The sequence below is a fragment of the Acomys minous genome (assembly GCF_964271855.1).
Source record: "Acomys minous genome assembly, chromosome: 20".
NCBI lineage: Eukaryota > Metazoa > Chordata > Mammalia > Rodentia > Muridae > Acomys > Acomys minous.
The window spans coordinates 3,976,667-4,037,614 of NC_140502.1; the positions used below are offsets into that span (position 1 = coordinate 3,976,667).

At 50.4% G+C, this 60,948-nt stretch overlaps 1 protein-coding gene across 3 annotated transcripts; it reads left to right on the forward strand.

Moving 5' to 3' along the window:
* Positions 1–20,030: 20,030 nt before the first annotated feature.
* On the forward strand, positions 20,031–46,200 carry ZNF507 (zinc finger protein 507). 3 transcript variants are annotated; one of them, XM_084770811.1, is made up of 7 exons: positions 20,031–20,234; positions 21,638–21,728; positions 27,747–29,836; positions 31,207–31,321; positions 34,982–35,096; positions 45,481–45,615; positions 45,707–46,200. In XM_084770811.1, the coding sequence occupies exons 3-7, from the start codon at positions 27,749–27,751 to the stop codon at positions 46,071–46,073; spliced, it is 2,820 nt and encodes a 939-aa protein (XP_084626937.1). In that variant the 5' UTR covers positions 20,031–20,234; positions 21,638–21,728; positions 27,747–27,748; the 3' UTR covers positions 46,074–46,200. The 3 variants fall into 3 exon arrangements, with proteins under 3 accessions (XP_084626937.1, XP_084626939.1, XP_084626938.1); XM_084770813.1 differs by having other exon boundaries at positions 27,747–29,302; XM_084770812.1 differs by lacking the exons at positions 45,481–45,615; positions 45,707–46,200 and adding an exon at positions 35,974–39,321.
* Positions 46,201–60,948: the final 14,748 nt, after the last annotated feature.

Consider the following 60,948-nt stretch of genomic DNA (forward strand, 5'->3'; position numbering starts at 1 on the left):
CTGTCGTCTTCTCCACCAGGAGGCTCAGAGCCAGCCCTCCTGCTCCCGGTGCCAGTACGCACGGCCCCGCTTGCCAGGTACACGCTCCGTGCACCCTGGACGTACAAAGAGTGTGAAGAAGCCGCATGAAGATTACCAGCCCCATCTGCCATCCGCCCTCCAACTAGGACTCAGAGTAGTCTGCAGAGTTGTCTGTGCCTCGGCTTCCTCTCGGAGACGCCATAGCCATGAACTTATCCTCCCAATGATCACCGCCGGCCAGCGTGCCGGGAAGGATGCATGAGGGAGGCTGAGAAATCTAGAAAAACGAAATGCCACAAACTTGGGAGAAGGCATCATCGAGACTCGCCGAGTTATGCAGGGATTCTGAAATGTCTCCCACTTTTCTTTTTTTTTTTTTTTTAAGTTTTGGTCCCTAGCTGGCAGTGCTATTTTGGGAGGGTCTGGAAACTTTTAGGATGCAGAGCTTAGCTGGAGGAGGGCAGACCCTCAGAAGGTGTGTTGTATCCCTCCCACTCTCCTTCTCCTTCTTCTTCCCCCCCATCCCAACTCTCCCCCCCTTCCCCCCCCCCCCCCCCCCCCCCCGCCGAGCCACAATGTTCTGCTCAGGTGCAAGCAACCAAGCAACCATGAGCAGAGCTGTCTGAAACGGTGGGCCAAAATAAACCCTCCTCTCCTTGTTTCTGCCCGGCGTTTCGGTCATAGTGACACAAAAGGAACTAGTATTTACGGTCTCACGAACGGACCCAGGGCCGCAGTGAACTAATGCGACACCTCCTGCCTTGGAGATCTCTGCAGAGGAGCTGAGGACGGAGGGGAAGAACACAGACTGGGCGCCAGCTCCTGGCTTCACGCCTTGATTGGGTTTCCTTTGCCTTCTCCCCTCCTCCCTTTTATTAAAACATCTCTTGATCGTTCTGTAACTCCTTTCAATGGCACATCAGTAACAGTGAAGCCAAGGCTCTATTTCGCGTATTATGTAGGAACTCGAAGTCCAAAATGCCGCCCGCCGGAACACTTTCCTAAGCCGTGGTGTGCACCGTTTCCCAAGCGCACGTCTCTGCTGCCCAACTCTCCTACCCACGGATTGAGTCTCTTTTGTTACTAATTTAAAATACTATACGATTCAAGCAGTTAGGAGTCATCCCTGCACCAGCCCGTGCACTTTGTGGTTTTTTTTAAAGATTGATTTATTTATTATGTATACAGTTGTCTGCCTGCATATACACTCACAGGAGAAGAGGGCATCGGATCACATTATAGATGGTTGTGAGCCACCCTGTGGCTGCTGGGAATTGAACTCAGGACCTCTGGAAGAGCAGCCAGTGCTCTCAAGCTTGGAGCCATCTCTCCAGGCCACCCCCACTTATTGCCCTTTTTAAAACAGCCGAATCATTTTCACTGTATTTGGAGGCTAAATGCAAAGCTAGACGCAGAGGCCAGAGAGATGGCTCATGTTTGCTCTTGCAGCGGACCCAGATTTACTTCCCAGCACCTAGATGAGGTGACTCACAACGGCCTGTAACTCCAACTCCAAGGGGAATCTGATGCCCCTTTCTGGACCATATGGGTACTACACTCTTGTGTACAAACACACACACACACACACACACACACACACACACACACACACACACACTCAAATAAAAATGAAACCAAATCTTTAAAAGTCAGAAGCAAACTAGCCGGGCGGTGGTGGCGCACACCTTTAATCCCAGCACTTGGGAGGCAGAGGCAGGTGGATCGCTGTGAGTTCGAGGCCAGGCTGGTCTACAAAGCGAGTCCAGGACAGCCAAGGCTACGCAGAGAAACCCTGTCTCGAAAAACAACAACAACAACAAAAGAAAAGTTAGAAGCAAACTAGTGGCCAGAGAGATGGCCCAAAAGTTTGACAGCTGACCCAAGATTAGTTCCCAGCATCCACACTGGGCCGTTAACAACCACCTTCAGCTCCAGTGCCAGAGGATCCGATGCCCACGCCAGCCTCCATGGGCACCTGCATATGATCCGCAGGTTTAGACTCAGACGAACGCACACATACCCATAAGACGGTTAAACTTCTTTTTAAAGTCAGAAGCAAACTATTAAAGCGTACTCTTGGCCTTAGAGAGATCCCTTGGCGGGTTTTTCTTTCGCATGGAAGTCTCTTCGTTTTGTCCACCCTCCAGAGAAGGTGAGCAAGCTAAACCCTGACACTCCCTGTGCCCTAACTAGCTTCAGCTGCCAACTGCCTGGGGCCGCCTGAGAGTCTCAAGTGATGCTGCACCCAGTTCAGATTGGCCAAGGGGCGTGTCTGTGTGGGTGTGTCTGTGGGGCGTGTCTGTGGGGCACGTGTCTGGGGCGTGTCTGGGGGCGTCTGGGGGGCATATCTATTGAGCGCATGTCTGTGGGGGCGTGTCTGGGGCGTGTCTGTTGGGCGTGTCTGTGTGGGCGTCCATGGGGTGTGTCTATTGGGCGCATGTCTATTGGGCACGTGTCTGTGGGGGGGAGTCTGTGGGGCGTGTCTATTGGGGGCGTGTCTGTGGGGCGTGTGTGGGTGTGTCTGTTGGGGGCGTGTCTTGATTGTTAGTTGATGGGCCCATCCTACTGTGCCCAGCCTACACCTGCCCTAGCCCGGTGGTTCTGGTCTATGTATGAAGCATGAATCTGGGCGAGTCAGCAAGCAGCATTCTCCGTGGTCCCTCGTGTATTTCCTTGTGAATTGAGTGACCTGACAGGAGGTCACGCAGGAAGGTGTTGCCTTCAGATTCCTTCTTGAGCTCCTGCTCTGACTTCACTCAGTGATGGACGTACGTGTCCCTCAGCTAGGTCGCGCTTGCTCAGAGTCTGTTCTCACGGCGACAGGAAGGCAACTACAACACCTTGCTAGACGCTCTTCCAGAAGGGAAGGTGGTGCGGAAACTGGGCCGAGACGGGCCTGCTGGTCCAGGTGGAAGCTTTGTGCTGTGGCCCAGGGCACACCCCCTGACGCTCTGCTTCTCTCTGACAGACAGACAGACAGACAGACAGACAGCTCTCACTCTAAGGCATAAGCTCTAAGATAAACGATGAGAAAAGACCAGGGGAGCAGACATGGAGAGCGATGGAGAAAATTGCCAAAGTTGAAATCAAACCTAAACCCAGCAGAGATAGGAAACTAATGTCCATCGTCCACCTCCCCCCCCCTTTTTTTGTTTCCTTTTCTCTTTCTTTCCTTCCTTTTCCTCTTTCTCTTTTTCCTTCCTTCCACCGTCTTTACTTTCCCTCTTTCTTTCCAAGTTTTTTTTTTTTTGGTGGTGGTGGTGGTGGTGTTTGAGACAGGGTCTCTCTGTGTAGCCCTGGCTGTCCTGGATTCACTTTGTAGACCAGGCTGGCCTCGAACTCACAGCGATCCGCCTGCCTCTGCCTCCCGAGTGCTGGGATTAAAGGCATGCGCCACCACGCCCGGCTCTTTTTTACATGCACATGAACTAAGAGACCATTTCAAAAGCATCTTGCCTCCATGTCCAGCCTTCTCTTTCTTCCTAATTATCCATCACCACCAACACACAAGTGGATATATTTAAATAAAAAAATACTCCCACCTGAGCAGGTGGCCCCCAACTCAGTTCTGGAAAAGTGTTCTAGACACCGGAGCCTTGCTGAAGGTAGAAGGTATTGTCAGGAGGGGCAGGGAGGGCCAAGCTCCGCCTCCAAAGCCATGGCTGGCGCCTCAGAGAACTGCCTGAGCCCACAAGCAAGTGTGGCTGTAGAATGGTCGCCCGTGGGAGAGCTGAAAGGGAGGGTTAAGACAGCACGTATGAGCCAGGCGGTGGTGGCACACACCTTTAATCCCAGCACTCGGGAGGCAGAGGCAGGCGGATCGCTGTGAGTTCGAGACCAGCCTGGTCCACAAAATGAGTCTAGGACAGCTAAGGCTACACAGAGAAACCCTGTCTCAAAAAACAAACAAAGACAGCACTTGTGGACGGGGTGGGGCAGTTCTCTAGAAGGGAAGGAATAAGGAGCCTTCACAGTGAGAGCCTGGCCTGGTGAGCAAGTCTCTGTCACGGCATCCGCCGTGGTTATCACTGGCTCTCGCCAATCCAATGTGACGTCCCCGTGTCTTGTGCTCCCAGCACAGTAGCAAAGTGGATTGGACAATCCTTCCACAACCATCACTTGGTGAGCCAGGGTTTCAAAGATTTTTTTTTTTATTCCACATTTAAGAGATTTACAGGAAATCTCCAGGCAGTTAAGCTGGGGAGCTCAGACTGTCTTTCATCTGGCTGGAAGCCAGCCATTCGGAAGGGTGGCTTTAATTCCTGAGATATGGAGTCACACAGTCAGGAAGCAGCCCTGACCCCTGTAAGGTCACGCCGTGGCCAACTACCCTGGGCTCAATTTAGAGACATAGCTATGGCAACGACTGTGCCCAATCGGTTATTAGAGGAGATTTATTGACGGATATGCTTGAATAGCAGGGCCATTAATTGCAATTACCAGACAAGACACTTTGCTCATCTTGGGGGGCTGAATGCCAACATTGCCCTAACAACTTTAAAATCCCATTTGCTCCTGAGCTTCTCTGCTAGTCTCACAGACTTTGCGGCAGATTCCCAGTCCTGAAGGTGGGGTTGATGGGGTGCGGAGGAGACAAAGGGGCATCGCCTGACGTGGCCCCAGCTGAAGAAGGCAGCGGGAGCCTGGTGCTGGGGCCGGAGCTTAAGAATCTAAGAATCGCTTACAGTCCCTACAAGAGCATCCTTCCCAAAGGCAAGGGAGGCAAAAGCCCTAAATAAAATACCCTCTGCCTCTTCTTCCTCATCCCTAAGGGCTCTTTTCTCCAACATATCCAGCTTAGGCTCTAGCTCACCCCAAGCCTAGAAAACTCATCTCTGGATTTCGTCCTTCTGGTCTACTTCAAGGTAGCCTCCCCTGCCTGTTCCCTCCTGTCCTCTACAGGGTCTGTCTATGTTGCCCTGGCTGTCCTAAAAATCCCTACATAGGCAAGGCTGGCCTCAAACTCACAGAGATCTGCCTGCCCCTGCCACTCAAGTGCTTAAAGGTGTGAGGCCACCACGCCCAGCCATCCTGCACCCTCTACCTCTTTGTTCATAGCGTCAAAGTTGTACTATTTGTTGGTTTGTCTATTCACTGGCCTCTTTCTGTCTCCCTGGTAAAGCTCTCGGGTCCGTGAGAGCAGACGTTCACTCTGTTCTTTCCGCTGCTGGTCTGTGAGTGCCAGACCCAGCACCCACCACACGGTAGACCATCAAAAACTATTCAAGGGCCAATGATATGGGTCAGTGGGTAGAAGTGTGAGTATGGAGGCCCTGATGACCTGGACTCAATCCCCAGATCCCGTAAAGTGGAAGAAGGGAAGCAGTTCCAGAGAGCTGTCCTTTGACCTACACAAGCAAACACACACACACACACACACACACACACACACACACACACACTAGCATGCACACAGAGGAATAAGTGTTGAAAAGTAGAAGACGGGAAGCAGTTCCAGAGAGTTGTCTTCTGACCTACACACACACACACACACACACACACACGCACGCACACGCACACGCACACACTAACATGCACACAGAGGAATAAGTGTGTTGAAAAGTGGAAGACGGGAAGCAGTTCCAGAGTGTTGTCTTCTGACCTACACACACACACACGCACACGCACACACACACACACACACACTAACATGCACACAGAGGAATAAGTGAGTGTTTGTTGAAAAGTGGAAGACGGGAAGCAGTTCCAGAGAGTTGTCCTCTGACCTACACATACACACACACACACACACACACACACACACACACACACACTAGTATGCGCACACACAGAGGAATAAGTGAGTGTTTGTTGAAAGCCAAGTATAGCGACACACACCTGTCACCTCAGCATTCAGGAGGTCCTGAGGTAGAAAGACTGAGTTCCAGGCTACGGGGCACATACATGTATATGTCCACTCACATAAAATAAAATGAAGGCATCTAATAATTGAAATAAAAAGTGCTTTTTGAATATATATAAAACATGTTGTTGGCCTGGAGAGATGGCTCAGAGGTTAAAAGCACTGACTGCTCTTCCAGAGGTCCTGAGTTCAATTCCCAGCAACCACATGGTGGCTCACAACCATCTGCAATATGAGTTGATGCTCTCTTCTACAGATAAAGCACTCATACACAATAAATAAAATAAATAAAATTTTTTTAAAAACATATTGTTTGGGGGACTAAAGAGATAGCCCAGTGATTACAAACATGAGCTACGCCTCCTGAGTTTGCCTGTTACCAGCACCCAGGCCTGGTGGATTGCCACCACCTGTAACTCCAGAACCACGGGATCTGACGCCCCCTTCTGGCCTCCTCAGGTGCTGCACTCATGTGGCGTACACAGAGAGACACATGAATGCACACCAATTAAGGCTATCTCCCGATACTTTCTTTACAGATGAAGCATCAGGGCTGTACTTTGAAGTTATCGAGGCAGACGATGGTTGGCAGTCTTTCAACAGAGTGGACAGTGACTTTATCCATCCAAGGCTGCGGGAAGGCAACCCCACTCCTTGAACTATCTTGACTACAAGACCCCTCAAGAAGCAGACGTGACCATCACACAGATGCAAAAGTGCTGAATCAAGTGCCCTTTATTCTTCGCCTTCTCACTGTTAACAGGCAAGGGAGACCTTTGCTGAGTTCAGAGATTAGAGGAACTGGAATTTTTCATCCACCACACCGAGGCCCACTGTCTTACTTAAGGTTACTGTGGCTGTGGTGGAAGACCAGAACCAAAGCCTCGAGTCAGCGGTGTATGGTAAGGAGCTGACACTGATCTAATGAGACACGCACAAACCGTAGCTCTGGGGCCTGAGACATAGAGAGCTGGTAAGAGATTGACCCTGGCCAGAAACGTCAAGGAAGGCTCCCCTGAAAAAGACCCTGTTTCGTTAAGACCCAAAGACCGAGCAAAGCACTCTGGGGGATGGGGGATGGGCAGGGAGCATGTGGAAAGCCAACACACAGCTGTGAAGATGGGCAGACACGATGGAGCTGAGGCTGAGGCACCAGAGACCTCAGGCTGGACCTTGAAGGATGCCATTTGGAGATTCCCAGGGTCCCTGAAGAAGGGAAAGATGGAAGGACTATATGCTGTCCTCCAAGGGCCCACCTAGGAAAGGTTTGGTCACAGGACCTTGGCGCTGTGGGGGTGGGGGGGCAAGGGGGGACGTTCGGAGCCGGGGTGGGATGTTGTGGGAAGAAACGGGATGACGGCGTGTCCCCAAGACAGGTCCTGTACCCCCAAGCCCGTCTCTCCACTTCTCAGTCACCACAAGGCAAACAGTGCTGCCCTGTCTCGTGTTCCTGCCGTGATGTCCTGTTCGGGCCCAGGCCCAAAGCAACAGGGCCAGGAAAGCAAGCCTTGATTCGATCTCGGGTGTTTGTGACAGCAATAGAAAGTTTAAAATAGGCTAAGACACATATTCCATAGGTTAAAGCAACAGCTTGCTGGGTGTCAGATCCATGCACTCTATCTACCGGAGCAGGAAACTGGAAGACAGGCTAGGAAGACCACAGAGAAAGGCCAACAGCGGGGGTTAAGATGAAAAGGATCCCAAGGTCCTCTTAAGGTAGTCAGAAAAAAAAAAGGGGGAGGCTGGAGAGATGCCTCATAAAACCACTTAGAGCTCTTCCAGAGGAACTTCCGTTCCCAGCACCCACCCACGTCAGGCAGCTCACAGCCTTCTGCAACACCAGCTCCAGGTGAGTATCTGACGCCCCCTTCTGGCCGCCTCAGGTGCCTGCACTCACACACGCACATGCCCCCGCCCAGACATTACACATACTCATATAGTTTTAAAAGAAAAGAAATCCAGGGGCTGGAGAGATGGCTCAGTGTTTAAGAGCACTGCCTGCTCTTTCAAAGGACCTGGGTTCTATTCCCAGCACCCACATGGCAGCTCACAACTGTCCGTAACGCCAAGATCTGACACCACCACCCCCCCATGCCAACGTACACAAATTAAAATTAGATAAACTATTTTTAAAAAGAAAAGAAAAGAAATCTGAAGAGGCGGCATTCAGGGCACATATGCTAGGAGAGGCGTGTTAGGCCAGGCCTCACCTCCACCACTGCAGGGCTCTGCAAGCCAGCGGGAGACGAACCACAAAGTCTATTCGCACTGAGGGTCAGTTCAGTCACCCAAGAAGCTGGATTGTATTTTACATGGCCACTGAAGCTAACACACTGAAAAGCAATGCAGTGGCCGCGTTTCCTGTGCTGATGCCAATATCACTATGCATCAGAGTAGAGCAGGGTGCTAATTTTAATCCGCACACACACAAAAAAAAAAAATCACAAAATCTTCCTGCTGAGAGGAACCTTAAACAGCATCTGAATATTTGTGCATTTTCCAGCACTCTCACAGATGCTTTCATGAATACTTTATTTCTTACTAATGTGCATGTTTGGAACGCTTTTTATTTATTTATTTATTTATTTGCAATTTTACTTATTTTTCCTTTATGTGTATGAGTGCTTCTTCTACTGGTATACTACATGTGTACATTACACACGGGGGCCAGAGGAGGGTGTCGGATCCCTTAGAACTGGAGTGGCAGACAGCTGTGAGCTGCCGAGGTAGTGCTGGGAATTGAACCTATGTCCTCTGGGAGAGCAGCCAGTGTTCCTAACCTCTGAGCCATCTACCTGGCCCATGTTTGGAACGCATGTTTGGAACCTGTATATGTTTCCGTGGACTGGACCTACATGTATGGCCTTTCAAGCCTCCCCTTACTCACATACAAACAGTAGGACAGACACACACACACACACACACACACACACACACACACACACACACGTGCGTACACACATGCACAGAGTGTACCCAGAAAATGCTCCATAGATGCTGTTTGCTGACTGACTCACTGACAACAAACCAAAGACTGACAGTGAATCTGGTGGTCAATGGCACACAATGGAGAAACTGATCGTGTTTCCATTTAGAAGAATCTGATTCTTAGAAAACAACAGGACAGGGCCAAACGTGCAGCTCGGTGATAGAGCGCTCGCCGCACATGCACAACGTCCTGGGTCCGGTGCCCAGCGCCGAAAAAAACAATCAATCAATCAAAAGAATAGAGACTATACAGACTTCCAAGACGTGTTCCATAGGTTCCTAGAAGAATGAATGCATACACAGAGAATGACCCAGAACCCGGAGTCTCGGCCCCTTTCCACACAGGGAAGGTGGGTCCCCCCATCTGGCAGAGAGGACTTGGATCAAACAGAATACAAAGGGCGCTGTGTAGCTAACTTAACAGAGCAAAGGGAAATAAGAAGAGTAAGTAAGCCGGGCGGTGGTGGCGCACGCCTTTAATCCCAACACTCGGGAGGCAGAGGCAGGAGGATCGCTGTGAGTTCGAGGCCAGCCTGGTCTGCAAAGGGAGTCCAGGACAGCCAAGGCTACACAGAGAGAGACCCTGTCTCAAAAAACCAAAAAAGAAGAAAAGGAAGAGGAGGGGGGAGGAAGAGGAAGAAGAAATGTGAAGCCGTCATTGTAAAAGGGGGAGTATTGTTCTTAGGTGACAGCTGAGGCCACTGACACTTTCCTTCCGTTGATCCCTGAGTGTCACCCTGGCCACCAACCAACTTCCTGCGCTCTGGGCCAACATTCTATGTGCCGTACACGCTTTAGCGAGCTTGTTTTCCCACACAGAGAGTGGACATCTTCTTCGGGTAAAACCCGGAGAAACCCGCCCCTAGATGTCATGGTTGCTGCTGAAATATCAAATTCAGAGCCTTTCGAACATTTCAATCTGTGGATCTCAGTAAGCCACTTAAGTCATGTAAATTCTGCTCACTTTCAGCATGTCAGAGCCAAGTCCACAGGCTTCTGGACCTCTTAACCAAAACGTCTCTAAATCGCAGGGTGTCAGGGGGCGTTCAATTGCCAACAAAATCCATACTTAGGAAGAACAGGCCGATCCCCACATGGCTATATGTGACCTGGCCCCAAAACTCTAAACTGAGGACAGAGTGGCAGGGGTGGGGCAGGGGGACATGTCTCCTCTTCTGTGTGCCCTTTGGTGTCTGTGGCTGGCTGTCACTGGTGTTCGCTACACACTAATAAATCCTGCCCAGGACATGCTGAAGGAGCGGAGGGCGTGGCCACCTCCCAACTCCATCCCCTGTTTCCAACCAGGCACCAAAAGCTCTTAAGTTCCCTCACGGTGTCCTTTCATCTGAAGGTCACACTTGTCTGACTCTTTTGCCAACGTACAACTTATTGATCACTTCCCGTCAAGCAGTCACATCAGTACCTCATATATATTAAACTTTTTTTTTAGGGTATATGGGCATCTTGCCTGCATATATGGACATGCACCATGTGCACACAGCACCCCGAGGAGGCCAGGAGAGGGTGTTGGAGCCCTATGGCACTGGGGTTATCGACAGCAGTGAGCTACCATGCGGGTGCTGGGAGTTGGACTCCAGCCCTTCTGGAAGAACAGCCGGTGCTCTTAATTGCTGAGCCATCTCTTCAGCCCTGCTGGAAACTTTGGTAACAGCACTTTGAGGCTCACGGTCCCCATATTAGGATAAAGTGAGGCACAGAGAGGCTCAGGAACATACCGGGTCACACAGCTGGCAGGTGCCAGAAGATTCTGAAGCCCAATTCGCAGGCTAGACTCTTAGAACCCCCAAGCCATCACTAGGTCCCTAAGTGGGTGTCGACTTCGCTCTCTCTCTCCTAAGCCAACCCTCGCCCCAATGCTCTCTTTGAGGTGGGTATTAGTTCATTGAGCCAGGCTCTCACTCAGTAAACTAGGCTGCCCTCCAACTCTGCAATCCTCCTGCCCCAGCCCCACGATTACTAGCATACCAGGCACGTGCCACCACACCCAGCTCCAAAGGGCTGCTGCCAAGTGCCTCGTGGAGCTAGGAGCGGGCGTGCTAAGTGAAATTACTGCTTCATTTGATCACTGACGGCAGCTACATCCAAGAACCCTGTCCCCAGCCAGGGGAAATAGCAAGGACAAGACTGGCAGGCTCCCGGCGCTGATTGGGACTCAACCCCCACCACCACGGCAGACAGATGCTGAGGCAGCAACGGCGGCACCTGTGACTAATGACATCCAAATGCGCGAGGAAGCAGGGCACAGTGCCAGGCACAGGACCTCCCCCACTCCCGCCCCCCCACGCCCTCCTCCCCCACCCCCACAAAGCTCTCATGAGGTGTTTTCCACCTGGTTCAGCCACAGCTCCGAGATGGCCTTCCAGCTGCCTCACTGTCCTAGGCCAGCCCTCCATGCCAGTCAGAGGACCCTCCAGCATCCCGGCCTTGTGCTGCAGCCTAGCACACCCACATTCATGCCAGTCTGCTGTCTTTGCATACACCTGGATGACCCCATGTATGGGTGTTTTTGCCAGGATGTATGCCTGTGCGCCGTGTATATGCCGTGTCCGTGGAGACCAGAAGAAGCCATGTGCTCCCCTGGGGCTGGAGTCACCGGTGGCTGTGAGCCTCATGGGGGGGTGGCTGAGAATCTAACTGGAGCCCTCTGGAAGAGCGGCAAGCGCTCTTAACACCTGGAGCCATCTCTCCAGGACCCTGAGATGATGTCCTGTGTTGGAGGCTTCTTGCTCCCAAGAGTTGGTCACAAGGCAGTCCCTGCAGGTAACAGGCAGAGCAGCAAAACGAATGTCACAGGAGCCTGGTCACCTCTTCAGAAAAGCCCGAAGCCAACCACGTGTCTGGTACTGAAGACACGCCAGCTCAGCTCTGGGATAATTACAGCAGGGCTCTCCTACCTGTGCCGCCTCCACTTGGGATAAGGCCAGGAAGGGCGTGCAAACCTTGCCCTGGACTTCCTCTGCACACTCCGGGAGCTTCTCTTCCCTTTCCTAATATGCCCCGTGCCTGCTTTTTCGTAGTATATGAAGAAATAAATGCTGAGGGGCCGGGCCGGGCGTGGTGGTGCACGCCTTTAATCCCAGCACTCGGGAGGCAGAGGCAGGTGGATCGCTGTGAGTTCGAGGCCTACAAAGTGAGTCCACGACAGCCAAGGCTACACAGAGAAACCCTGTATTGAAGAAAAAAAAAACCTGAGGGGCCTAAGATCGCTATTGCTATCTCTGGTTGGTTGGTTGTTTCTTCTGTGTTTGTGCTCTTTGGTTTGATTTTTGTATGCGATACCGGAGAATGAAGCTGGAGCCTCCCAGATGAGAAGCGAGCCCTCTGCAGCTGAGCTGTATATCCAACCCCTCCCTTCTCCCACCATGTTTGTTTTTTTTTAACTTTTGAGACAAAAGTCCCACAAAGTTGTCCAGGTTAGCCTTGAACTTGCACCCCTCTTGCCTGAGCCTTCTGAGGACCTGGGATAACTGGCCGGGTACCAACTGGCTTCGTGGCCCATTTGATGATGAGGTTCAGGGTCTTACTATGTAGCCCAGGCTGGCCTTGAACTTAGGCTCCTCCACTTCCGCTCCCTCTAAGATCCAGGAATATTGGCATCCAGCACCAGACCAGCTTTCCTAACCACTGGAAAAAAAAAAAAAAAGCAAGAAGGGCTGGAGAGATGGCTCAGCGGTTAAGGGCACTGACTGCTCTTCCAGAGGTCATGAGCTCAACTCCCAGCAACCACATGGTGGCTCACAGCCATCTGTAAATGAGATCTGGTGCCCTCCTCTGACCTGCAGACGTACATGCACGCAGAGCACTGTATACATCATAATAAATAAATCTTTGGTTTTTTTTTAAAGCAAGAATCAGAACTCCACGATGGTGGTAGTGGTGGCAGCGGCGGCGGCAGCGGCTGCTGCTACTGCTGCTGCTGGCTCCTCCCAGTCTATCGCATCATGAGGAGCTGTCAAAATAACAAATGACGTGTTTTTGAAGTCCAGGATTACCCCCTCAGCTAGACTTCCTTGGGATGATAGGCAGTCACCTGTCGGCTGGCGTCTCTCTTCATCTCCTGCTTTTTCATTTTCTTCCTCTGCCGCTCCCATCAATAAAGGTCTCCACCGGAAGGGAAGCACCCGCCTCTCTGGGAAGAATTTAGCATTACCCGATTACCACCCCTGAGAGAAGCAGGTGCTATTACCTGTCACCCGGGTTGCGGGGGGGGGGGGGGGGGAGCATAGCAAATAGCTCCCACCCCCCTTCATCTGGGCTCCTAGCGGGGCTCCTAGTCAGATAAAGTAGGAAAAGGAGACAGTTCTTTTTGCAGACCTCAAAACTCTCTTTTTCATTCTCCTGGCAGAAAAGAGAGCGGCTTTATTGACAGAGATAACTGAAAATTCCTTAAAAATTGCCAATAACCCGTCTGCATTGAGGCAGGGACAGTCTGGCTGAAGCGAGCCCCCACCCCCCCCCCAACCCGCCATGCTCCAGCCGGCAGCCCTGCTGTGCCTCCTTTTGTGGCAGCCCAAGTCTGAGGCACCCGTAGACTCGTCCGCAGGGAGCCTCCCGTCGTCCCCCACTCCCAGGCTGCTGCTGCAGTTTCCTGGATCCACCACCACCACACACTATCATGTATTTGGGGAATCGCTGCCGGAAACCAAACTCTTAGGCTGATTCAGGGCGCCAAGGTCACGCCCTGGGTTGGGCCAGCCAGCCGGACTAGGGAAATGGCTCCCCGCTGGAGTGCCTGGTGGCCTGACTGCACATCCAAGACCGGCCACTAGATGTCACTACCATAGGTTTTGTTGTTGGATTTTTTTTTTTTCTGTTTTAAGCCGGGCTGGCCAGGAGTTCAAGCTCCTCCTGTTTCATTTCCCTGCACTGCTTCCGGACTTACAGGAGTATGTACCACTACACCCGTCACATAACTTTTTTCTATCTTTTCCTTCCCCCCCCCCCATACTAGGAGTAGAACCCAGGCCACTCTCGCCCCCAAAGTCACGTCCTTGCACCCAGATCCTTGAGACGGACCCTCCAGCAAGGATCGCTCCAGACTAAATTCCACCTCAGCCTCGATGGCACAGCTTCTCTGCTTATCATGACTGGGCTCCTCAAGGAAGCTTTTCTAAACGAATTAGCATCGAAACAGCTGAGCTGAAACTTAAGGCAGACCCATGTCAGGGAGAGCAAACACCAGGTGTCACAACAGGCCCCTCTGCGCGGTCTCCTCTTCTTCCCGGCCTTAGGCGACTGCTGTACACTCTTCTGCGTTAGCTAGAACCTCACAGGAGATAGGCTAAGGAGCTGGCGAGGTGGCTCAATGGTTATGAACACGGGCTGCTCCTGCTGAGGACCCGGGTTCAGTTCCCAGCATCCACCTGGAGGCTCACAACCATCTGGAACTCCAGAGGATATAGATGAATGTTAATTCAGAACATGGCTGTTCTGGCAAGAGATCACATCCAAAGATCTTCTAGGTCTGTGTGATCCAGCTGGAATATAAACACGCCTTTCATCCAGGAGACACACGCAAACAGATCGGAGTTCAAGGCCATCCTGGTATAGAGCAAGTATCAGGTAAAGAAAACTTAGGTCCAGGTGTGGTGGTACACACCTTTACTCCAAAGGAAGGTAAAGTTAGTTTGTAGAAGGAAGTACCCATGTTTGAAAGTGGTGTCTAATTGGGTGGCAGAAAAGGTGACCAATCAGAGAAGACTTGACAGAATAGGATATTCTCAACTCTCATGAGAAGAGAGAGGAAAGGGAAGCTACTTAGGAGGCAGCTTTACAGAGAGAGGAGGCAGTTTTTACCAGGACAGTAACAGAGAGGTGGGCTGCAGAGAGAGAACTCAGATGAAGACGGAATGAGCCAGGAAAGGAGAAGAAGCCACAAGATTAGAGCAGATGGCTGAGTTACTTGGAGGCCAAGCAGAGCAATTCCAGGTCGAGAGAGAGAGAGAGAGAGAGAGAGAGAGAGAGAGAGAGAGAGAGAGAGAACCAGATTGAATCAGTCAGCAGGGAGAAGAGTTTGAGCCAGAACAGGCGAGTTGAACCAGCCAGCCCAGAGCTCTGGAAGAACAAGTAAAGGCGAGCTTATTCAGCAGTAGGTCTCAGAGGCTGAAAACATTCTAGGCCTAGGTTAGATTGTACAGAGGCTAGAAGCTTCCAGCACTAGGCCTCGGTTAGCAGAGGGAGGCAGGAAGCCTCTGAGACAACAACTGAGCCAGGAGAATAAAAGTCCCTTTCACAAGAGGACAACGTCAGGTGTCGGCCGCTGCCTTCCACCTCACCTGAGGCGGGGCCTCTTGGCCTGGGAGACTCTGAAGGTCCCCTTGTTTCGGTCCCAGGCTTTCCTAAGAGCGCTGGGAATTGTTCACACTAGGTGTCCACGTTTTGGGGGGTTCTGGGGATTCAAACTCAGGCCCCCTGCACTTGCACAGAAAACACTCCTAAGCCACTGAGCCAGCTTCCTGACTCCCGTAGCCCTAGTGACGTCAAATGCCAACACGCTGCCAAGGAAGCAGGGGTCGACAGCCCTCACAGAGAGTGAATGGCAGGTGGGTAATTTATGACGGTTCTTGAGGCCTGAACTATAATTATGAAGTATTTCTGGGTCTATATTGAGGACGCAAAGTGTACAGAATCCAGTGCTAATGTTAATTTATTACTGACAGCTAGATGTGTGATAATACATCACATGTCTTCGCCCTCACATGTCCCTTCTGACGCACGCCGAGCAAACTTTTCATTCATTAATAAAGGCAAGGCTTTGCCATTACTCTTAATGATGAAGTTCCGTCTTGAACCCAGAGGACCCCTCCCTCCTGTAATTAAACCCTGAGCCTCCACACACCACACAATCTGAAGCTTAAAAAAAGGAGAAATTGAACTTTTTCTGGTTTAACAAGAGAGGTGAAAAAATGTCAGAAAGATGGAGCCTGCCTGCTCGGTGCCCTGGACAAGGAAGAGCAGAATTAGCAGGACTGGGGACCATGCTGTGTCCCTCCCACTCCTGGGGACCACGCTCTGTCCCTCCCCCTCCTGGGGACCACACTCTGTCCCTCCTCCTCCTGGAGACCACGCTCTGTCCCTCTCCCTCTTGGGGACCACGCTCTGTCCCTCCCCCTCCTGACGACCACACCGTGTCCCTTTCCCTCCTGGAGACCACGCTGTGTTCCTCCCCCTCATGGGGACCATGCTGTGTCCCTCCCCCTCATGGGGACCACTGCCTGTCCCTCCCCCTCCTGGGGACCACACCGTGTCCCTTCCCCTCCTGCCGGCTTGCCCTCTGTCTCTCTTTTCTTTGTTTCCCGTGTGGGGACTGCACACCGTGCACACAGGCTCTGCCCCAGAGTTACAATCACCTCAGCCCTTCTCGGACTTTTTGAGACAGATGGACTTTGAACTCATTGTAATGGCCCTGCCTCTGCCTCCTGATTCGCTGAGATTACAGTGATTTTATTTTTTTCTTTTTAAAAATAATCTTTGGTGGCCGGGCGGTGGTGGCGCACGCCTTTAACCCCAGCACTTGGGAGGCTGAGGCAGGTGGATCGCTGTGAGTTCGAGGCCAGCCTGGTCTACAAAGTCAGTCCAGGACAGCTAAGACTACCCAGAGAAGCCATGTCTCAAAAAAACAAATAACAATAATAATATGCTATATGTTTGAGATTTACCTACATGTATGTAAGAGTACCTCTTACACTCGAGGTGCTCTCAGAGACCAACAAGAGCACTAGAACTGCAGATCCAGACTTATGGGCAGTCGTTAGCCACCATGTGGGTGCTGGGAACCAAACCTGGGTCCTCTAGCAGAGCGGCAGGCACTCTTAACCAAGAGGCATCTCTTCAGAACCAATCTTTTATCTTATTTTTTGAGAATATGTATATATATACATATATATATTATATAATCTCACACACAAAAAAAGTTAGGAGCAACCAGTCACAATGACAAAAGTCTGTATTCCCAGCACCTGGGAGGTTGCAGTGGAAAATCTGTGGTTCCAGGCCAGACACTGACTCAAAAAAGAAAAAAAAAAAAACTTAATTACTGTATTTTTTTTTTATACAGGGCCACTTGCCTCATTCAATTCCTTGCCCTGTTCCAAAGACGTATATGATTAATCCCTCTACAAGAAAGCTAATCTAATCTTATTGTACCAAAGACAAAGTGTCCTTTGGAAGTATCCTAGCTTGAAAGACTTTCGTTTATTTATCCCGTGTGTGTGTGTGTGTGTGTGTGTGTGTGTGTGTGTGTGTGTACGTTGTTAACACCCATGTCTCGGTATATTCGTAGACGCCAGAGACCAACTTTCAGGAATAGGCTCTGTCTCCTTCCTCTGTGAGGCTCGGGCCTTCAGGCTCGGCGGCAGGCAGCTTTGGGCCACCTCAGCCACGCAGAAACCAGGGTCCAGCTGCTCTGGTGTCTGACTTAGTTTCTAGCCAGTTACGAGCCAGCAGCTCACTGCACTGCCTTCTGTGGTCCCCAAATGAAACAGCGGGCTGGCTTAAGCTGTATCAGACTCTGCGGTCACTTCAGAAGACAGAGCCCCAGGACAGTCGTGGAAGTGAACCCTTTAATCTTATGAACTAATTAAGGACCTCGGGGTAGAATAACGAAGTGTGTGGAGGCAGGGGCGTGGTTATCAGGGTCATCTCTCATCTGAGAACAGAATCCGATCGCATCGAACAAGGGCAAGATAATTGAGTAAGCATGTTTCCTATCTGGAGCATGCAATCTCGCTGCGGCTGGTTAATTAAATCACGGGAAAGCCATCCCGAGGCAGGTGCAAGGTGCCGAGGTCTACGGAGGCTTCCACAAGTTTAGTGGAACGCTGCCTGGGTCTTTCCATTCTTCTGACTTTAAAAAAAAAAAAATGTTTACTACAATCTTTCCGGAGAGTCTTTTTTTTTTTTTTTTTTTTTTTTTTTTTAGAAAAGTCGTGTAAGCAGAACTGGTGGCTCGGGGGAGAGAGAGGCAGGAGGATGGAAGATTCGAGTTAAGCCGAGGCTACAGAAGGGAGTTCAAGGCTGGGCTAGGTAACTCTGTGAGACCATATCCGAAGATAAAAGTGAGAAGGGGACGTGGGCATGTAGCTAAGGGGCAGAGCACTTGGCTAGGATGCGTAAAGTCCTGGATTCCAGCTGCAACACTACAAAAGTGTGTGTGTGTGTGTTTGTGTATTTATGTGTGTGTATATGTGTGTGTATGTGTGTATGTGTATATGTGTGTATTTGTGTGTTTGTGTGTATGTGTGTGTGTTTGTGTGTATGTGTGTATGTGTGTATATGTGTGTATGTGTGTGTGATTTGTGTGTGTGTTTGTGTGAATGTGTGTGTGTATGTGTGTATATGTGTGTGTGTTTGTGTGTGAATGTGTGTTTGTGTGTGTATGTGTGTATATGTGTGTGTTTGTGTGTATGCGTGTATGTGTATGTGTGTATGTGTGTATGAGAGTATATATCTGAACATACATTTTTTAATATGTATGTGCACATATATACACACATGTAGTTGCTGGAGTTTTTTGAGTCACAGGCTTTTTGAAGATGTCTTCAGTTTTCAATCAGACCTTGTATTTCATAACTAGTTTGGGTTTGATCCCTATGATAAAACACTGACCACAGCCAACTTGGGGAGAAGTGGGTTGTTTGGCTTATAGGTTACAGCGTATCGTTGGGGAAGCAAGGCCAGGAGAGCTCACTAACGGCCCGCTTATTCCCGCCTTGAAAGTTGGGCGAGATTGCTTCTCTCAGGTCAGACAGCAACGACATTAGCACAGGACCCAACAGGGCTTGCTACGGCAGGGCAAATAGGCTTCACGAAGCAGACCCAAGTGACAAACATGACAGCTCACTCAGAGTCACAAGGCCAAGCTCACCAGCTCACAGGCAGATCTTGAAGTTGTGATCTTCCAGACTTGCTGGGAGTGTAGATGTGTCCCCACCGTATTAGGCTGTCGTTGGAGCTATTATTTTTGAGGCATTATATGTAGAAAATGTGCAGGCAGGTCCCAACCTTATGCAACGCAGGGGTTTGATGAGAGATGGCCCTGGTGTGGAGGAATCTCTCTGCTCAGAAATACCTTCTCGTGTGTGAGTGTGCCACGCCTGGTGTGTGTGTGGAAGCCGGAGGACAGTGTGGTGGAGCTGGTTCTTTTCTTCCACCATGTAGGTCTCGAGGACTGGTCTCGGGTTGTCAGCTTTGCCTGAAAGTTCCTTCACATGTGGGGGCGTCTTGAGGTCCTTGAAAGATATTTTTTAGGGGGTAGTGGCGGTGTAAGGTGCCTGGGCTACATAAGGAATTAGAAACCAGACTGAGCCATCTGTCTCAAATTACTCAAAGAAAAAGGCGGGGAGCAGGGGGGAGATATAGCTCAGTGGAAGAACATTTACCTAGTATGTGAAAGACCCTGGCTTCACTCCCCAGCACCTCTGCCTGGGCGGGGTATTATGGTTTAGTGGGTAAAAGCACTCTCTTCCAAGCCTGAAGGCCCGAGTTAGATAGATATCAGGAAAGACAAAAACAGACTCCTGGAAGTTGTTCTCTGACCACAACAAGTTGCCACAAACACATAAATAAGTAAATAATAAACATTTAAAAATATTTAGATTTATTTTGTGTGTGTGAATAGCTTAACTATATATATATATATATATATATATATATATATATGCACCGTGTGCGTGTGTTGTCTGAGGAGGTAAGAAGAGCTTCCGATTCCCTGTCACTGGAGTTACACACATGGTTGTGAATCCCTGTGTGGGTGCTGGGAACCAAACCTGGCTTCTCTAAGAGAGCAGCATGTGCTCGGAGCCATCTCTCCAGCCCCCAACAAACTTTTTTTTTTTTTTAAAGAATACTCCAGCCAGATTCACACGCACAAGGGTGAAATGAGGGGGGCGAACTGATGAATGCGTCAGCAGGTTGAGGCCACAGCGGATATTCACTGAGTTTTGGGCACCGACAGGACCTGGTTGCCATAGCATCTGCCGGGATGCCCCGGGAGCCAAGGGCCCCGTCCGCCGAGGGGGGGCGTGGCCTGAGGTGGCCCCGCCCCCCCTCGGCGGGCCCCGCCCTCGCCGCGCGCCTCCAGGCTCACCTGACCCGGCCAAGCCGCTCACGTGATCGGTCTCGGCGCCGCCATCTTGTAGCCACGGCCGAGGAGGGGTTGGGGGGGGGGGGCGCGGCGGTCAAAGCGGGGAAAAGAGAAGAGGGGGGGAAAAAAAAAAGAAAAGAAAAGAAAAGAAAAAAGAGTCCGGAGCGAGGCGGACGCGGGCGAGGGCACAGCGGGGTCCCGGCCGGCCCGTAGGAGGCTCGCAGAAGCGACAGCCCCCACACCGCACCCCGACCGCAGGTACCGCGCCCCTCCGCTTGAGCGCCGCCGGCCATGTGCGGCCTCGCCCGGGGGACGCCCGCTTCCTTCCCGCTCGCCCGGGGACGCCCGCGGCGCTGCCACGCAGGCGGGCGGGCGGGCGAGCGCCAGGGCCCCGTGTGCACGGTGGTCTCCCCACCTCCCCCGCACCCCTGCGCGGACCCCGGGCTCGCCGTTCCCGTGGGGGGGGGTGCGTGGGGTCCCCCTCCCCCCCCCCCCCCGCTGCATCTCAGGCCCCGCCGAGGCGGCCTGGATGGAGGCTTAAGTTGCTTTAATCCCCGGGCCCCCTCTTTGAACCAGCGCGTGGTGTGTGGGAGGAAAAGAGCCATCGTGGCCTCCCTCCCGCACGCGGAGCGCGCGTCCTCCGCGATGGCTGGGCTTTTCCCCAGAGATCGCTTGAGTCCGTTGGTGGGGTGGGGGGGTGAGAAGGTTGCCCATCTTTTACAGACCTGGGACGTCCCGATCTCGTTTGTTTGGGGTGCGAGGCCTGGGTGATTAATTAGGCCCAGGCACCCTCCTCCATCACCCACCCCCTCCGCCCCCCCCCCACACCCCAACCCCAGGCGGCCTCTTGAGGTTGCTGACAACAGTGGCCTGGAATTTGCTATCAGTCTACATCGCTCAAGGCAATTACTGGGTTGATGACCGTTTCTGAGTTTGTACTTTGTGTTGCTGTACTGGCCCTGATGGCGTGTATGGATTGCTATATTGATTAAAAAAAAAGAGAAAGCTTGACCCTTCAGTTCTTTACCGTGGTAACTCGTTTGGGAAATTAACTCCGGGAGGACTCCCTAGCGGTGTAGTAGTTTTAGTTAACTTAGAATCGCTAGTTACGTTCCACGACCGGAACCGAACGAGCATACTTCTTTAAGCAGCTATGGGACCGGGGGGGGGGGGGGGGGGGCAAAGTAGTAGAGGACCAGGGCAGGAAACTGCATTGGAAAATATATATAGGTCAAGCCGCGCTGTCATTTCTTTTCATGGTACCGGTCTGCCCACGGTGTTTGACATAATTTACATAATCACCCCTTAGGCTGTAATTTCGGTTAAAGTTAAAATAGCAATGTGTCGTTTATTATTCCATATTGGTTAGGAAATTTTGTCAGTAAAACCAGTAGTTTGCCGAGTGAATTGCTTACAAGAAGGGGAAGGGGGGACTTAGACTATACGATTGTTAGAAGTTTTCCAGACTCATTTGTTTTAGCTTCTTCACGATTTTCTACTTGTTAAGGAAATTATGTAAATTTGCCTCATAGACCTACATTGCATGAACGGCCTTCTGAAATTTCTGTTTAATGTTAAGTTCCTTCCCTGCCAAAGGAAGTTTGTTTCACCCACCAAGGAAGAGAATGTTTGACCGTGTTTACTTTCCTTCTTGGCCACAGCTGGATTGTGAATATTGATCCAGGAGACTATTAATTTCAGGAATTGATTGGAAGGACCCTGGCTCTGCCACTCACAGCCATGTAACCTTGGGTAAGTCACTTACACCTCACTGCGTAGACGGATCCATAAACTGACACTGCTGCCACACCCACAGGATTCTGAGCAAATGAAGCTGTTTCCTGCTGCCTGTTCCCTGCCGCTCCGCGTGGACGCTTCGTTCACCTTGAGGATGGATAGGGAAATTGGTATTCTGGGGAAAGCATGGGTTCCGGTGCTCCAAGCAATACCGTTTCAGGTCTGTGAGCCCCAGGTTACTGTACTGAACAGTCTCCAAAGTGGGGACCGGGGACCAGGAGTTACATGACCGTCACAGGGAGTGGACACAGGCCCTGCTCTGGGGTTGCAGCACTGTGCTCGGCCTGGGTGCTTTCCCAAGTCACAGCGAAGCTGAGTGCTGCTTAGAGGTAGTTAGGGCCGAGTCTTACTTCTCACTGCTAAGTAAGAGTCCCATCTCAGGCGAGGTGCCAGCGAGACACTCTAGACCATGAAACCAGTACACTTCCGTTTATACTTCGCTTTTCTCTTCGTAGCTCCTGTTACACTGAGCTGAGATTTTAAAGAAATGCTAGCTGACCTTAGTGAGCTCTAAAGTAAAAGTCAGTTTTTAGGTTGCTTGTCCTAGAGCCTTTGTAATTCATGTTCTAGAAGTGCACCAGCTCTATCCTCACATTTTACAGCAGAAGAATCTAACACAGGCACTAACTCGCCTTGGTCACACGGCTGCAGCGGGAGCTGGGTGACTTCAGAAGAGGGAGGGCCCCGCCTTCTTTTAGCTGAACCATGGTTCAGAGAGACTCTGAAAGAGTGAAATTCGTTGGCTATCACTTCTATTGTTTTGGGTTTGGGGCTTTTGTTTGTTTATTTGCTTAGCTGGGGGGAAAATCCTTATCTTGAAAGAAAATGTTCCTTATATCATCTTGTTCTGTCGTCACATATCCGCAGAAATTTCCAGCCTTTTCTTCAAGCCCACACGAACTGTTTCGCTCAGTTCTACTTGTAATCATACTGCTAGAACTAAAAGGAACTAATTAGATACGCACACACCAAATAGCAAATTACGAGAAAATAAAGACAACTGAATTTGTTCACTTTTCTTGGGAAAGACATTAATTACAAGCTTTTCCCCGTAGATTACTGTTGTCGGGGACAGATCGGAGAGGCCGGAGAGAAAGACTGTAGAGTGTCCCTGGTTCAGCAGATGAGCTTATTTACCTGTTCTGACACGATCTCGTGTGTCTAGTGATTCCAAATAAGAAAGCTGCCGCTTGTGTCCAGCGCAGTGCTTTTCCTCCTCCGTTCACACGTTGGGGAGCATGCTTATTCCTGCTTGTAAGAAGTGTCATGCTAGAGCAGGCTTCCTCGTCTCTCGACCTTTCTTGTCACTCTTACCCTTGTGTTAACAATAGGAAAGCGAACAGCAGCCCCTCAAATCAGAATAAGTCAAGGAGGTTGTTTATAGAGCTAATGTTAATACGGGTATTGGGCAGGCTGTGGGATGATGCGGTAGTGAGGGCAGCGGCAGCAGGAACAGGGACGTGCCAAAGCCAGAAGCAGATCCGCAGAGAGCAGCTGTCTGGGAAAAACTGGCCTTCTGTTAAGGAGCAACCAGTTCAAGGTGACCTAGAAGTGGGGAACTGGGACAGTGACTGCCCCGTTCTTTCTCACCTGTGTCTCTATGACCCTCATGGCTCTCCATTGGAAGCACGTGGCCGGAGGACCAGGAAGCATAGTGATAAAAATCCTTTCTGGGACAGAGAGTTCCATAGAGAGGAGGGCACAAGAGCCCAGAGAGCACAGGTGCTGATGTCTGCCATGCCCCTAGATGCTGGGGCCGGGGGATATAACCTGCCTCTTCGAGAAGCCGTGTGCCTGCTCTCCGCACACAGGAGCCTTGTCTGAGGACCTGGCCGTGTGTTCTCAGCCTTGGTGTGAGCACAGTGCTGGAAAGCCAGCGCTCAGTGTCACTTAGCTTCTCGGTGTACTTGTTACGCACCTGTGGGTGACTACGTGAGTGTGAAATGTTCCTGTCCCGTCTAGTCGCCTTGCGCCTGCACATGGAGATGTCTGCGGGGAGGGGACTGTTTTTATGGTCGTTTTTATTATGAGCGGCTTCTGCATTTGCACAGGTAGGAAGAAGAGTATAATGAGCAGGTCATCACGCTACTTTCCCTGACAGAGTCAGTTGTTGTCACGCCGTCACCTTCTTCCCCATCGTCATTTCTTTGAGATGTTTGCATCGGTCTCTTAAGTCCAAGGATAGTGGTATTCAGATTAGTGTGATCTGTGGTGTGATTGAGTCACTAGTTCTATATGCTGACTCTTTTCATGTCTAACTCAAGTGAATTTTTGCTCACTTGCTATAAATAACACATATATAAATATCCACATGTTTACCTGTGCTATGTGTACAGTACACATGGACTGTATGAATGGTCTACGAAAAATTGTGGAAATTGAAGGATTGGCTTTAGTGACCCCTCTTCTGCGTACTTTACTGTGGCTGTTTGTGACCTTTTATTTAACAGACTTTCCTTTTAATGAGTGTTTGCTTGCTTGTTGGTTTCGCCTGCAGACTTGCACTGTTTTCTTCAGGTGTTTCTTGATGCGTTTTATGTTGTCATATCTGCTTGATAGCTGCTTTACTGTACTTATCCCCAAATGTATGCAGCCTGTAAAATGAGGCACTTACATAAACGTTCTGGGGAAATTGGAGCATCTGCTGCAAGTTGCCATTAGCTCTCAATGCCTGAGCACACACAGCTCTGAAAGTGAGTGTTCTGTCAGATTCTTTTGTAGTCGTCTTTTGCCTGAGCTAAGATGAACTCCTCCTCTTGACTTCACTTTCCTTTTAGGGGAGCACAGTGATGTCTGCCCGTGGGGAGCAGTTTGCTCTGCTGACTTCCTCCCGTTGGATCATTGAGTAGAAGAGAGGAATCAGGGGTGACCTCTGTAACAGTAGGTGTGAGGTGTGCTGAGCAGGCTTCAGCCGTCCTCCTCCAGGTCATCAGTCAGCCTGCACGGCCGCCACACCCGTGGGGAGAGAGACCTAGTGTTTACAGTAGTGTAGGGCTGGATCTGGGCCACAAACTGAAAATGTGTGTGAATTCTGTTACTCTCATTATGTAACTAATACATCCTTAACAGCTGAGCTGAATGACAACAGAAATCCTTCCCTTATGGCCCCACAGGGAACTCAACAGTCACATGGCGAGCCACAGCTCCCTTTGGCCAAAAACCCCTGGATTCTTGTTTTGTCTGGAGTGGGTCTGTGCAGATCAGATGTCGGTGTCGTGTCTTCCTCTCCTGCTCTCCACCGTATTTTCTAAGATAAGGTGGTGCTGAGCTTGGAGCTCACTGTTTCTGTAAAGTAGCTCACCAGGCAATCCCAGGATCCACCTGGCTTCCTAACACCATTCCATTGCTGCATTACCATGTGCCGAGCTTTTCCCATGCGTGCTGGGCATCCACACTTGGGCCCTCCTTGCAGCATGCACGTTCTCCCCAGCTCCTAAAACTGAACCATAGCACTGTGAGGTGTTTCTAAGAAGCCACCAAAAGGTTTTTCTGGTTTGTTGATGTTTTTCCCCTGAAGAACCACATTGTCCTTGTAACAGTTTCTTCGGACGCAGCTGAAAGTTTGATGTAGAAATCTAAAAAGACAGTTCTTTCTAAGGACAACAAAAAGACATTGCAGATGTTCTGAGAGGGTTTCTAGAGCTGGGATGGCTATTAATGTGGCCCTGGAATCTTCTCCATGAGATGGTTGTTACACGCTGCCCGAAGAAGAAGAAAAGCTGATGTTAGCCGAGAATAAAGCATTGACGTTTTTATCTGACATGGACCTAGATAAAGAAAAGTTGTGCTGGAAAGAGTAGGACATAAAAGAGGAAAGGCCAGGCAAGTGCAGGGAAGAGTCCATAGGAGCCAGCCTGGCGAGTTAGGTGTGATCTGGCTGAGGTGGAGCCTGCCTGGTGGGTTAGGTGTGATCTGGCTGGGGTGGAGCCTGCCTGGTGGGTTAGGTGTGATCTGGCTGGGGTGGAGCCTGCCTGGTGGGTTAGGTGTGATCTGGCTGGGGTGGAGCCTGCCTGGTGGGTTAGGTGTGATCTGGCTGGGGTGGAGCCTGCCTGGCGGGTTAGGTGTGATCTGGCTGGGGTGGAGCCTGCCTGGCGGGTTAGGTGTGATCTGGCTGGGGTGGAGCCTGCCTGGTGGGTTAGGTGTGATCTGGCTGGGGTGGAGCCTGCCTGGCGGGTTAGGTGTGATCTGGCTGGGGTGGAGCCTGCCTGGCGGGTTAGGTGTGATCTGGCTGGGGTGGAGCCTGCCTGGCGGGTTAGGTGTGATCTGGCTGGGGTGGAGCCTGCCTGGCGGGTTAGGTGTGATCTGGCTGGGGTGGAGCCTGCCTGGCGGGTTAGGTGTGATCTGGCTGGGGTGGAGCCTGCCTGGCGGGTTAGGTGTGATCTGGCTGGGGTGGAGCCTGCCTGGCGGGTTAGGTGTGATCTGGCTGGGGTGGAGCCTGCCTGGTGGGTTAGGTGTGATCTGGCTGGGGTGGAGCCTGCCTGGCGGGTTAGGTGTGATCTGGCTGGGGTGGAGCCTGCCTGGTGGGTTAGGTGTGATCTGGCTGGGGTGGAGCCTGCCTGGTGGGTTAGGTGTGATCTGGCTGGGGTGGAGCCTGCCTGGCGGGTTAGGTGTGATCTGGCTGGGGTGGAGCCTGCCTGGCGGGTTAGGTGTGATCTGGCTGGGGTGGAGCCTGCCTGGCGGGTTAGGTGTGATCTGGCTGGAGCTAAAGGACCCTCATATAGGATTCAGCCGTGTGGGGAGAAAAGCATAAAAGCCTGTTACTGGAGTTTTAAGAATGGCGCCTAGTTTTTGGTCTGTAGCTTGTGGTGCTGAAAATCTAGTTGGCATTTATTGAATGTTGTGAGTAAGGTTCCAGAATGTACCTAAAATGTGGAAAACAAAATTTGTTGCTGGAAAAAAGCCTAAACTTAAAAATGTGATCCAAGTCAACAAAATAATCTCACTTTGAGTCAAAGGAAATGTCTGAATTGAAAGGGCTGCCAGGAATTATAATGTCTATTCAAAGGCCTAGAGGGAGGGTGATTCTGCGTGTGTTGTGCTTGCACACTTCCGTGCCTTGCTGCACGAGCACAGCCTAAGATAACCCCGGATCCACCTTCCGTCTGCACTTTCCCTCCTCTGGAGAGAAGCTTGTATGGAGTGAGGAACCGCTGACCACTAATGCGACCTCTCAGAAGCCACAACATAGTTTGTGGTTTGTCTGGTGGACCATAAACCAAAGGAAAGAAAAGGAGGAAGTGCATCACTGCTCTTAGTTTCATTTGCATTGCACTTCCCAAAATTCAGTGTCCTTTATAGTAGGACGTGAATGTATTTTCAGCACTTCAAAGATTTCAAAGATTTGAGCAGAAAAGTGTAATTTTCATTATCTACAGTTAAAATGTGTCATGAGAAACAGTTTATCCAGAGTTGTGTCAAATCACATTGGTTTTACAGACAAATGTTTCCCAGTAACTTGAGGTGAGTCCCTAGCCCCTGAGGATGGCTCGCTCTTTTTTTCTTTCTTTCTCTTTTTGGTTTTTTTGAGACAAGGTTTCTCTGTGTAGCCTAGGCTGTCCTGGACTCACTTTTGTAGATCAGGCTAGCCTCAAACTCACAGCGATCTGCCTGCCTCTATCTTCTGAGTGCTGGGATGAAAGGCATGCGCCACCGCACACGAGGATGGCTATTTCTTTACACAAAGAATCCATGTCTCTTTAGTTCTAGAATCTCGAGGGAGAGAGAGGGCAGGGTGGGGATGCGGATGAGGTGGGAAAGCCATTCCCATGGGACAGGGCGTCTCTCACCTGTCTCTAGGAAGCTGCATTTCAAAATGGAATTCTGGGCTGTTTAAGTCTGTGTTTGGGGACAAGCAGGGGCATTGATAGGGACCATCTAAACCTTTCAGTCAGACGCCAGCGTTGACATTGGCTTTTCACATGTGTGTCTGTGATTCTCCCCTCACCCGTGCCCTCTGCTGTGCACTGTCCCTAGATATGGAAGAGAGCAGCAGCATTGCCATGTTGGTGCCAGAGATCGGAGAGCAGGAGGCGGTGCTCACTGCGGAAGGAGAGGTTGATGAGCAAAGGAAAACCAAAGCGGACCCGTTAGTCCACGTCATCCAGAAGCTAAGCAAGATAGTGGGGCATGAAAAGTCACAAAAATGCCTTCTCATTGGGAAAAAGCGCCCACGTCCAGGCGCGACAGCGCCCTCTCTTGGAACCCTAGAGGACTGTGAGGTCCCAGCTAAGGCAGCCGAGTTTCCTGCTACTGAGGTTAGGAAAGCTGGGGTGTCACCAGCAAATTCCACCGTAGCCTCCCTGGCCTCAGCTGATGGGAAGGCAGTGTCCTACCAGTGCAGCCTGTGCAGGTTCCTGTCCCCCTCCTTCTCCGTGCTGAAGGAGCACATGCGGCTGCACGGGCAGCGGAGCGACGTGGTGCTCATGTGCTCGGAGTGCCACGCCACCTCCCGAAGCCAGGAGGAGCTCGAGGCCCACGTGGCGAGTGAGCACGAGAACAGCGCCAGCAGCCCCGCCCCGCCCAGTGGCTCCTGGCCGGGAGCCAGAGGAAGAAAGCGTGAGACCATGCTGGACATCCCGGTGGGCGTGGGCAGTGCGCAGGCCCACGCTGTGCAGACTGCAGCCGTGGCAGAGGCAGGCAGGAGGAAGTGGTACGCGTATGAGCAGTACGGCATGTACCGCTGCCTGTTCTGCAGCTACACCTGCGGCCAGCAGCGCATGCTCAAGACACACGCTTGGAAACACGCCGGGGAGGTTAACTGCTCCTACCCCATCTTTGAGAATGAGAAGGAGCCCCTCGGCCTCCTGGCCTCTTCTGTGTCTGCTGCACCTGGTGGGGTCGATGCAGTTGTCATTGCTATTGGGGACAGTGAACTGAGCATCCACAACGGGCCCTCTGTGCAAGTACAGATTTGCAGCTCTGAGCCACCGTCATCTTTATCTTCTTTAGAACCGAACACGGGGGAGGGGGTGCGCCTGAGCCAGCCAGTCACCCTGGACCCTAACGAGGACGAGATGCTGGAGCTGATGTCTGATTCTGAGGAGAATCTGTTTGCTGATAGTTTGCTCTCATCAGCCCAGAAAATCATTAGCAGCAGCCCAAACAAAAAAGGTCACGTGAATGTCATTGTGGAACGTTTGCCAAGTGCCGAGGAAACCCTCCCGCCAAAACATTTCCTCCTGAATGCTGAAATGGACGAGGGGAAGAGCCTGAGCGGGACCGAAGCCCAGGCTGAGTGTGGAGGAGCAGGGGAGATGCACCACACTGATAAATGTGCTGTGGATATTGGGGGGCTGATCATCGGCTGGAGCAGCGCAGAGAAGAAAGACAGTGAGCTAAGTAAGGGCCTGGCTGCTGACGAGAATGCGCCGCCAGGACGGAGGAGGACAAACTCTGAGTCTCTCAGGCTACACTCCTTAGCAGCAGAAGCCCTTGTCACCATGCCGATAAGAGCTGCTGAACTAACGAGAGCCAGCCTTGGCCACTATGGGGACATAAACCTTTTAGATCCAGACACTGGACAAAGGCAGGTCAGTGGCCCATTGGCAGCATACTCAAAAAAGATCATGTCTCCTCTTAAGAACTCTGCAGATGGAGTGACGAGTTTAAACCAAAGCAGTTCCTCTGTGGTAGCGCTCCCGCAGGGAAGGCAGGAGGTGTCAGATGGTCAAGTTAAGACAGGCATCAGTATGTCCCTTCTTACCGTAATAGAAAAACTGAGGGAAAGGACAGACCAAAATGCGACAGATGATGACATTTTGAAAGAGTTGCAGGACAATGCCCAGTGTCAGCCCAGCAGTGATGGGAGTTTGTTGGGGTCCAGTGTGGTGGAGTACATCCCCGATGCCGAGCGGCCCTACCGATGCCGCCTGTGCCACTACTCAAGTGGCAACAGGGGCTACATCAAGCAGCACCTGCGTGTCCATCGGCAGAGGCAGCCTTACCAGTGCCCTATCTGTGAGCACATAGCCGAGAACAGCAAAGACCTGGAAAGCCACATGATCAACCACTGTAAAACCAGAATACACCAGTGTAAGCAGTGCAAAGAGTCTTTCCATTACAAGGTGAGCGGCGGCGGTCTCCAGGGTTGGCAAGACCTGATGGCTGTGCTCCCAGCCCTCTCCTTTCGTGTAGCAGTGAAAAGGAGTTCCAGGGAAGTTTGGTAGTTGGCCCAGAGCCACCCCCGACAAGTTAACCTTGAAGAGCGGTCTGAAAGCTAGGTCTCCGTAGTTGCTATCCAGCGCTTGCCTTAGTCTGCTGCCCACCTCCTTTTAGCCTCAGCACCTAAGGTACAAAAGCAGGCTGTGAGACTGACTGGGAGGCAGCACCATAGAAGTGAGGCCCACTTTGCTGTTGCAGGACACTTGGAGGGACTTTGCTGGGGGTCAACCCCAGGACCTCACACCTGCTAGGCAGGTGCGTTCCTAGCCCTTGCTTTTGGGAGACTCTGCTGGGTGTCCCAGGCAGAACCTGCACTTTTCGTCTTTCAGGCTCCCTCCTCCGTGCTGAGATTACAGGGCTGTATCCCCACACGTGGCCATTGAGGGGGCTTTCATGAGTATTCAAGGCAGATGTTTTATCTTACATAGCGAGCCAGCAGCCAGTATACAATGTCTTACCTTTGAAAAGGGTACTACCTGCAGTCAGTCTTGGAGCCATGTCTCCCTCAGGTGACAAGGATGAGTCTTTATTGGCCGACTGGGGTATAGGCTGGGTCCAGATCTGGGTTTTGTTTTTGTTTTTGTTTTTTTGTTTTGCTTTTTTAAAGGAACAAAAGCTGCCTGTGTCTGAGGTTCATTGGCACTCGGATTACACTCATGAAATTCCAAGCAGCACATCCAGAGAGGTCCCAGTAGCAAGGTCCAGAAGTAGCCAGCGTTGCCTTTGCTGCCTCTGTCCTCCTGACATGGGTGGAGTCAGCCCCTGTAACCTGTCCAGCTGCTCTCAGAGGCAGGTGTCACAAGAAGGCTGGCGCTTGCTGCTCACGTTCCTGTCTGCAGGCACCTGTGGCCTGCTCACCACCTGGGGACCGTGCCCGTTAGGGCATGTATACCTCAGAAAACAGGGGCCGCCTCTCAGAAAGCATGAGAAGAGAGACTGACTTTGTGATGAGATTGCAGTCGTCCGGTGTCCTGCTGTGATTTCACATGTGCCACATGGCTTTTAGTAGATTTGTGTTTAAAATGTTAATTTTTTTAAAAGCAAGTGCTAAATTAGTAAGGGCTTGGCTGCAACTGGGCGAGTAGATGGGGTCCAGGTGGTGATTCTTTAAAAACAAGGGAAGCTAAACACCCTAGAACACAATTGCTAGTGCGTTCCAGTCGGAAAGTTCCAAAAGCTGTCAGCCCCTCACGTAGCCTCCCGGCAGCCACTCAGGTATATTTGCTGGGAGGAAGGGGTTAATTTTCTTGCTCTATTTTATTTTAATTTTTAGAGCCAACTGAGGAATCATGAGAGAGAGCAGCACTGCCTGCCCAACACCTTGTCAGTAGCTTCGAATGAGCCAAGAATTTCCCGTGATGCCACTGATGGAAAGTGTGTTCAGGAAGGTATCTGCATTTTCATTAGCGTCTATTAACTGTACAGGAGGGTGGCTTTCATCAGGACATTTTTGTAAATGTGTGTAATGTACTTTGATCGTGTTCACACACACACACACACACACACACATACACACACCGTCATCCTCACTTGTGCCTTGTTAAATGCAGGCTGCACTGACAAGCTCGTGAGGTGAAAATGCTCTTGGTTGTCATGGAACACTGGGTGTTATATTCTCCTCTGCTTCTGGGCTGTGGGTGGGCTGAGTCTTCCCTTTGTTCCTAGAACTGACTAAAGTAAATTATATCTAGTTCTGGGTCGGAAACACAAAATTAGGGTGAGGCTGCAACCAGGCAAGTAGATGTTGTGGTTAAAATTTGCAGGGGTCTGTAAGAGCCAAACTACAGCAGAAACCCGTAGAAAGTAATGACCAGCTAGCCAGGAAAGTGGGAGCCCTGGAGAGCAAGCCCCTGCTCCCCTCTCCAGCACAAGGACCTTCAGAGGAGGCAGAGCTTTTGCAGATGGCAGCCCCCACCTCAAACTTCAGCTGAGGCCTCCTGCTGTGATCTTACTCTTTTCCAAGTGTGCTCCCAGACTTCATCTGCATTGTTTAAACACACACAGGAGCCTTTTATGTACTAGTTAGGTGCTAGTCGGCCAAGAAGCTGGTAATAGGAATATTAGAATCAGAAGATTTAATTAGAGTTCCATGAAAAGGCGGATGCCACATCCAGAGAATGAGGGATCGAGTGTGCTAAGCTGTGCTTCCTGGCTTTGGTTCACGTAAATTGATGTGCTTTAAATGTCTGTAGTGTGGCATATAGTGTTTATGGGAAATAAAACATATTGGGGTGACTTTCCTTTTTAGATTTCCTAAGAATTAAAGTTAGGAACAACTGCAGAGTAAAATGTTTTACCATAATGTCTCATTAAATTATACCCCAGAAAGCATAACTGATTCCAGAATGTTTGTGAAGGAACTGGTTCTGACACCACTGTAGCACCGGAATCCCCTTGTCAAACAGATGCCATCCCCGTAAAACCGTCCCAAACAAAAGGAGTTTACGACATGGCATCTGCTTCCGAGGTGGATGGCTGAGCGAAAACAGTTTTGATTCCTTTCTACAGAATAGCCCTAAATGCCTCTTTTTATTTTAATTCATTATGTTTCCATATCCCTTCTAAAGGAGACATTAAGCATTAGACATGATTGGCCCGTAAATCCTAATGAGGGAATAAAGTGCGTGCGACTCAGTAGCGCCACCTGCAGTTGACTGCTGCTGGGACCATCTTTGCAGCAGCCAGGGCTTAAAGCTACCTAGTGTTTTAGCAGATTTAGGGAAGACATCATCGACATGGCCACTCCAGAGTCACAGTGTCCGCACCTTGCTCTCTCTGCACAGCTTTCCTATGTGATTTATACACTTGCTTAGATTTAAAACTGCGTACCATGATCATCTTGTGTTTTGATTTGGTTTAGGGGTTTTGTTCTGTTTTTGGCTTTGTTGGGGCTAGATGCTTGCCGAGCAAGCACTCTCCAAACCCAGCTTCACCCCAGCCCTTGCGGTGTTTTCAGTTTTAACTCCCCTCAGCTGGGTTTGCTGTTGTATCGTGGTAGTGTAGCAGGCAGAGCTGATGTCGTCCTGCACAGCACACCTGGACGGCTGCGTGGTTGGCTCGGTGTGGCTGGGGTCCATGTTCAGTTAGCATTCTCCTAACTGTTCTGTACGCTGATTAGACAAGGTGAGAGGTGCGTGGCCTCTGCTGCAGTCTGCTGGGGCTACAGCACAGGCACCATTCAGCCTGCTCTCAGTACAGAGAATTGATGCACTGCTGTACTGCACAGCTCCACTCAGGCAAAGGGCAGGGCACGGTGGATCTTGAGGAGGGTCTCTTGCCAGGTGAAGGGTGTCAGTGCCCTTGAGGAAGTCAGAACTGGACTAGCGGATGTGGCATCAGCAGATGTTCTGACATGGCGCTTCCAGACTTTTGGGCAGAGTCTCTTTATGACGCGTAAATTATCCTTCCTTGGAGCTGTCGTTTGTGCAGCCCTGGGTTTACTGTACCTGGACATGAGCAGGGAGAAGACAGCGTATTCAGCCATGGGGGTGTCCCTGCTTCACACCCTCTGGGCAAGGCAAGGCCCAGGAGCCGACATACCTCGCTCAGTCTCAGACCAGCAGCCGAGCAGAAGGCAGCCCTAGTTGCTGAGCCTCAGGTCCAGCCCTGATTCTGTTGGGAGCGCTTGCGGGAAGTAGCACGGGCTCTCCTGCTGTTCTCTGCTAGGCTTCTCCATCTGCCAGTTTAATAGTTGTCATTGATCTGTAATATTTCTCACAAAAACCATTATCCAATATTTCACACTTCTTTTTTTTTTTTCAAGTTTTTTTTTAAAAAACTATATTTGGAACAATGCCATTTATAATCAAGTCCAAGTTTTTAACCTACCAATTAAGAGCAATACTTAGATTGTAATTATGATTAGTGTATTAATGTTATAGATTTATACCAGGAAATTGGGACATTTTGTTCTGCCTGGCAGTAGTTATTAGCCAAAGAAAATTTCCATTTTAGAAACCTTAAATTTAACTTAAGAATCTCCTTTGTTGAGATTGTAGCGTGGGCTTTCTCTCTTTTCTGGTATTACTGTGTTACTGTGTGCACTCCTTCCCACCTTGGCTTGCATCCTGCTGAGAGCACACAGCTCTTCCTACCCTGCCTGAGGGTGAGCTGCCCTGGGCACACAGAGTGCAGGCTGTCTCCAGGAGACGGGGCTCAGGGTGGTGCCCTGCAGCCTGTCTTGTCATGTGGGAACTGCTCAGTCGCAGAAAGGGAAGCAGTAGCGCCTGTGTCCATGGATCCAGGTTTGCTGCACGTGAGGGAAGCTGCCTGTTCACAGCTTTTGTCCCCCAAACCCCTCAGCCTGCTAGGTTTGACTGTGCTGAATTGTAGAGCGCATCAGAATTGGCAATTGCCTTTCCTCCGCAGTCTAAGTGATGGCCAACAGTTAGCAAGCCAAGCTAACCTGTAGGTAAAAACCTCACACTTTTTGTATGTAGCTCGCTATGTATGACTCGTGGCTACTCTATATTTTTGTTTTATGTGGATCTGTTTTCCTCTGTCTATGTACGTGAGTGCGTTGCCCACAGAAGCCAGAAAAAGACATTGAATCCCCTGGAATTGAAGTCACAGATGTGTTACAAACAGTTGAGGGCTACCGAGTAGCTTGGAACTAACCCTGGGTCCCCTGCAGAGCCAGCCAGTGCTTCTGACCAATGAGCCATCTCTCTAGCCTCTGGCCACACTTGATAATGCTTCATTCTTTTAGAAATAAGTGTTTCTTTAAGACACCTTTCAAGTTCACAGTGTATCAACAGTCAGCACAACAGTTCACTCTACCACAGAACCCAGCCCATGGTGCACAGAGCCAGACCTACCTGCCCGTGTTCACAGGTAGCTGGCTGCTATGACGTTCGGCTCGTGCTGCTGGTGCTCTGGATGCAAGAAAGTCTGAGGAGCTGCTTAAATGTGTTAGTTACACTGTGAGAGAGCCTTGACTGCAATGTCGGCATGGTGTGTCATAGTTACTCCTTCATGGCTCGTGGTGGGGTATGCGTGCTCTTGTGTGAGTCTTACCAAATCATTCCTCTAACCCACTTTCCTTGAAGGGAACAAGTCGTCAACTCAGAAGCAGTACAGGTGTGATGCGTGCGATTACACAAGCACAACGTATGTGGCCGTCAGAAACCACAGGCGAGTCCATAACTCAGATAAGCCGTACAGGTAAGTGTGATGACTCCAGAGTTCTAATGCTTGTTTTAGTCTATTTTATGATAAAGAAAGACTTTAGAAATAGTTGGAAATGTGTGGTTGGAACACATGTTGAAAACCAAGAAATGGTTGCACACTGGCTTCTTAAGCCTCATTTTAGTTTGTTGAGAAACATGAAGCATGAGTCTTTGGCACAGCAGACATGTTGGGGTTGCGGGGATGCTAGACGGTGTCTGCGTCCGTCATGTCTATGCCCTCATCCCCTTGGGTGTGGGTTACCACAGTAGTGTCCAGTGCTGCAGAGCTCATAGCCCCATCCCAGCAAAGCCACGAAGGCCCTAAGCACACCTGTGGAAGCTTTGTTTTCTGTGTTCCTGCAGTGCCGTTCGATAGAGTTTTGTCACAAAAGCAGATTCTGCCTACTGTGCATTTAGAGAAAATAAGGTGTGCCCTTGGCCGGGCAGAGTCAAGCGCTATTTGATAAACTGGGGGGGGGGGGGTGTTAAAGGCTGAGTAAACGTGTGAGCGCTGTCAGGGTGTGTCCACACGTCACAGAGCCGTGCCAGGCACTGTCCACAAGGCCAGGAGCATGACCCCTTAGCAAAACAGCTTTTCCCCAGCTCCACTGCCTCTAGTTCTCAGTGTGATGCAGTGAGTCTGGACAAGTTGCTCCACTAATCCAAATCACAGTTTTAACTTTCTCTACCTGTGACCCCTTTTACCTGAGAAAAGGCTCCAGGCCTGTAACAGTGTAAAATAGGCATACAAATCAAAACATTTATTGCTAATCACAAGGAAACTTTTGTTAAACATTATTTGGTATCTGTATATCTTACCATTTACTAAAGACAGAAGCAGTGTTAGTGAGACGTTACCTCTTTGTACATAGAGCGTTACACCTTGTCTGGTGACTGAAGCGGAAGAATAGAGGTCATCTTCAGCGTTTTCAGGCTCTACTCCCCAAAGCCGAGAACACCATTTCACATGAGCACAAGCATGTTTGGGGCCACTTCAGGAATTGTGGGAAATTCTGTCTTGATCCCAAGCCAAAACAGTATCTCAAGCAGCAATTTTAAAAATCAAACTTCCCAGTGCAGCACAACGTAAGGACAGGTGGATTTGATGACTGTATGCTGGGGCTGGGAATGTAGTTCGGCTTGTTGCGTGCTTGCCTTGCAAGCATGACATCCTGTCATCAGTCCTTAGTGTTGTGTGACTGCGGGTGGGGGCACAGACGGCGAGGGGCACGTGGTCAGAAGTCCAAGTCATCCTCTGCCCTCCTGGAGTCTGTTGGAGGCTGCCATGGACCACATGAAACCCTGTCTCTCTCAAAAAGTGAATCTTTGTTTTCTGTAACTAAGCTGTGTGTGTCTGTAAGAGCAGAAGGCTTTGCAGGTCAGGAGCACTGCAGCTGATAATGTCACAGTCTCGAGTCTCAGCTGGGGTGCCTCAGGCAGCGTCCATTGGCGCTTCCTGACTTCACAGGCCATGGTGTGCTGAGAGGGAAGACTGCACTGAAGCCTGCTGGGAGCAGCTCAAGCTCACGCTTGGATTCATATTTAACTGTTGTGTGTGCAGAAACCCTCTGCTGCTGCACAGTGTTTGCACTCAGTCACCAGCCCAGATGGGCTGTGACCCAGCCTCAGAGACTGAGATCACAATGAAAACCCAGCAGACTGTTATCTCGTAGACGTGTTTCTCGGACTGGGGAGTTGATGCGGTGCTTAACACTGGCTGCTCTTCAGAGGACCCGCGTCCCCAGCGCCTACATGGCAGCTCAGAATCATCAGTAACTCCAGCTCTGAGAGCGCTGAAGCCCTCACCGAGCCACAAGCACACAGGTGAACAGACGTACCTGTGGGGAGAACACCATACCCATTAAATAAATAATGTTACATGTAAGGTGCCTATACACTCCTGCCCGCCTGTGATCTAGCCTCACGCCTGCAGGCGTCTGGTGGTGGCACAGCCCTGGGAGACCATCAGCTTTGCCTTAATAACTCTATTTTCAAGGTAGAGAAGGATTTTTACCAGAAATGACGGCCATTCGTTACTGATAGTCCTAGCTGTCCTGATACTCAGGGCTGGACATTCTAAGTGAGGAGTAGTCACACATGGTCACACGGTACACAGCCTGGCTTTCCTGAGGGCAGAAAGCTTTGCCTTTAAGCCCCAGGGCCATTATTCTTGAATGTAGTAGCAGGCCTACCACACACACACACACACACACACACACACACACACACACACACACGATATGGGCAGGAACAGCTCTGGGTCCAGAGTTAGGTACATTCACACATTGAGAAGCATGCTGCCAATGCTGCATCCCAGGTGCTTTGCTGGGCTTTTGCTGGGCTCTTGGGCTGTATTCCTAACAGAAAAGGCATCGTCTTTATCATCACAGGGCTTATGGATAAATTTACAGTCTGAGACACGGGATCCAGGTCCTGATCCACAGGACTGGGCCAGACATAAAACTCACTGAGTCATGGCCTGATGAAGCAAGTAGAATGTTCATATGCTGCACATCTCAGCCAAAAGGGACACTCAAAATACACTGTGCAACAGCACCCTCGGCTATGCATATAAGGAGTATATGAAACATAGGTGGGTTCGGTGTAGATTTAAGTCTCATCATATACACACAGTCAGCGGCGCTTCTGACTGCAGAGGGGCCTTCTCCTGACTAGATCAGGCTCAGTTAGTACTGTCGGCATCTTCAAGATGCTGTGTGCAGGTGTGACTTCAAATAATCAGGCTGGCCAGAAGTAGAAACATGGTGGTAGACCATAATACATATGTGGGGGTGTAGGTAGCTAGGTAGCATGCTTGCCTGTGTGCACAAGCCATGGTTTTATCCCTGGGGCTACCAAAAGCATTTAGTCATTCTGTTATTGACATTTGGGTTGTTATCAGATTGTCTTCCTTGTTATGAATAATTCCATCCTGAACATTTCTTTGCTTGTTAGAGGTGCCCATTTCTGGTTGAGTAGGGTTTCTGGACCTTAGGTGGACACAGTTGCCTTAGCATGGGCAAGGGTCATCAGCTGTCGGAAGTGTGGTGATGCGAGCTGCTTCCCTCCTCAGTGCAGCGTGTTGTCCTGCAGGGGTGACCGCTGCTCCTTGTGAGCTGCTGCCTATCGCTGTGTGGCGGTTTGCCTGCCTGTCCTCATACATGTTCATCCTGCGTGGGAGTCCTTTGCTCATGACTGCTGATACCCTGTCCTGTACAGTGGCTTCCCTGATATGTGATGAAATGTACAGAAACTTCGGGTTTTTCTGTGGACAGACTTGTTCATTTGTACCTAAGGCTCTTGTGTATTTAACTCTGAAAGTGGCTTTGATTTTCCTCGGGATCCAGGAGGTAATGGTCCAGAAGTAAAAAATATGGATGATAACAAGAATAAATAAATAAGCCTTAAAAACAACAATGGGAAGGAAAAAGAAACAGATCTCCAGGCCACTCCACACCAGTAGTGTGAGACAGCAGACCTATGCTCAGGGACTCTGGGTCAGGAATAGGGAAAGGGCACATTCCACATGGCAAATTTGGAACCTGCAGAAAAAAGAATTATTCTTTCTGAGTTAATTAATACAGTAAAATATTACGGCAGCAAGTTTTCTTTAACCAGTTAGTTTCCTAATGACTGACAGAGATTTATTTTTAAGCCGTAAGCACTATGCTGGGCAGATTCTGAGCTGTTCTGATCCTAATACCTTTGACACCTACATAAAAAACACTCATTTGCCAATCTGGTGACTTCCGGGGGCTTCTGCTCCATCCATCTGTCCTTGCCTCCACATGCTCATCGGCCATCTTGCCTCATGGCCTCTCCTCTCTCTGGCTTCCTCTCCTCTTGCCCCTTTGCTGTTCTCTCTTCTCTCTGGACCCCAAGCCAGGCACCTGAAACCCCACCTCCCTCTCTTCTACCCAGTCATACTCCAGCAGTCAGGGATGATTGGGGGACAGTTCCTTATCACAGGGTTACGGGAGATAGTTCAACATTCATAACAATGCCTGTGGCAGGGCGGTAACCAGATCTCAAGGCACTGAAATCAGCATCTGAGAACATAGTTGGGCCTTCCTCCAGCAGGAACTTCTGCAGGGAAGGTTTGAAACTGGAGAAGAGCAGACAGCTGGGGGTTCATTTGCCCAAGCCCCCTCACCTGCCTGTGGCTGGGAGTGTGCTGGCTGCATGTCAGCCAGAACATGTCCACAGGTGGTCCCTCATATCACATCACTATGTAGTGTTTTCCACAAAGAGTGTGTGTGTGTGTGTGTGTGTGTGTGTGTGTGTGTGTGTGTGTGTGTGTGTGTCTCAACTCTAGACTATACTATCTAATGCAGTGGCTGTGCTGGCTGAGTAGATTGGTTAAGGGATAGCAGAGGTAGAACATGTGCAGATTTACTTCAAGTGAGGTTGCTTTTCCAGATGTCTTCCACCTGTGGCTGTGCAGTGCTGCCGGGCTGTCTCTTATGACCCGAAAGCCACATTTCATCACCACCACCACAGTTAGACTTTAATCTGTAGATGTTGAGTCAGTGCTGTTGGCTTAGAGGAGAACTCCCATTGTAGAGGCATTGGTTGACTTTAAAGAACACTGCTTACCAGATAATTTAACCTGAACAGTTACGTGGGCAATCGGGCTTTGAAGGGGAAAGCTGAAGAAATGTGTACCCATGGCGGCAGAAGCCTTTGAAGACATCTCAGGCTTTATTGCAAAACTCCTAGGTCTTATTTCCAAAAAGCATAGAAAATGAGGGCTGGGGCCAGGTGTGGTGGTGGCGCACGCCTTTAATCCCAGCACTCCAGACGCAGAGGCAGGCGGATCGCTGTGAGTTCGAGACCAGCCTGGTCTACAAAGTGATTCTAGGACATCCATGGCTACACAGAAAAACCCAGGAAGGAAAGAAGGAAGGAAGGAAGGAAGGAAGGAAGGAAGGAAGGAAGGAAATAGGGCTGCAGAGTTGGCTCAGCACTTAAGAACATTGGCTGCTTTTAGAGAGGACACAGGCCCATCCTCAGCACCCACATGGTGGCTCACAGCTGTCTCCAAGTCTAGTCCCAGAGGGTTATGTGCCCTCTTCTGACTTCTGTGGACCAGGCATGCACTGGTACACCCAGGCACATAAAACAATAAAATAAATAAATGCATCTAAAAAAAAGAGAGTGAGCCAGACGTGGAGACACATTCCTTTAATTCAGCATTCAGGAGAGGCAGAAACAATCCGGATCTCTGTAAATTCAAAGCCAGTCTGATGTACATAGTGAATTCCAGGACAACCAAAGCAACATAGAAAGACCCAACAACAAATGCATAGAAAATAAATTGTATGTAATGACACAGTGTCAGTTGCAATATTTCTGTTGAAGTGTTGAGCATAGTAAAAGCATGCTCAAGCCTCCCCAATATGCAAAAAACGTACAGCTTCTCCTGTCTTCCCACCTGGCCTCTCACAGCAGCTGTTCAGTTACCTCAGACTTAGGAGACCAACCAGGAAGAGCCCAGTCCAGGGACATACTTGATTGCACCAGCACCAGCCCCTGCCCTTGTGTGGGGTTCTGGAACTCTATTAGCTGCTGTACTAGTGATGAAGTAATGATGAAAAGCCTGTAAAATAATTCTAACTTATTTTCTAGCACAAACATGAGAAGCCCTAGGTCTCCACATCAGCTTTCCTTTGATGCCAACATTGTCTTACATCAGGAAGCAATAGTGTTTTATGCAGCTATGGACATGGCGTTACGATCAGCACAGAAAATGGTTGGTTATGTCATGCCGGGGCTTTGAGCCAGCTGTGGCTTATTGACAGGTTGTGAGGACTGGCCAGCTTTTGGAGGGCCCTGCTGCTGAAGGTGCAGGGTGGAAAGCTCCTTCCCCCAGCACAGCTTCCTTCTCTCTCCTGTCCTTATTTGGAGGGTGTCCCTGAACTAGATGCCTGGCTTACCTTAGAAGTAGCCTCTGACACAGCCTCCTGCAGAGCACTGTCCCCCTGCTGCCCAGATGATAATCAGGCGCTGTGTCCTGCACTGGCAGTGGGGCTGTGCTGTTCAGTGCAAATGAAGCACACTGTGCGCACCTATCAGTACCTCCTGCCTGCTTCCCTCTTCCTACATAGTCCCCTCGCCCTTGTAGTAAACTTGATCTGCCTCCCTCCTGCTGCTCCCAGATGCTGCTCCTCCTGCTGCACCCTGCCTCTGCTCCTCCTGAGCCCTGCACCCTGCCTCTGCTCCTCCTGAGCTCTGCACCCTGCCTCTGCTCCTCCTGAGCCCTGCACCCTGCCTCTACTGCTCCTGAGCCCTGCGCCCTGCCTCTGCTGCTCCTGAGCCCTGCACCCTGCCTCTGCTCCTCCTGAGCCCTGCACCCTGCCTCTGCTCCTCCTGAGCCCTGCACCCTGCCTCTACTGCTCCTGAGCCCTGCACCCTGCCTCTGCTGCTCCTGAGCTCTGCACCCTGCCTCTGCTTCTCCTGAGCCCTGCACCCTGCCTCTGCTCCTCCTGAGCCCTGCACCCTGCCTCTGCTCCTCCTGAGCCCTGCACCCTGCCTCTACTGCTCCTGAGCCCTGCGCCCTGCCTCTGCTCCTCCTGAGCCCTGCACCCTGCCTCTGCTGCTCCTGAGCTCTGCACCCTGCCTCTGCTCCTCCTGAGCCCTGCACCCTGCCTCTGCTCCTCCTGAGCCCTGCACCCTGCCTCTGCTCCTCCTGAGCCCTGCACCCTGCCTCTACTGCTCCTGAGCCCTGCGCCCTGCCTCTGCTCCTCCTGAGCCCTGCACCCTGCCTCTGCTGCTCCTGAGCCCTGCACCCTGCCTCTGCTCCTCCTGAGCCCTGCACCCTGCCTCTGCTCCTCCTGAGCCCTGCACCCTGCCTCTACTGCTCCTGAGCCCTGCACCCTGCCTCTGCTGCTCCTGAGCCCTGCTCCCTGCCTCTGCTGCTCCTGAGCCCTGCGCCCTGCCTCTGCTGCTCCTGTCCTCATGGGCTGATGGCCAGCAGCTCCCAGGCAAGAGGAGCCCCACAGCCAGAGTGTCTGATGGTCTTCTCATTTTGCCTGGACAGATGCGCACAGCTGAAGTGCCTGTGGCTCTGTTGCCAGCAGCAACAGGCAGCTCCACTAAAGGAGCAGAGTAGTTTGGTGACAGGTGAAGCCAGGGCGAATGTGTCCAGGTGCTTCCCCCTGCTCTCCCAGTGGATGCCATCTAGATGGAGGTAGGCGCTTGCTGCCCTCGTGCCAAGTAGATGTGGTCTGCTGGTCTCTTAGCGCACATGAAGCTCAGTGCTTCACAGTCTAGCTTAGCAGAGCACATGAGCCTGGAAGGTGGTACACATTGGTAAAAAAGATAACACTAAGGCTCAGAGGGTGAGCACAGTGACGTGATAGGTGGTGCTGTCACAGCCCTTATATTCATTTCTTACTTCCTAGTTGCTGTGATGAAACACCTGGTAGAGCCAACTTAGGGGAGCGGGTCGGCTGGCCTTCATTTGGCGGGGTGATGGCAGGGTAGAATGCATGCTGACAGGAATGGCTTTTGACCGTGAAGGCAGGAACAGGAGTTAGCTTGGTCGCACCTCAGTGGACCAGGAAGCAGAGTGTGTACCACACTAGGGCCAGGTTGGAACCCTCGAGCCCACTGTGACCCTGCTTGTGCTACACACGGCAGTGCTGCCAGCAGGTGACAGTAGGTAAAGCCCGGTGGCCTGAGTTTGATCTGCAGAGCCCACATGCGGGAGGAGAGAGCCAGCTCCCACAGTTCTTCCCTCCCTGTGCTGTGGCGTGCAGTGCCTGCCTGCCGTGCTCACTCTGCCTCGCTCCTTTTTTCCTGCTCTCCCTCTCCCCCATTCCTCGCTCCCTCTTCTCTGTCTCTCCCTCAGTAAATAAATAAATGTAAAAATAAACCATGACAATGATTCAGTCTCAATTTTAAGTTTATTACGCACGTGTGTATGAGTGAGACGCATGTACATGGGATCATGAGTCACTGTGCATGTGGAGGGCAGGACAGCCTTGTGAGGTTGACTTTCTCCTTCCAACCTTCTGTGGGGCCCAGGGGTTGGGCCCCGGCTACCAGAGAGTGGCCAGGTAGGAGAGGACTTTACGCTCAGTGCTGCTGCGTGGGCTAGTGTTTTCCAAGGTCAGTGACCCTCTGCCTTATACTTAGTCCTTAGGACATGGAAGAAAACAAATGCCACGTGCTGTCTTACAGGTAAGTTAGGATAAGAGTTAATTCAGAGCTGTGCCAGCCTGCCAGCCCTGGTCTGCTTTGTTAGGTATGTGATTGAATATATTTGTAGTTTCTAAAAAGATCATAGCTGTACAACACAAGCTGGAAGTTAACAGACTTGGGTATTTACCTACATAATAAGAACTTTTATCCCAGAAGACCTGCATACAGAGGCTGGGAGTAACTTTATTCATAACAGCAAAGGCTGGAAGCAACCCGGAGATAGCTCAGTCAGGAAGTGCTTCTGAGCAGGCATTATGATCCCTGCCCTGTCTCTCCAGAGCTCACAGAAGAAAAACTAAAGTGACATGGTGGTGGCTGTGATCCTGGTACTGACAGGTGGCTTCCTTGCAGGTAGAGCTAGCCAGCCTTGGTGAGTTCCAGACCAGAGAGAGACCCTGACTCAGAAAACAGGATGGGTTGGTGGTTGCCTGGAATTGACGCAGGAGGGATGGGTGACTCAGCAGAGCACAGGGGACTTGATGACAGTGGCACACCCCAGCACGACACTGCAGCAGGATGCACAGAGCTGAATGCTTTTCTGACTCTAAGAAGAAATTAGACAGACAAATTTTGAGCACCACTTTAACTGTTCAGAGTGGTAACAAGTCACACTAATACAGCACATTTAGATTACTTCAGTTTGAGGCCGGAGAGATGGCTCAGCAGTCAAAAACACTGGCTGCTCTTCCAGAGGACCAGGGCTCTGTTTCCGGCACCCACGTGGTGGCTCACTTATCTGCGGAAGGCACATTACTGACTAAACCATCTTTCCACCTACACACACACACACATATACACACACACTCCTCTAGATTGATTTAATTTATGTGTGTGAGCATTTTGCCTGCATGTACTTTTGTGAACCTCACATATGCACTGCCCCTGAAGGTCACTGGGTTCCCTGCAGCTGAAGTTAAAGGTGGTTGTGAGCCTCTGTGTGGCACTGGGAGTCCATCCTGGGTCCTTCACAAGAGCAGCCCACGTGCTTTAACTGCCAAGCATCTCCCCAGCCCCCAATCCTACTTCCTGCTTTTTTGATAAACAGACTAGATCGTTATACCTGTGGTGACACACACCCTTAATCCCAGCACTGGGAGGGCAGAGGCAGGAGGAGCTCTGAGTTCGAAGCCAGCCTACTCTACAGAGTGAGTTCCAGGACAGCCAGGGCTACACAGAGAAACCCTGTCTCAAAATAATAATAATAACTTAGAACAAAAATTTTGTACATTCCTCTTGTTAGAAATCTTTCTGCATCATACATTTTAGCTAAAGTAAAATGGATGTTTGTTTACATTCCTGGAAAACCTTTATATTATAAAATATCTCTTTCCTTGTTTTTTTGTGGGGTTTTTCCCCCCACCCTTGTGATTGTTTACACTTCTTTCTATGACCTCTGTGACGTCAGTGTGTGCCTTAGCACCAGCAATGACTTACATTCTGTGAATGGCGGCTCAACTGAGAATGCTTAGGGGGTTTTGCCTAGAGAGCCATGGAAAGCTTTTCAAACCTTACCTTCAGCGTTTTTATGTAACGAGTCACTTTCCCTCCTCCCTTTCTTCCCTTAGTCCCTCCCACCCGTCCTTTCTTGTACCTCTCCTGTGTCCCCCTCCACTCAAGTTGTTAGCCCCTTTTCCTTGGTAATCATTGTTTCATGTATGTGCATACACAAACATATATAAGTACAACTTGTTGAGCCTGCTTTGGGTGTGTGTGTGTGTGTGTGTGTGTGTGTGTGTGTGTGTGTGTGTGTGTGTGTGTGTGTGTGTGTTTACAGTCCTGGCCACTGTGCATTGGAGGCTCATCGCTGGGAGAGGCTAAGTCTCCCTCGCTCCGCAGTCACTAGTCACCTGTAGTCTTTGTCCAGACCTCCGTGTTAGCGTGACCATACATAGAGCCTTTGTTCCAGGCTTGCATACTCTTTCTGGGGGAGGCTGGTTGTCACAGCACACTTCCTGGTGTCCTGGCATGCTGGCTCTTTCCTCCTTCTCTTCGGTGATGTTCCCTGAGGCATAGGTGCAGGCCCTGGGATGTAAATACTGTCATGTCGTGGTTTTCTGTGGTTGTCTCCATTTGCTGTAAAGAGAAAGGTGTCTCTCACATAAAACGTTGTGAGTGAGCCCTGGGCGTCAGAACGTGTTGAGGAGGTTGTGACACCCCTAGTGCCTGTCTTCCAGGTGCTCCCTGTGTGGGTATGTGTGCGGCCACCCTCCTTCCCTGAAGTCACACATGTGGAAGCACGCGAGTGACCAGAACTACAACTACGAGCAGGTTAACAAGGCCATCAACGACGCGATCTCACAAAGCGGCAGGTACGTCCTCCCAGCCCCAGGGCAGGGCGGGGCCATCCCCTGCCCCTCCCTCGCAGCCCACTGAAAGTCTGATATGTTGTGTTTTTCTAAGAGTTGTGGGGAAGTCCCCTGGGAGAACTATCTTACCCAGCAGTGAGGAGAGAGCTGAGCCCGCCACAGACAGTCCAGAAACCTTGGCGTCGCCTGCAGAGCTGCCTTCTCAGCCACCTGGTGACATTGTAGATGCCAGCGAGCTTGAGAAACTGTGCCCCACAGGCGCCAGCTCTGACATCTCAGGCAGGAGCTACGGCCTGGCCACACCAGGCACCGAGTACTGCGTGCTGCTCTTCTGCTGCTGCATCTGTGGCTTCGAGTCCACCAGCAAGGAGAGCCTCCTGGATCACATGAAGGAGCACGAGGGGGAGATCGTCAGCATCATCCTCAACAAGGACCACAGTACGGCCCTGAGCGCCAACTAGCTGCTGGGAGTCAGCCTCCATAGACGCAAGGAGCAGGGTGTGCTGAGTGAGGATACAGAGCTAGGAGCCTCTGTCGCCCCTTCTTGGTGTCGAGTGTTTGTTATTAAAAGCTTTCCATAGTTCAGAATCTGCACGTGGATGAGTTGAGAAGGCTCCGCAGAGCACAGTGGCCAGCGCTGAGGTGGGGAAAGCAGCAAACGGGGAGGGTAGTTCCCGCTGTTGCCAGTGGGCAGAGCACTGTGGAGTAGGCAGCAGGGAGGAGTGGTTCCCGCTGTCTCCAGAGAGCAGTGGGGCCATAGATTGGGCTTCATAAAGCTTTACCTCTGTTGATAGGAATTTATCACAGGCTCAATGCAGGGTATGGTCCTTACTCTCTAAAAAAGAAGGAGAGAGCTACCCAAATCCCTCCTGGATTGTAAACACTTGGGAAGTAAATTATTGTTCAAATTTACAGTGACTCCTCACAAGACTCAACCCAGATCTCAGGTTCACAGCAGTGAGTGGCTTTTCAGAGGTCAGTGTGAACAAACCAAGCCCGCTCCTCCACACTTACACAGCCGCACACCCTGCACCCCCGCCACAGCACCTCTCTGACAGCCTCCTCAGGCAGTGGAGGGCAGAGCCTGGCACCGCATCACGTAGCCTTAGCGATAGCCTAGCACCAAGGCAGGAATCACTGGGGAGGCTGGGCGGGGTGGCACAGGCTGTAACCCGCACCTGTGCTTCTGAGCGAGGAATTGCAGGTTTGAGGTCAGCCTGGGCTAGCAGGATGGGCCGCGTGAGCTTAAGAAAGGGATCACTTGGAGAGTGAGGGCTGACAGTTGGGTGCCTCAAAACCAGCACAACTGCTGAGACGTTCCCTTCTTAGAGTTTGTGAGTTAGTTACACTTAACAGAGCAACCCAGGTGAGGAGAGTGCAGAGTGTGGTTCATGTAGTCAGGAGGCTGAATCAGGAGATGCCTGAGTTGGAGGCTCGCCTGGTCTACATAGCAAGTTCCAGGCTAGCCAAGGCTTCACCGTGAGATCCTGGCTCAAAAAACTAAAAATTTCCAAAAGGACTGGAGAGATGGCTCAGCAGTTAAAGAGCACTGGCTGCTCTTCTACAGGACCCAGATCAGGTTCCCTGTGGACACAACCATTTGTAACTCCAGTTCCAGGGGACCTGGCCTCCTCAGACACAAGCACACATGTGGCACACAGATAGAATTAAGGCAGAAACACTAGTTAAAAAATAAAGTCTCTAAAGGTGGAATTTTGATGAGATGTCTGGAGAGTTGGGGCTGCAGCCCAGCGGTTGAACACTAGTGTGCAGCTAGCCACAGGAAACACAACAGACGCCATTCCTTGTCAGAGACACCAGTGCAGGTGGCTGGTATAGTCCACTTCCTAGCGTGCAAAAGAACAGACTGCAAACTAGTTCCGCCTGTTTGTGCTACAGTTTGCATCACACAGATGTGACCTCACTAGTCACGTGTTTTGTGCCATCATTACTTTCAAGGGTAAGGCAAACAGGGTGGTGGTGGTGGTGTGGTTCTGATCGCGTGCTGTTCCACTGAAGCAGATTCTACAGCGCTGCTAACGTGGTGTTCTTCACACCCCCAGAGTCTGGGGTGGGGGCGCAGCCCACAGGAGGAGAGGGGCTGCGGGTGTGGACAGGCTTTACACCTCTCGTTCCCACAGTCAGGTGTCCAGAAAGTGAGTGCTGGCTCCCACGTGGCACTGGGAGCTGTGGCATGGCCAGCATGTGGAAATACTTTCCAATTAGGCTTTCTCTTTTCCCACCACTCACTTCGATAACACTATTTAGAGAAAATCGATTAAAAAATGTTGCCACTCTTTGATTTTAGGTAGTTTTGTTGTTGTTATTGTTTTTGGGTTTGGCAGGGTCTCTCTGTATAGCCTTGGCTGACCTGGAACTTGCTATGAAAACCAGGCTGGCCTTAACAGAGATCCTCTTGCTACCGTCTCCCAAGCCCTGGGATTAAAGACAGGTGCCACTGCACCTGGCCAAGGTAGGCTTAATTTATTTGTGAAAGTTAATCCATTTCAGATACATGGATTTTAATAAGAAAGTGAATTTATAGATACTAATTAGATTCCCCTAGATTTACTCTGTAGGGGCTTAGATTTTTCTCATATTTTCACAATTAAAACATTTATATTTAATGCCAAATACAAGTAATTTCCATGGTTCCATTTTTATCACCTATTGCTGCTGTGCACACTAGATCTGTTTTTCATTTTGCTGTTAGCCTAAATAGTAGTAGCCTTTGCTGAATTTTCTGTGACTTTAATTTTCCAGAATTGCTTTAAAAATAGTAATTAGTAATCACCCAAAACATCCCCACCATTTCAGTAGTGTGACTCCTCAAAAGACACTTTTTAGTCTCTTCATACCCTATAATTTCAATCATGAGTCTACATTTTCCCCCACCCCACGGGGGAAAAACTAACCCAAAGATTCAAAACCTCCATCCCATCACCTGCTCCCGTGAGCTCCCTGGCCTGGATGAGGAAGGACAGCGCGAGCTGTTCCCTGCACAGCCTGCCAGCACTTCAAGCAGGTCGTAGCCAGTGTCTGGCGAGAAGCACGCCTCACAGCCACAGAAGCACGCGTGTGTGTTGTCATCACTGGGGAGACACCTCCACCGCCGGGGCAGCCGGCAGAGGAATGCGCTGACCGCTGCTGGCTGGAAGCTTTGGCAGGGGAAGCCCTGTTCTCTGTCCTCGCTCTGCACAGCTGCGCTTCTAAGATGGAACAGAGAACACCGCTTTAAAAAGTCCCTGGATTCAGAAAACGAGGTGGAGAGGAGGTGGCTGTGATCTTGAAATACTATTTTAGGACCCTGTCGTTTTATCCCTTGGCTGGGAATCTGGCAGGTGCTCTCCCTGGCCTGTCAGCCACACGCTTATCCAGTGTGTCTGTGCCTAGGCCACACTGCAGTGACCGCAGCCGGAGCTTTTGCCCTGAGCCGCTCAGTCCTCCTGAGGGTGACCATTGTTGGCTTTGTAATTACTGTCTCCCTCCTCACACAACAAGCGAGAGCATCATGTTTACATCACATCTCCACAGCGTATACATGGCTTGACAAAGACAAGCAGGCTTCTCTGTTCTCAGTTTCATAAACACTTATTTAATCCTTTTTTTTTTTTAAGTTGTACAGCAAGGTGCTCAAAGTACTAGTCTAAATATATTTAATAGAAACTTGAGTTTGACACCCATGGGCATAAAGATGTGTATTTTTTTAAAAAAGAAACAAGTATTGTGTAACACTATGGCTTTGCTTCTATAGCCAAAGTAGAGAAACTTCTGGAACACCACATGTTAAGCAACAGTTGTTCCTAAAACCATGTCATTAAGACTGGACCGGTTGGCGTTTGGTCATGTTAAGTTGCACATCCGAGCTGCGAGCCTTAAAGCCAAAACTATAGAGCTGTACTTGTGGAACAGGCCACCTGTTGAGGAGCGCGCAGCAAGCCCTCCGGCTCCTCAACCCTCAGAAGAACTGCGTGTTAGAGTAATTTATTTTGCTTTACAGGAGTTTGTCATGTATTGACTTAAATATTGTATTTTGGTAATAAATTTTTTTGTTGTTGTTAAAAAACACTTGTCTCCAAGTCTTACTGGCAGTACACATCTAATCCTGTCTTGGGCTTCTTTGGGTAGAAGCTTGGGGAGTTTTTTGTTTGGTTGGTTTGTTTTGTTTTGTTTTTCAAGACAGAGTTTCTCTGTGTAGCCTTAGCTGTCCTGGACTCACTTTGTAGACCAGGCTGGCCTCGAACTCACAACGATCCACCTGCCTCTGCCTCCTAAGTGCTGGGATTAAAGGTGTGCGCCACCACCGCCTGGCTAGAAGCTTGTTTTTAAGTCATTAAAAGCTTCCCCAGAGCTGGGTAGGGCGTATGATTCGGCTCTGGGCCTTCATCCTTGTTAGAGGATTCTTTTTTTTTTTTTTAATATATATTTATTATGTATACAGTATTATGCCTGCATATACACCTGCATGCCAGGAGAGGGCACTAGATCTTATTGTGGACGGTTGTGAGCCACCATGTGGTTGCTGGGAATCGAACTCAGGACCTCTGGAGGAGCAGTCAGTGCCCTTAACTGCTGAGCCATCTCTCCAGCCCCTCTTAGAGGATTCTTTATCTTCCACGTCAGACACGGACATGTTTTCAGTGCGGACCTGTGGGCACTGGCTCCCTCACTGTCGTTAGCGCTCTGCTGAAGGCTGCTGACTATGAGCCTGGCCCCATACTTTGACCCTTTGCTCTGTCGCCACATCATCTTTCGACGCCAGATCCATCGCAGAGGCCAGGGTGCTGTCACCTGACTATAGCAATTTGTACCCTAGATTCCCAGCCCCTCCCAGCTAAGTGACTAAAGCCAAATATTCCTCCTTGGTAGCTGTAACCCCTCGTACTGGTCTCTGTAGGGTGATGTGGTCCTAGCTCTTAGCTCAACGGCCAGATCTCAGCCCTGTGCCGTGCAAGTGAGTTGTAGAAATCACAGGGTCCTGTATGACCGCCATAGCCACGTGACTGCTGAGCACTTGAGATGGGACTCGTGATCTAAATGTAAAACAGGACAGTTGCAAAGATTTAGAACAAAAAGGAATGTAAAATTATCTCAGTAGTTTTATATGTTGACTCCGTGTTAAAGTATTCTGGCTATGTTGAGTTAAATAAAACATGTTAAAGTGACTATTTTCACCTTGTGTTAGCTTTTCGTTGTTGGAGCAGAGTGCCCCCAAAAACAAACAAAACACCTCTTGGGTTGTTTTGGCTCATGGTTTCAGGGGTGTCTGTCTGAGATCATGTCTCTTGGCTGTCACGCTGCACATGTGAACCAGACAGCATAGTTCATGGTGGCCAGGAAACAGGAGAGACAAGGCAGGTAACAGGATAGACTTGCCCAGGGCCACAGCGAGGCCCCACCTAATTGTGTCCTCAAACGATGAATCCATGCCTGGCTTGTCAGAGCCCTGCTGCTATAATCAGTTCCCAGACGCTCAACAGCCAAACCTAACACGCGTGCCTTTGCGGCCACTTCATATCCAAACCGTAACAACTATTTCCTGAAAGCACGACCGTGTGTGTCTGTGTTTGAGTGACAGATTGTACGACCCACAAAGCCCACGTATCTACTGTCTGATGCAGCTAGCTGAGCCCTGGGCTCTGAAACTGTGCTGAAGTCAGCTCTACAGCTACTGGAGTGGAACGCATTATAAAGAAAACTGTTTGACAGCGGCGGTCAGGGCCGGGCTATGTTTCTTCCACAGACGCTGCCTGCGTGGGTGTGTGCCACAGTTTGTCTCCGCAAGCCAGAGGAAAACCGGAGTGGGAGCAGGCTCTCTCTGTCCACCGTTCCATCCTTTCCTGGGCTTCACTGCTAAGCCAGCCATGGCACGTCCCCCCTCCCCCCTGCCCCCCCCCCCCCCCCGTCACTTGTATGGCCTACCTCTACCTCTTCCAAAACTCATCTACACAACTTCAGCCCAAGACTGTTGCCTTGGCGACAGGTATGTCAAGTCAAACAATTTGTCTAGAATAACTGAGGAAGAAAATGTTAAACAGTGCTGCTCTGAGGTTCCTCCTGCCCAACTTACCATGTCTACATCGCCCTCCAGCCTTCATCCTCCCAGTGTGTGGGCTCTTCAGTTAGTGACTTGGTCACAGGGTCGCGTCGTTAGCATGGTGCAAGGTGAGCTCGGTTGTGTCACTGGGGCAGGCTGGCTGCTCGCTGGAGTCTGAGGTGCATGACAGCAAAAGGCGCACAGGACCCTACAGCCAAGCTCGCTGGTAGTGAGGGCCTTGGCTTGCCAGCTGAAGGGCTGAGGAAAAGTCACAGAGATTTCCTTAAGATCAACCAGCAGAAAATGTAAAATGAAAACATTTCTGGCTCAATAAAGCCTCAGACAAGTCTGCCGTTTGAAGGTTTTGTTGTTGTTATTGTCATTAAAAAATTTTTTTAAGATTTATTTATTATGTATACAATGTTCTGCCTGCATATACACCTACACACCACAAGAGGGCACCATATCTCATTATAGATGGTTGTGAGCCACCATGTGGTTGCTGGGAATTGAACTCAGGACCTCTGGAAGAGCAGGCGATCTCTCCAGCCCTTGTCATGTTTTTACTTCTGAGTGTGTCTATGCCATGTGGATGCAGTGTCCACAGAGGCCAGTAGAGGGCATTAGATTCTGGCGCTGGAGTTGCAGGTGGGTGTTAGCAGCCCCAGTGGGTGCCCTGGGAAAAGAGGGAACATTCTTTCCCACTGAGCCATCACTCCATCCCTGACCAGTGTGTGTAAAGTCAGCACTAAAGGGCTTGCTAAGTAAAGAGGCTGTAGATCTTGGGCTCCAGAGTGAACGGCAGGCCCCAGTTCATGTACCCTGTTGGGACCAGAGGCCCTTTTTCCTGGCGGTACCTTAATGCATTTAGTATCTAGGTTTATCTCTTGACCCAGAAAGTATAGATAAAATTATACCAGCTTAATAAGGTTTTTCCCCCAATAACAGATAATCACTCCTTTACTAAAGATTTACTAAAGATTAAAAAGTCTGATTTAAGCCGGGCGTGGTGGCGCACGCCTTTAATCCCAGCACTCGGGAGGCAGAGGCAGGCGGACTGCTGTGAGTTCGAGGCCAGCCTGGTCTACAAAGCGAGTCCAGGATAGCCAAGGCTACACAGAGAAACCCTGTCTCAAAAATTAATTAATTAATTAATTAATTAAAAGTCTGATTTCAGGCACCTATTGTGAATGATGGGATGGAATGCCATGGCGTATAATGAAGTGCTCAGAGGTGGCCTTTCTGTGTGCCGTTTAACCAAATGTATGCAGCTGGGTTACCGAACCCAGATGTCAAAGATGCCAGTCTATAACAGTGTGCAAAACTGAGTATATGGCGGGTACCTCTCCTGTGACACCTCTCCACCAGGGCCATGGAGTCTTCATAGTCAGTGGATGGTTTTATTTGCACAGATCAGAAAGTGAGGCTTCCTTGTGAGCTCAGGCACAGATATTGCGAAGAAAGCTGGTGGCTCTGAGCCGGTGGCCCACTGACCTAGAACAAAAGTAAGACTCTTCATTTCTGACATGGGCGTTATTCCTCAGCCCTTCCCCTTCAGTAAAAGGACGCGCTTATAAATATCCACGTCACTGCCATTGGCGTCCATAACAAGGGGACACTTGTAAGTTAGCGCTGCAGATGGGGCGTAGCTCAGCGGCAAGGCAATGTACGGAGCCTGCATAAGGCCCCAGGTTCCATCCCCAGGATAAAAAATAAGTAAGGAAAATTGATAATAAAAAGGTTAACCTTAGGGCTGGTTGAAATGGTGGAGCTTCTGTCTAGTCTACGGAAAACCCTGGGTTCAGAGCCAAGTCACAAAAGAACTACATTGAATTCTTTTTTTTTTTTTTTTCTTGTTACATCTCAATGGTTATCCCATCCCTTGTATCCTCCCATTCTTCCCTCCCCCCCATTTTCCCCTTACTCCCCTCCCCTATGACTGTGACTAGGGGGGACCTCCTCCCCCTGAATATGCTCATGGGGTATCAAGTCTCTTCTTGGTAGCCTGCTATCCTTCCTCTGAGTGCCACCAGGCCTCCCCTGTAGGGGACGTGGTCAAATATGAGGCACCAGAGTTCGTGTGAAAGTCAGACCCCACTCTCCACTCAACTGTGGAGAATGTCCTGTCCATCAGCTAGATCTGGGTAGGGGTTTGAAGTTTACGGCCTATATTGTCCTTGGCTAGTGCCATTGAATTCTTAACTATCAGGTGTGTGCACCATGACCTGGAACAGCCCTTGCCAGAGTGTGACATACTGTGCATGGCCATGCAGAGCTGTTGTCCCACTACCTGGGAGGTGGAGCAAGAGGGTCAGGAGTTCGAGCCTAGCCTCTACTACACTGTGAATGGAGGCTAGCCTGAACTACAGTGAAAATGTGTCTCTAAATAAGTCAAAATAAGAAAGGCATGTTACTCATTTCCCAGGCCTTTTATTAACACCTACCAGCGTTATTTAAAGACCTATCCCCTACAGTGCACATCTTCAAGTGTTCGGCTTTTTCTACTTGTCATTTTATTAATTTTAGTATCCACAGTCAGAAATAACGCGGCTGTGGTTCACTGAAATAGACACATCAATCCACGGCTTGCTCTTTTTGTTTATCGCCGCAGTCCTATTTAAATTCAGTGTATCCAATCACAAAAGGTGTTAGAAATTTTTATTTCAGGCTTGGGGGAGAAAAATATAGCAGAACGTGATTGAAATCTTAAGCGGGGTTTATTTCTGCTCCCCTGAAGCTAACACTCTACAAAAAGAAGGTATGTAAGGCGAGGCACTGGAGACAGGAGTTGGGGCACACACCTGTTGTTCCCCCTACTCAGGAAGCCAAGGCGGAGGGATCAAGAGTTCGAGGCCAGGCTAAGCTACATAGCAAGACTCTGTCTCAAAAGAATCCCCAAAACCGGGCTGGAGGGATGGTCCAGTGGTTACGAGCCTATGCTGTTGTGCCAGAGAGAGAGGGCCTAAGTTCGGGGCCCAGCACCTGCCTGCCACTCTACCTCCAGGGGGCCTGATGCTTCCTGGGCAGGCACCTGCACACACAGGCACAGACAGACACATAGAAATAAAATTAATCCTGTGTTTTAAGCCAGACATAAGCCTGATGTGGCAGCATACACCTTTAATCTCGGCACTCAGGGGGCGGGCGTGGGCAAGGTCTCTGGGAGTTTGAAGCCAGCCTGGTCTACACAGAGTTCCAGGCTAGCCAAGGCTATATAGTGAGACTACATCTGAAAAAAAGAAAAGAAAGAAAGAAAGAAAAGAACAGAAAAGAAAGGAAGGAAAGAAGAAAAAGAAAGAAAGAAAGAAAGAAAGAAAGAGAAGAAAAAGTTTAAAGGAGTGTGGAAAATCACTGGAAAAACATCCTCACTTCTCAGCCATGTGAGAACACTCTTGGTGACTTCATGCCCCTCCTCCTCCTCCTCCTCCTCTCCCTCCTCCCCCCTCCTTCCCCTGCTCCTCCCTCTCCTCCTCCCCCTCCTTACAACAATGACATTGAGGACAATGCATAGTAGCACAGTACAGGGAAAAACACCAATACCTTTGCTGACTTAGGGCAACCCTGTGTTCAGTCTACAACTGCTAAACAGGAAAGTCTGGTGTTTTGTCTGAGAATCTTTCTTATTTGTACATACATGTGTGCGCATGGGTACCAACAACGCTCAACAAAGAGGCGCACACACTGGTGCCTGTCAGATCCCCTGGAGCTGGAGCAGCAGGCAGGGGTGAGATGCCTAAGTGGAGCCTGGGAATAAAGCTCGGGTCTTCTGGCCTAGAATCCCCCAGTGAGGGGCTGAGGTGTGGCTCAGTGGTAGAGCCCCTGCCTAGAATCCCCCAGGGACAGGCTGGGGTATGGCTCAGTGGTAGAGCTTCTGCCTAGAATCCCCCAGTGAGGGGCTGAGGTGTGGCTCAGTGGTAGAGCCCCTGCCTAGAATCCCCCAGGGACGGGCTGGGGTGTGGCTCAGTGGTAGAGCTTCTGCCTAGAATCCCCCAGTGAGGGGCTGGGGGCGTAGCTCAGTAGTGCTCAGTAGTGCTGCTTTTAGGATTGGTGCTGACGAAAACAGTCTGTTCCTCCATGAAAAGGAAAACATGTACAATGAGAGAATCTACATTTCATAAATCAGATAATCAGTCTTTTTTTTTAGATTCACTTTGGACTATTGTGTCATTCAATATAAGCTATTTGGGCTCTGCTCTCCTGTTCCGAGCCGTTCCCACACACTAGCTTTGTTGATCGCACTGCTTAGAACATGAAGAAACGAGGCTGCTAGTGTGCATCACACAATACACTTTTGACCTTGGCCTTCAGGATAAAATGTTTTCCACTTGAATTGGGCCTGACTGCCTGATAGTTATTCTATAACTGTGTGAACGTAAGTGCAATGCCCACAGCAGCCAGAAGCGAGCATTGGATCCTCTGGAGACGGACATACAGGTGGGTTGCAAAATTAATGTTAACAGATGACGTCTCTGTTTCCCCATTTACCTCCTCCTCCTCCTCCTCCTCCTCCTCCTCCTCCTCGTTTTTGTTTTTGTTTTTTAGCTTTTCAAGACAGGGTCTCTCTGTGTTAGCCTTGGCTGTCCTGGACTCACTCTGTAGACCAGGCTGGCCTTGAACTCACAGAGATCCGCCTGCCTCTGCCTCCCGAGTGCTGGGACTAAAGGTGTGTGCCACCACGCCTGGCTCATTTGCCAATTCTTTGTGGTGGAAAAATTTAAATATTTTCTTCCGGTTCTTGAAATGTATTATACAAATTGCCATCTGTTCAGTACTAGCTGACAGTGTCTCCCAGGGAGCATGTGGGGGACCCTTGATTCCCAGATCACGGTGCTATTTGGAGAGATGGGAGAAACACTGGAGTGTTGGGAGATGGGGCACAGTTAGAAAAAGTAAGCCACTGAGATTTGGACCACTGCGGCTCTGACTCTGTTCACTCTGAGGTTAAAAAAAAAAAAAAACAATTAGCCTCCACTCACTGCTTCTGCCATGATGTTGTAGCCAAGCCCAGCAACCAAGGGCTGGACACTCTGAACCTGTGGGCTAAATAAATCCTTCCTGCCCCGTTGTCTTCTATGATATTTTGGTCACAGCCTTGTAGTGGAAGGTTTGGTGTCTTTAAAAACTCAGTTTTATGGGGCTGGGGAGATGGATCAGAGGTTAAGAGCACTGACTGCTCTTCCAGAGGTCCTGAGTTCAATTCCCAGCAACCACATGGTGGCTCAAAAACCATCTCTATTGGGATCTGATGCCCTCTTCTGGGCTGTAGGTGTATATGTGGGCAGAGCAATGTTTACATAATAAATAAATCTTTTTTTTTTAAACTCAGTTTGTTATGTAAACATGGTTTTGTTTCAATCCCAGGTGTAGGGTATGGGGCCGCTTCAGCCTGTCCGCAGCACCAGGCTGTTCGCCTCGCACAGGCTCTGAGAAGCGTGTGGTCTTTGCCAGCTGCAGGTAGTCAAATTCTGAGGACTCCAAGAGGGAGTAAGTACCAGAGCCAAGAGAGGCAGGAACAAGATGGCCGCTACTCTCCCTGCTGTTGCCCACCACCTCTGCCGGGTCGTCCAGCTGCTGCGTCTGCTGTTTGCTCATTTGCTGGTTTGCTGGATATATCCTGGCTGTGAAGACCAGTCTTGCCCTAAGGAGCTACATCCCTAAACGGCAGGAAGTGACACAAAGAGACGTATGCAGCGTCATTCCACGTCTGTCCTGCCTGGTGTTTGGGTGTTGGAAGGGATAAGGGGTGGGAAGGGAAGAAAAAGATATGAGGAACCTCCATAAGATAAAATGCCCCAGCCCGCTGGGGTTCGACTAACACTCGGGAGGAGAATTTTCCTGTATAGAGACAGAACACATGACACGAAGAAGGGGGCATTGTAAATAGGTGACTAAGGTGCGGTTCATAGCCGGGCGGTGGTGGCGCACGCCTTTAATCCAAGCACTTGGGAGGCAGAGACAGGCGGATCTCTGTGAGTTCGAGGCCAGCCTGGTCTACAGAGTGAGTCCAGGACAGCCAAGGCTACACAGAGAGACCCTGTCTGGGGAAAAAAACAAAAACAAAAAAACAAAAAAACAAAAAACAAAAAAAGGTGTGGTTTAGCCAGCCCTAGCACACACCTTTAATCTAAGAGCCTTCTGTGCACAGGATTTAATAAAGTTAACCCTAGGTCAGCAAGAGGCAGAGCCAGAATCCAGCTGACAGGGAAAGGGAGTAGGAGGGACTTTGAATTGAGCCCGTAGGCTCTTTAGCTTTTAACTTTTAGCTCTTGGGCTCTTCAGATCTTTGGCCTTTGGCTTTTTTTTTGGCTTTGAGCTAGCAAGACTTTGGCCTTGAGTTTTTTGGCCCCTTCTTTCTGAGCCATCAGCTGAGCTAGGTGAGTCTTTGGGCCTTTGGAAAGGTCAGCTGGGGGCTTTCTCTGCCCCTCTGAGCTAGCAGGTTTTCATCCCAGCACGTGGCTCCTGAGTCTTTACTGGTAAAAATAGGTTAATTTGGGATTTTTAATTAAAACAGCAAGAGAGCTGTTCATCAGTTAAATGTTCATCATAAGGACAGGCTGGGGGGAGTAAGTCCTAGCTGAGGCCTGTGCCCCTCAAGCAGCAAATAGAAAGACTGACTGTTGTTAGGGTCTTCAGAGCCCACACAAATGCCAGGTGGGCACAGTGGCCTGACAGTTATGACAGGGCTGAGAGTCTGAGACTGGCACCACAAGAGCCAGCTAGAACCTGTGAGCTCTGGATTCAACTGAGAGACCCCCCCTCCCCACCGCTCCGCTCTGGCCTCGAGACGGCTCAGTGGCTTAGTTCACTGGCCGCCCAAGCCAGGAACCCACAGGCTGGAAGGTGAGAACAGAAGCCACACGGTAGCCTCTGACCTCCACACACACGCATGCGCACAACCAATAAACGCAATGGAGGAGAAGAGGGGCGGGGAAGAGGAGGAGCGGGAAGCCTCCCTCAGACTAGCTCGTCCCCATCCACAGGCCCTCAGGAAGCGTCTTGGGGGACACTTGAAGAGTGTTAGTGAAAACTTAGCCCAGCACAAAATCAGGATGTGAGTTCTAGAAACACATGCATTTCCGCTCAAAATTCTACTCATCCCTGTAAGAGAACACTGCAGAGCCGGGCGGTGGTGGTGCACGCCTTTAATCCCAGCACTCGGGAGGCAGAGACAGGCGGATCGCTGTGAGTTCGAGGCCAGCCTGGTCTACAAAGCGAGTCTAGGACAGCCAAGGCTGCACAGGGAAACCCTGTCTCGAAAAACAGAGAGAGAGAGAGGGAGAGAGGGAGAGAGGGGGGGGGAGGGAGAGAGAGAGAGCGAACACTGCAGAAGCATCTCAAGGCGTTCAGTGCACCTTGGCACCTGTCGCCAGGGGGCTTTGCTTCTGGGTCTCCCACACCCGCACACCCCCATCTGTTGCCCAGGGAGGGGCGCTAGAGTAGTCCAGGGAAGCCAGGGCCACTGGTTTGGTGAGAAGCACAAATGAATTGGGCTCAGCACAATTGAAAAGCCCATGCGGTCACGCACCACCGTCTGCTGTCGTCGGGTGCTTGGACTATTCTTGTCCCTCGTTCAGAAACAGACAACGCTGATCCCAACCCTGAAAATGAAAAGAAGTGTAGGAGGTAACCATGGAAATTTAGAAAAGAACAAGGCACAGAGAAGTCGAGGTAGGAAGAATAACAGGTGTGAAGGAAGAAAATGAAAAAAAAAAAAAAAGCAAACTGATGCTTCAAAGCTCTGTGAGCTTAACTCCGACCTGCGGCACCCTTAGCTAAAGGCACTCATGCACGCCTATGCCAATCCACCCGTGTAATTCACTATTTTCAAGCACTCCTATGTAGCTAATACAAAGTTTACAAAGGAAGAGAAACATTTTAACAATATTTCAAAATGCCTTGTCTGCAGACTCTCACAGAGAAGAGGCCATATCGACAGATACTCAAAGGCTGAAAGGAGAAGCAAGGACGATGTCAGTTCCCACGCAACTGTACAACAATCTATGAGCACTGGCAAAGCTCACAAACCTGTATGGCTTCCTTCAGGATTAAGTATTTGGGCTGGGAGCACTGCTCAGTGGTAGAGTCCCTGCCTAGACCCACCCAGCGACAAACTGGGGGTGTGGCTCAGTGGTAGAGCCCCTGCCTAGAATCCCCCAGTGAGGGGCTGGGGTGTGGCTCAGTGGTAGAGCCCCTGTCTAGAATCCCCCAGTGAGGGGCTGGGGTGTGGCTCAGTGGTAGAGCCCCTGTCTAGAATCCCCCAGTGAGGGGCTAGGGTGTGGCTCAGTGGTAGAGCCCCTGCCTAGAATCCCCCAGTGAGGGGCTGGGGTGTGGCTCAGTGGTAGAGCCCCTGCCTAGAATCCCCCAGGGAGGGGCTGGGGTCTGGCTCAGTGGTAGAGCCCCTACCTAGAATCCCCCAGTGAGGGGCTGGGGTGTGGTTCAGTGGTAGAGCCCCTGCCTAGAATCCCCCAGGGAGGGGCTGGGGTGTGGCTCAGTGGTAGAGCCCCTGCCTAGAATCCCCCAGGGAGAGGCTGGGGTGTGGCTCAGTGGTAGAGCCCCTGCCTAGAATCCCCCAGTGAGGGGCTGGGGTGTGGCTCAGTGGTAGAGCCCCTGCCTAGAATCCCCCAGTGAGGGGCTGGGGCGTGGCTCAGTGGTAGAGGCCCTGCCTAGAATCCCCCAGTGAGGGGCTGGGGTGTGGTTTAGTGGTAGAGTGCTTGTCAGCTATGCAAAAGTGCCAGAGTTCATTCTCAGCACTACAAAACCATAAAAGACTTAAGTGAGCCAAACCAGGTTGACAAGAATGCCAAAGACAGACCCTGTCTCTGTGGCTCCTGACATGGAGCCATACACAAGAAAGGTATGAAACAACCCAGGCAGAAATTGTTAGGAGTTCCATCTGTACTGACTGTAGTTGAACCGGTTTCTATGTATGCAGAAAGAGGGAGAAGAGAAATAATTATCATATGACTAAAACCTGGAGCCCACTGCTATGTTATGAAGACACTGGAAACCAGATACGGTGTCACACATCTGCAGTCCCAGCACTGGGGAGGGGAAGATCCAGAAGGATCCTGACTCCTACCTGGGTCCTCTGCAAAAACAAGTGCTCTTGACTTCTCAGCTGTCTCTGCAGTCCTGAGCCAGACCACCACCTTCCTCCTCCTCCTCCTCCTCCTCCTCCTCTTCCTCCTCCTCTTGCTCCTCTTTGTCTCCCTCCTTTTCCTCTTCTTCCTCCTCCTCTTCCTCCTCCTTCTTCTCTTTTAAGATTTATTATTATGTATACAGTGCTCTGCCTGCATGTA

Coding starts and splice junctions, on each gene's coding strand:
- ZNF507 (XM_084770811.1), top strand. CDS start 27,749: ATGGAAGAGAGCAGCAGCATTGCCATGTTGGTGCCAGAGATCGGAGAG. Junction 31,322..34,981: donor TGGAAAGTGTGTTCAGGAAG/GTATCTGCATTT, acceptor CTTTCCTTGAAG/GGAACAAGTCGTCAACTCAG. Junction 35,097..45,480: donor AACTCAGATAAGCCGTACAG/GTAAGTGTGATG, acceptor CCTGTCTTCCAG/GTGCTCCCTGTGTGGGTATG.